Genomic DNA, 72,089 nt, shown 5'->3' with positions numbered 1-72,089 from the left:
TGCGGGTGCCTTACCAAAAAGTGGTTTAGTTTTCCTTGATCTATCATTCTCAGAATAATTCTTTTTACATTTCTGCAATCATTTGTAGTATGTCCATGAAAATGATGATAAGAACAAAACTCATGACTTCTGTGGTTTGGAGGTGGTTCCGTTCCCATGTTCCATGGTGTTGGTATATTCTCCATCAAAATTATAGCTTCCCATATTTTCTCCACACTTGCGTTCAGAGGTGGCATCTTGATTTCTTCCCATACCACCTTGTGACCTCCTTGTCCTCTATTATAATTTTGTCTTTGACCTCCATAAGTTTCTTGCGGCTGATCGAGTCTTTGAATTTTGTTATTTCCACCACGATTGTAGAAATTTCTTTCTCTTTCATACTCCTCTTGATCTCGACTTCCCATAGCTACCAGTTTCTGTTGATTGTTACCCGTCACCTTTTCTTGTTGTATTTGCGAATTGCTCTCCACTGTGTTTATTAGTTTGGGTAATAAGCTTGCATTTGCTGTTTGTGAACTGGTGTTCGCAGCCGGATATGATTACATTTCATTTTTCCTTTCCTCTAGAGCAATATATTCTTCCTGAAGTTATCGTAATTCAGTCATTGTGATTGTATTCTTGACTCTGAAAATTTGGATATACAATAGGTTGGTTGCAAACATAGCATTGATAAATGATAAGATATCTCTCATCTATACGGCCAACCATTTCGCTACACATAGTCCTCCATCTTTTAGTTAGGTGCTTCAAACTTTCGCCAATCCTTTGTTTTAATCCAAACACGTCTTCAATACCAGGTCGAGAAGAATTATTACTTATATATGCCCTCAGGAATGTAGTCTGCAAATGATTGAAGGATGTTATTGTATTCTTTGGTAGACCTTCGAACCATTTTAACGCCTCCCCTGTTAAGCTGGATGCGAAATACTTGCATAATACGACATCATGATTTTCCCATTGCAACATGCACCTCACATAGGCTTTAATGTGTTGAATTGCACAAGTTGTTCCATCAAAAATGCTGGTTAATGCGGGCAAATTGCATTTCGGTGGTATTCCTCATAGTTGTACTTCCCTTGTAAATGGAGTTTTCGCAGCTTCTTCTATAGCTTTATCTAATTGTCTTCTGCCTACTTCTCCTCTATTATTTAGCATTCCTCTCATTTCTTCTAATTCTTTTAAGATTTATTTATTTACACCTGAATTTTGATCCATTGGTCTTTTTAATTTCTCCTCCCTTCTTCTGCGTTCATGTCTTTCTTCTCTCGCGAAATTTTGCATTTCTTCTTCATCATCTTCATCTCGTCTTCTTCTGCGATTCTCTTCCTCATCTCTATCTTGAATTCGCATATGATGATGTCTCTCATCTTCCCCTCCATGATTTTGTTCATTTCTTATCAATTTCATTCGTTGTCTTTCAGCCATCCTCTGTACTCTATCATACTCTTCATTGGTATTACCGTTATTCCGGTTTTGTGTACGCCTTATTTCTCGATTGTCGTGATTGTTCTGGCGAATTGTCTCCCGAATCTCTTGTTCTTCCATTTCCGCTCTCAATCTTTCACGTTCGCAAACTGAACGTGCTTGTTCAGCATAATGTCTTTCAATTTCTTATTCAATCGTTTGTTGATTTCTTTGAGCTTCTCTCTCATGTAAAATTATCCTTCTTTCCTCTCGATTCCCTTCGCCATCTTGATTATTTTGTCCCTGACGTTGTCCATTTTCTTGATTTCTATCATTTTGCCTATCATCAAAAGTTTCATTTTGTGGAACGTAACAATCATCATTCCTTCGCAATGTTCTTCATTAGGATTTGATATTTCTTCTTGAATAATATTTCCGGCATTAGTTGTGGGTGAGCTTCGCCTCATCTCTCTTCTAGTCGATCTTGAATATGATTTTGTAATACGTCTCGATCTTCTACTCTGTAGTCTCATATTTTCCATCCTCAATTCGTGATTTTGCCTTGTTAGATTCATACGTTCTTCTGACTCAGCTCTTCTTTCTTCATGTATTCTTTGTCTCAACGTTTCTAACGCTCCAATTTCCTCATCTCCATGAATTATTCCTTCATCTGCTTCTTGATTTCTCTCTACCTCTCTATGATTTCTGGTTTGCTGCTCTTCTTCTACTTCTTCTGCTGAATTTGACTGCCAAGTGTGTATACTCACCCTATCATAATTTGTATTCCTTCCTTGTATTAGTGTTTGTTGAACTGGTGGTTGAATTTGATTTTCTCCATTATTTCTCATTATATTAGATTCTTCCATTTCACTTCTTTCCCTTCCAGCAATTCTCCTGCTTCTTCTAACAGTAGTTGGTTGTTCTGATGTATTTCTTCTTCTAGCCATTTCTTCAATATTAATGAATTGCAAGAGATTATGTAAAATTCTTAATCAATCACCCCAAATCTTCACAAATCTCAATATTAATCTTCATTTTTTTCTAGAATAATCTTCAATCTTCTATCGTTTCCTGTTTCTAGTGCCATTATGTAGTTGCAGGAAATCCTACAATACACCCCTCACAAGATTTCAATAACATTCAACTCATTTTAGATTAACAATCTTAATTTTATTGATGAATCTTTGAACAATATTACAAGAAAAGATAAAGGAATCAAGAATAACCACTGCTCTAGATTTTCTCTCTCCTATTTACTTGTATCTCACCCAGAAAAGATCTCCCCCTCTCCTTTACAACTGAGCGGCTATTTATAGGGAATTACATAGTGGATGACAGCTAATGTGTCATTTATTTTTGGATCTGACCTGCGACATTCTCGCATCCTTACAAATGTTAATCTCGCAAATTCTCTAATTTTCGCAGGAACATCACATTTTTCTCATGATTTAGCTGACGTCGTTTATTATTTCGTTTCTGAAGTTATTTTGCGACGCTGCCGTGCTGTGTTGTTAATAATTTCTCCGAGGCATTATTGCTGCGAGATTCTGATCCTACAGTTATTTCTTTTCCGCATTATATTTTGTTATATAATAGAAATATCACGGGTTGTGCGTTAAGTTCAATCAGTTCTTAAATCCGACCTTTGGGTTGTTGGTTGAATTGATTGACACTTGGATATTGGTTTGTGATACCGTCCAAGTTATTTCTCTTATTCAATTGGGCTCGCAAATTCCTATTTGTTTGATTGCGGATTGGATTGAGAAATTGGGATATAACTCTTTGATATACTTTTCTAAAGATTGAGTCTCACTGTCTAGTTGATTCTCTTGAAAGTATATTGGAGTTTGTCCACTCATATTTCCGAATGAAATATTGGGTGTGGTTGTTGTATCCCCTCTTTTTCAATTGGTATCAGAGCAGGCAAACACGTTTAAGACCTTATAAGTCTGTGTTTGTAGCGATCTGACTATGGACAGAAGTGTTATCTCTGATAAACATATCACCAGAGATAAAACTTCTTTTTCTATGAAATCTATTAAAGAGAAAGAATTGTCAATCTCGAATACAGACAAACCTAGTGTTCCAACGAAACAGACTTCCATTGACTAGTGTTTCCCGGATTACCTTACTGACGAGTCTGACTCTGAAGTAGAAAAGGAAGCAGCCAAAGAGAGTACAGTGATTCTAAAATTCGTTAGAATCCAGGCTGATGAAATCAATCGGTTGAAACACAAAATCAATGTTCTTGTTGGTATGATAAATGAGCGTGACTCTCAATTAAAAATCCTTCGAGAGGAAAACGCCTCAGTATGTTCTTCACGAACTCTGCTTGAGGAAAAGCTCAAAGAGGATGCTTTGGAAATTAAACGCCTTTTGAGTAAACTCTCTATTCAAGGTTGTTCCAAAGAGTCCACTATACCAACCACTTCTGACTCAACTGTAAGAAATTCAGTTCCAGAAGTAAAATCGGAATCCCTTCTGTAGTTACCTAAAATCTGAGAGAGTTAGAAGTGTGATTCTAGGGTTTCTGAAAGTGAGTTACAGGAGGTTGAGCACGAACAGTCTTTGCCTAAACCACGCACAGTGGCCGTTCAAAGGCTGCTTCAGTCAGATGGAAGAGATTTAGGGCTGGTCTTAGGGAGGGAAGCGGATGAAGAGAGAGATCAGAGAATTCTAGGGTTTGAAGAAGAATTACTTTGAGAGGTTATGAGAAAAATCATCCTATCTTGGAAAAGTAGAAGACCTATTTATAGCTGAATTCTCTAATCTCAGGTCGGTAAAGATAAGGATTGCTTTTCGTGCCGTGCGGAGCAATTCTCCCGTCTCTTCAGGAATAGGGATAAACTAGGTTGAGTTTATCTCATTATTCCACCGCCTTTACTCTATTCTGCGGTGAGAAATAAGCTGGGTATTCCTCACACGTGTCGTAGACCGCCAGACCAAAACCCTAATTGATATCCCCCTATTTGTGTGAAGCTGAGTCATCCTTTGTGATGATGTGTTGAGGGAGAAATATTCTATTTAGCCGAGTTGGCCAAGATAGAGAGATATTCTCTGATTTGTGAGAATGACTAGGATGATTCACGTGAAAAGGCATGAAATTTCTCAAGAATCTTGGGCAGAGTGCGAGAGGAGCTGAGGCTGATATCCCTCTCTCCATGGCCGGTCACATATGTCATGTGAAGAGCGTATTATTGTTTGTGGGTCCCTTTGTTGATCATGCGGAGCTCAAGAGAGCTTATCCACGTTTTTGGATAGACATGTATAGTTCAGGCTCAATTTTCTAGTGGTGAGTGTGTTTGAGAGGCTGAGAAATAGGCTTGAGCACTAGATAAGGCGTGTGCCTATCATGGGAATCTCTCAGAGATTTTGCAGAGATATTCGAATCTCTCCGAGATTTTGCAGAGAGATTTGAATCTCTCTGAGATTTTGCAGACGGATCAAAATCTCTCCGTGATTTTGCAGAGTGACTTGAATCTCTCCGAGATTTTGCAGACAGATAAAAATTTCTCCGTGATTTTGCAGAGAGACTTGAATCTCTCTGAGATTTTGCAGAGAGATTTAAATCTCTCTGAGATATTGCAGACAGATCAAAATCTCTCCGAAGATTTTCTTAACGGATCTGAATCTCTCTATGGTCAGCTGGGACTCGTCCTGAGAGAGAAAAAGGCTTTGTACGCCCAATTAATGTCTCTGCGAAACTTTGGCTCACTTGTCTTTGACCAGCGTATCTTGCAGAGATGTGCTAGGAATCAACTGTGTGTCCATATGATGGGCCAACAAAACTAGTATATGCTGAAAGGATGCTTTAGGAGTCTGTCGAAAGGGCGCGGAGGCAGAATGACCAATGTATCTCGCGGGGATGTCCTAGGAGTTATTCGGAAACCTCGGTAAGTCGAGTCAGAGCCTAGAGCATACATGACCAGTGTATCTCACGATGATGTACTATGAATCAGTCTTTGATCTCAAATAGGGTGAGTCATGCTTATAGGAGATATGCAAATCTCCGCTCTGAGTCAAAAGCCCGTCAGGGACGTATTTACGCATCTACAGAGCCTACATGACTAGCATCATCTTTTTAAGGATGTCTACTAGGAACCATGGCATCACAATCAGCTGCATCTTGCGAAGACATGCTGGAATTGTGGCTGTTCTGGTTCATAAGTCTGTCGGGGACGTTTTACGCTCTATAGAACCTACGTGACCAACATTATCTTGTCGAGGATGTGCGCTAGGAATCACGGCATCACGACCAGCAGTGTCTCGCGGGGACGTATACTAGAAATCGTGGCTAAGGATGCCTTGAGGGCCAAGGGTTTAATCTCTCCCGCGAGAGTTGAATTATGTCTATAGGGTTGAAATGACACTTTTGCCCCTATCCAATTTTCACCATCTACATTAAGTACCCTACTCAGAGTAGAACCTTGATTCTTTTATGATGAGTATATAGATGGTAACAAATAATTCGTACGCAATTACAATTCGTTCGTCCTTTTAGACTTGCAGAATCCCCGAATTAATGTTTAGCTTTCGATTGTTATGATTGGAATCGATTCTGGACCTTGGAATTTCTCGGGACTTTGTGTTGGACGTTAATGACATGATAATGAAGTCTTGATGAGACAAAATTTCCTTGAACGAATGGAATTTGTTAATTAGGGTTTACTTGGCCAAAACCCTAATTTTCTCTCTTTATGCATCCTTGAACTTCTGAATAGGCGAGTATGTGGGGAAGAGAGAATTTTTGAACGGTATCCTGGATGGCCTTGATATTGGTGAAGGGTTGTGAGAAAAGATAGGTACTTACTTTTGAAGTTATGGAGTCCATATCCCGTGTAAATTTTGAATTTAGGCTTGTACTGTACCTAAATCCTAATTTCTCTTTTCTTCGTGTCTGACTCCTTCAGACACTCTGGAGAGGCATGACGAGGCTTGGAAGGTGTGCATCTATCTTGTGGGGTCGGGACCTTGTGCGATGAGAGCTTGTTTAATTCCTTGTACCAATCAGGCTCATTTTCATTAGAGAAAATAAATACTTTTGAAACTAAGGGTATTTTCATCAAAAACCACTGTGAGCTTGACTCTTCTTTAGCATGATAGAGGCATGGAACTTCCCTAGGTATAGTCACGTCTTGAAAGAGAGATTGGCGCTTCTGGTTCTGCTTTTGGAAATCATGAACCCGAATTCCCTGTTTCGAGCCAGATTCCCTGTATTTTCCCTGAAATTCTGCTTTTCTGGATTCCGTTTCAATCCCGTCCTTCTTCGAACCCTTAGAGAACTCAATATTTACGTGTATGAGGCCTTTATAATGAGTATATGAGAGCTTGGTCGGCCCCTAGCTGTATCAAGGCTTTCTTCTTTGAAAATACTCAAAATCACAGTATAAGGGTATTTTAGTCAAAATCCCTTATGAGCTCGTTTTTGTTGAAGAGTAATGAGATAAAATGTATTGAGAGAGGCTTAGAGAACCGTCTAAGAAAATTGGAGAGGCCCGGTCTCCTCTCTTTTAGAATAAATCCCTTTTTTTACAAAGTTCTTGAAATTAGGGCTTTTTCGTCAAAACCCTAATTCTCTTCGACTTTGATCCCTCTGGAAAAAAAAATCCCTAGAGAATAAATAATGCCCCACTGGCCTAGGAGAGAATGCTCACGCATGAAAAGGGGTTGTCCATGGTTTGGGAAATTTTTTAGAAGAAGAAAAGACCCTGGTTTCCTCATTTGAGCCAAATTAGGTCTGTTTTCCTCAAAACCCTAATTCTCTTCGACTTTTATCCCTCTGAAAAAATTCCGAGAGAATAAGTGACGTCCCATTGTCCTTGAAAACTAATCCCACGCATAGGAAGGGCTTGGACACGACTTGGAGGAATTTTGGAAGGAGAAAATACCTTGGTTTCCGTATTTGACCCAAATTCTTTTGATTTCCTCTTTTAGCTCTAATTCCTTTTCCCTTTGCCTGAGAGATTCCCTTTTGAGATAAAATTGAAAAGAGAAATTGCCCTTTATTTATCTTTGGACGTGCACCAGGTTTGCAATCCCGTCCGTTGGAGCAAAATTAATCACCCCAACAATCTTCGAGATTTGTGTGTGTTGATCGAATCTCCATCGTTGCTTTATTTCTCCAGAGATGTTGATGAAAAATGAGGGGGTACCTGCAAAGACACTCCGATGCTTAAGTCAGAGAGAGCTCTAGACATGTTTTTTTTAGAAGAGAAAAGTAATTCTGATTGTGTCCTTTGAGTTGATTTTCAACCTCTATTTATAGGCAGAAATCAAATCAAGCTGTTAAGATTTGTGGTTATCCCAAATAACCACCTAGATTCATCCTTATCCCATAAGATTTGCGGCTATCTTCTATAACCACCTGGATTCATCCTTATCTCATAAGATTCGTGGTTATCTTTAACAACCACCTGGATTTGTATCTATCCTCACAAGATTTATGCAAATCTCAAAAGATCCATGTTTATCTCTTTGAGATTTGAACTAATCTCAAACTAGTTTCCATAACAAAACATTGGGCCATAAAATAAACCCAATTGGGCTTCCATAATAAGCCCGACGGGTTCAGGATTCCTTAATAAGTCTGGTTGGGCTTCTTTAATAAGCTATTTTTGTCTCCTTTTATAAACAACTGGGCTTCTACAATAAACCCAGCTGGGCTTCCTTAATAAGCCATTTTTGGCTTCTTTATTAAACCACTGGGTTTCCTTAATAAACCCAGTTGGGCTTCTTTAATAAGCCAATTATGGTTTCTTTACTAAACCACTGGGTTTCCTTAATAAACCCAGTTGGGCTTCTTTAATAAGCCGTTTATGGTTTCTTTACTAAACCACTGGGTTTCCTTAATAAATCCCGTTGGGCTTCTTTAATACGCCAATTATGGTTTTTTTACTAAACCACTGGGTTTCCTTAATAAATCCCGTTGGGTTTCTTTAATAAACCAATTATGGTTTCGAGGCGCTTGTGTGTCCCGTACGTACACCATTTTATGGTCGTACAAACATCGCCCCCTCTTAATCCTCAATTTGTTGATGGGTTAAGAAAAATGAAATTCCCTTTATGCCAGAAGACAAACAACGCCGGAAAGCTTCGAAAGCGCCTAAGCATGTGTTGTTGATTACTTCAAAATTGAGTCCATTTTTACCTGGCAATTTCCGTGCGTTTGGGACTAATATGTGCATGGGGCTAATTGCCATGTACCCTTCTCTTTTTGACTCGTGATCATGTTGGTACTACATAGCCACTTCAGTAGGATCCCATTTCCATAGAAGAGAAATATTACTTTCTTGTATCATTTATCTCAAAATCAAATAACGGAAAAATCCTCCCACTCTTCCGCACATAGAAACGTATGCTCAACATGTGGTAAGAGTTTATCCAGCGCGGGATCCTTCTTATGGATGAACCCATTTAGCCTTATACTTGCACGAGTGTGAACAACTTCCAAGCCTAGGTGTCAATTTCCAACGGCTTTTTGAAGTGAGAAAACCTCTACGCCCTGTCCACGTCAAATGAGTTTCATATCAGAATTTCCACCAAATATACTTATCCTGCATCATGATATATCAGATGATGTCCATATCTTTTTGAATCCATGATATCTATCTTTCGCAGCCTTAACTTTGGCTTTTCTTTGACATCCCCTGGATGACAGAGAATCACGCCGTAACGATCCAAGAACATGGATGATTGCTTCCGACTATAAATGTAGCTATTAAACTTTGCTGTCATTTTTTGTTTGGCTCGTAGTGTATCCATGCTGTTAGAGAAAATATTTCCCAGGATGCATCCGTCGGAAAGTATCTTTTTTAGATGTAAACGAATTTCAGCTTTGATATTCTGGAATCTCCATTAGATCTTCTGAATGCAATTAAATTTTCTTACGTCTCTTGGCATTGCCCTATATAAACCGCATATTATCTTGGTATCTTCCCATTCCAGCATCTGAGTTCGTTGGCGAGTCCTCTGTTTTTTAGAGTAAGCTTTTAGATCTTTCCTTCCAGTGTATAATTTTCTTTCTTCATTAGCGATCATGATTTACTAATTCCAACTTCTATTTTTCCAGATTCAAGTGTTGCTGTGTTCTCGAAACATCAAGGTATACTGATTCTGCCCAGCAATCTCTAACTGAATGCACATTTTCATTCCAGCAATGGAGTTTAAATGATATCCACTAACTTTCGTTTTATGTCTTCGCATGTATATGTAGTATGATGAAAACAAGGATGACCTGTGGGGGAAAACCATGCTCAATATTGTTTTCAATGGCGCCAGGCGGTCATGCAAAAGATATCCCTATCTTGATAAGTGATGACGATGAGATGGAGCATGATTCTCCTTCATACTCTCCAGCTACTCCCTCCAATTACCACTTTGATGCAGATCAAATGACTCAGCAACCCATGACAGCTACGTCTTCGAACCACCCTACCATTGATGATCCTTTGAATGGTGCCATTAAGGCTAATGGTTCAGTCACAGCAACTCAGTCAAATGACCGTTGTAATGCAAACCCTCCTATTAATGCAGCTGAGGAAAAATACCCTTTTAACGCTGACATATTCATACCGATTCCGATCAAGAGAAACGGCAATCCCATGACACATGAGGATTCTGCTATTTTAGATCCCTCTGTAGCTCGTGGGTTGATCGACACTTCTATGTTACCCGTCGACAGGGGCTTGTTTGACTGGATCGATGATACTTGCGTCGTGCTGGACAAAGCGAAGCAGTGTAGCTTTGAGGTGAACGAACACTTTGTTTCAGCTTCAACTAAATAAGCATGCATACTTTTCATTCCATGTTTAACATTTTCCTTTTAATTTCAGATGCAAGCTCTCCTTCGCCGATCAGAGATTTTGCACATGCAAGAGGTAACCGAAAAGGATGCTAGAATCGCAGGGCTTTGTGCAGCAATAGCCGAAAAGAATGCTAGAATCACAGAACTTCGCGATATACTAGTTGACAGAAACTTGGAGTTGTATCAGAAAGAACAATGGTTGTTCGAGGAATATACCAGGAACGAGAAGTTGGATATGGAAAGTAAAGATGCTGTCGGTATCGAAGAGGAACTAAGGATCACCAAGGAGAAGCTCAAAGAAGCTGTTGAGTTCGCGTACAACTACGATCATGAGGATGACGACTACGAGCCAGAGGAGATAAGCTCTAAACAAGAATGATCCTAAGCTCCTTTATTTTTCCCTTTTCTGCCAGTATTCCCTTTTCTTTCCGTTGAGATGTTATTCGTTTTATTCTTAGCTTGCATTCTTTGTAGAGTAGACGCTTGTTGGAACTTGATGGCCGCATCGTGACTACTTGTCGCCTTGCTTTTTTTTCAATAAAAAGATGTCTTATTTTACCTTTCAATTGAACACAGGTTGCTCCTATACTGGAGTGGGCACTTTGATTGTCCACTGTTCTTGTCTAGGTTTTGGCTCTTCCATCGGCTGTTGCAACTGCAAAGTCCTGGACACCTTGGTTATCAGTTGTACTTCCAAAAGCTCGGCGTTTCAATTGCCAACAACTCCGCTAATTGGTAAGTACGCTTTGTTGTCAAAGACATTTGCTGCAGAAATAGCTCCATGGAGCAATGTGGTATTTATTGAACAGTAATTATCATTACACTGATTAATAAAAATATTTTCTCCTAATCCCTTTGTCGAAGCTCCCGAATGCTCGGGTGTTGGTTTCGATTCCCTCCCTGATAGTTGATGTTTTCACTATTGGCACGAGGAGATGTTCTACGTTCCCAAGCAGTGTTTCCTCTGAAAGCTGGAGTGGATCTGGCAGAACGAGCTCCCGACGCTGTTGATGAAACTGACGTTTCCCTTCCATATTGAAGGAGTGGGACGATAGCGCTCTGTATCGTTCGACTGACGCCTTGAGTAGGACGATTTTCGGTAGGTGCGTTGTCGTTCCCTTCATGTTGACTTGCTTGTGAAAACTCCATGAAGCTTCTCTTGTTTTGTTACCTTTCGTAACACTGACTTTTGCAACAGAAAAGCGTCTCTATTACAATGTTCTCTGCAACGCTTGATTAACTGTTGTAGCTTCTGGACAGATCTGTAATACAGAGTTAACTGTTTCTGTTTCAGAACAAATCTGTAACACAGAGATAACTGTTGCCGTTTCTGAACAGATCTGTAACACATAGATAACTGTTGCTGTTTCTGGGCAGATAACTGTTGCAGCGATTTTCAGCAACATCTGATTCTGTTGCATAAAACTTCTCTTCTGAAAAAGCTTGAAAAAAAAAACTTCTTTTGCAAGGGGAGCACGATCGAGGGTTTGGGTCCCCTTAGTCGGCGCCAAAAGATGTTGGAGCAAAATTAATCACCCCAACAATCTTCGAGATTTGTGTGTGTTGATCGAATCTCCACCGTTGCTTTATTTCTCCAGAGATGTTGATGAAAAATGAGGGGGTACCTGCAAAGACACTCCGATGCTTAAGTCATAGAGAGCTCTAGACAGGGTTTTTTTAGAAGAGAAAAGTAATTCTGATTGTGTCCTTTGAGTTGATTTTCAACCTCTATTTATAGGCAGAAATCAAATCAAGCTGTTAAGATTTGTGGTTATCTCAAATAACCACCTAGATTCATCCTTATCCCATAAGATTTGGGGCTATCTTCTATAACCACCTGGATTCATCCTTATCTCATAAGATTCATGGTTATCTTTAACAACCACCTGGATTTGTATCTATCCTCACAAGATTTATGCAAATCTCAAAAGATTCATGTTTATCTCTTTGAGATTTGAACTAATCTCAAACTAGTTTCCATAACAAACCATTGGGACACAAAATAAACCCAATTAGGCTTCCATAATAAGCCCGACAGGTTCATGATTCCTTAATAAGTCCGGTTGGGCTTCTTTAATAAGTTATTTTTGTCTCCTTTTATAAACAACTGGGCTTCTACAATAAACCCAGCTGGGCTTCCTTAATAAGCCATTTTTGGCTTCTTTAGTAAACCACTGAGTTTCCTTAATAAATCCAGTTGGGCTTCTTTAATAAGCCAATTATGGTTTCTTTACTAAACCATTAGATTTCCTTTATAAACCCAGTTGGGCTTCTTAAATAAGCCATTTATGGTTTCTTTACTGAACCACTGGGTTTCCTTAATAAACCCAGTTGGGCTTCTTTAATAATCCATTTATGGTTTCTTTACTAAACCACTGGGTTTCCTTAATAAACCCAGTTGGGCTTCTTTAATAAGCCAATTATGGTTTCGAGGCTCTTGTGTGTCCCGTACGTACACTATTTTATGGTGGTACAAACACCGTCTACCATTCTTTCTTGAGTTCCGCTTGTATTAGAGTTCCTTATTTGAGCAGAATTCCTCTTTTTGTTTCAAATAGTCTTGGCATTGTTGAAAACTGTTGATTATACTTGATGCTCGTAATTGTTTCTTGATTCATGAGATTTAATCATGTAATGAATTTTGATGAATGATAAAATCTTCATTTTCTTAGGTGATAGCTCTATTCATCTTTGAAAACAATTGATATTAATCTTCAAACTGATGATGATATTTAAAAAGCGGGGGTCTAACAACACCACCCAATATTTCGATTAGCAATTTGTATGGACAAACTCCAATATACTTTTTATGAGAATCAACTAGACAGTTAGACTCAATCAATAAAAAGATATATCAAAGAGTTTATATCTCAATCTCTCGATTTGATCTTTACTCAAGCAAATGGAAATCTGCGAGTCTTTATCAAAGAGAGATAACTTGGGCGGTACCAAAGACCAATGTCCAATGATCAATCAATATCAATCAATAACCAAAGGTTGGATTTCCAATTGATGATCTTTAACGCACAACCTGTATTATTTCAATTATATAAAAATATAATGCGGAAAATAAATAACACATACACCAGAAGTTTTGTTAACGAGGAAACCGCAAATGTACAAAAACCCCGGGACCTAGTCCAGATTGAATACACACTGTAATAAGCCGCTACAAACACTAGCCTACTCCAAGCTAACTTCGGACTGGACTATAGTTGAACCCCAATCAGTCTCCCACTAATTCAAGGTACAGTTGTACTCCTACGCCTTTAATCCCAGTAGGACACTGCGCACTTAATTCCCTTAGCTGATCTCACCCACAACCAAGAGTTGCTGCAACCCAAAATTGCAGACTTGATAATAAACAAATCTGTCTCACACAGAAAAGTCTATCAAAGGATAAATCTGTCTCCCACAGAAAAACCCTAGGTTTTTGTTCCGTCTTAAGATATGAAATCAAGATGAACAGGAACCAATTGATAATCCGGTCTTATATTCCCGAAGAACATCCACTACACCAAATTTTCGGATTAGTAACAGAACCCAGCCATTACTAAAACGTGTTGTAACGGCCGCCGTCTGTTCAAAAGTGGGTGTTTAACCGTTACTAATTTGCCACGTGGTAACAGCTCAGGGCCTGTACGAATATATTTGTAACAAACGAGGTTGTAACATGCCGCAGCCGTTCTAGGTGGCCAATTAGTAACAGGCCACAGCCGTCACTACGTGTTAATTTGAAACAGCTTACAGCCGTTACTAAATTTTTCGTAACATCAAAAAGATTACTGCCAGTCAACATTGACCAGGTCAATATTACTGGCACTCCATTTTCTGCCGGAAATAAGCCGAAATTCCTACACCTATCCATCCATCATCGACACTCAACTCTATCCATTCATCATTCACACTTAACAATAGTTTCATCATTCATTCAATTCATATAACATCCATTCAATTCATACAACATTCAATCAATTCATATCAGAAAAAGGAAATAAATTCTTCTAAGTACAATTTTTTTTTTGTTGCTATAGTATCAAGTTCTTAAGTTTCTTCTAACATAAACCACTATAAGCAGTACTATTTACAAACTTACAAAGATAACAGGATCTTATCTTTCTTTCCTGCATTGTGGAGACGTATTAGCATTGTAACCCACATTCTTTCTTCCGACTGCAAAATCAAAACAGACCTACAGTCAGAAAACCAAGCAGTGGAGATTGGATAGTCTTGCCCCATCCATCCCTGCAGTTAAGTGTTAGACAATGCAGAAACATTACTTCAGGAACTATCAAATCTCTAAAAGATACATATAAACTGCGGGTAAGCAAAGACATGCATGATGTACAGAAAACCAATCTGCACTACGAAAAGAAAATGCACAAACAAGTAAGACTGCAAACATCACCAGTAAAATCACTCAATTACTTGTTTAGATTCTTTCGAGGATCCTCACCTATGGCTATCCAGTTTGGTTGCAGTTTTGGATGAAGCAGAAAGAGCTTGTTTTCGGCAACTTCAGCTGCATCCATAATCTTGCCTGCATCCACAACCCTGCATGTATTCACTGATGAGTACACTCTTCTTTGTACCAGCTTGCCGAGGTGAGTATTAATGCTTGCATACCATATGATGAAGAATCAATAAAATAAACAATTCAGATAGAAAAGCAGAACAAGTTTTCAGCTATTGGTTAAACTTCTGGTAACCTTAGGCATGATTAGGAAGCCTCCTAACATGTTTCCTTCATATATATTCAAGTTAATGTACAAAGAAACAATGCTCTAAATCTAAAAAACAAATATTAAATATATTTGATGCTATTAGAACTGTGTACAAATGCCAAGAAGATTAAACTTTTCTATCTGCTTACCTATATGGAATGTGTTGTAATATCTCTGTACATCTTAGCCAAACCAAAGCCAACAACGTACACCTACATGGAAAGCAAAGGCATGCAATGCATCAAAAAACTTATCCTGAGCATTTGTTGGAGAATGGACAAAAGTATTACAAAGTAAAGACACAAACCTGATTTGCACGCCTTCCAAGCCCCATGAGGAGATTATCTGGCTTCATATCTCGATGTAGAAAAGATTTGGCGAGTACGAATTCAACACGATTGACCTGCCACACATACAAGAAAAAAATGAAAAAAAGAGGTATTAAGAATAAGAATAGACAATGAGTGAACTTTCAATACCCACCATCTGGTCTGCAAGCATCAGAACAGACTTTAAAGAGATTTTCCTACTGCAGAAGTTTAATAGACTTTCAAGATTAGGTCCAATTTAATCCATCACGAGAACATTATAGTCCCCTTCAACACCAAACCATCTCACGTTTTGGAAGTCCAGCTGTCAAAGTGGAAATAAACATATATTGATAACCTTGAAAATGAAGGAATAACAGTAAGTAGAAAAATAGAGAGATAATAAGCCTCGTTGCTTTTTCCTTATAAGAGTCTGTATAAGTTGATTCAGTCATTTGGATATTACCAAATTAATTTTATTTAACTACCAGGTAGATGAGCAAAGGCATACTAAGGACATTAAAATGGACAATGATGCATAAATTGAACATAGAAAATTAATACAGTATTAGGCCTTTACATGATATATGCAAGTCCACAGTATACCTGACACTCGGCAATTATAATATCATCACATAGTTATTGCTAGACCAATATAGGACACGAGCAATGGTGCATTTCCAAGACCATCTGGGTTCACAACTGGGGCTTCAGCTCCAAAGGTCGAGGCAATGATACCTATCAAAGAGTAAAACCAATGAGCCATATCACCCACCACGTCCTTACAAGGTCATTGTATACTTCCTACCTGCTTCTATATATGTATGTACCGACATTACGACAAGGTTCACTTAAGCAATAAAACAAAGAGCAACAGAAAGTAATAAAACAAAGAGCAACAGTAGTAATGCCGTAGGATAGCCTGGTCTAATCCGACAGGAAACTTTTTGCAAACCTCCAATTCACTTTAGAGATAACATGAATTCTCTTGTATATGAAATCACTGGCTTCGTCATGTATCCCATTAAGATACCAAGTCATTACTCAAACTAAGCAGCAGATACTCAACAATCAATCATAAAGAGTAAGGCAGCATAAGTAATAGTTACCTCGAAGCTTTCTCTGCAACCAAGCACTGACCTTCATTATACACAACCAAGTACCGGTGTCTCTCTGTGAAAGCCTTATTACAAGGAAATAAGGTAAAGAAATGCTAATAAAACTGCTGCGAGGAAGAAATCCTACTTCCTCAAATGTATGCAGCAACTACACAAGAAACCTCCCGACTAAATCACTTATTCAGCTTGTCACCTGAAAGTGGAAATTCAACACAAGGTCAGAGCCTTGGAAAAATGCAAGTTAACTCTTAAACCATCAGTTCAACTAAGGAGTATAAAAAGCTTACAAGTATCACAAGAAGTTAACCATATCTCAACTGCGAAACAATATCATTCACTAAGCTCAGTAATACACCAACCTCTCATTACCACAGAAATTCCTTTGTAAACATACATATGAGACAAACATACAATGGCCACTGCCCACCGCGTCACATAACTGTTTAATACACAGTTGCAACCCTGATCTCGGCAAAAGGTAGCTTAGTCTACCTACAATCACTGCCCACAGGTACCAACGATCTATTTCAAATACATAGACGTGTCCCTGATCTCGGCTGATAACACAACAATACATTCACACACACTTTGCCCACCGCGACACACCTTCCATTTATGAAAAGAAGAGAAGTGTCCCTGATCTCGGCAATACAACAAAACCATTTTCGACAAATCTAGAAGATCAGAATACACAGCACAAGGTATATAGCAGGGAAACCCACAAACATCCATAACTGCATCAGCTAACATTACAAGGTAAAAGGTGATGATAAACTTATCCGATTTTGATGAAATTTAAACTGGAAAGCCAGAGGAACCTAATCCATAACATACTAAAATTTCAGCAGGTTCTAACAGCTAGAATTCCCGGAATCTGATATTCACTGAACCTGATTCTTACGTAGTTCACTGCAGACACAGTTCTAACAAGCAGGGGATTTAGGGTACCTAATGGTGTCCAAACTTTGTGAAATTTCCACAGAACAATAACAACAACAAGTAGGATATGTGTATAAAGAATTAGCAAAATCCAAGTGTTACATAAGTCAGGGCATGAGTTCAAGCGGTACTACCCGTTTCAGAAATCTGCAGAAATGCAGTTAGTAAATACAAACGATTCGGAGCCTTACCACTGTCCGATCGTCTTCAAAATTTAACTCAATATTCATGAGATACTCAAACACATCATATCCAAAATTCAGCCCTGACCAACGGTTAGAAATCTATTAACAGTCTAAATGATTCCTGCTACGTTTTATGCAATAAAGGGTTTCAAGATATGATGTTCTATGATTTACCCTAAGAACATCTATGAACAAACATGATAATTGACAAGCTCAAATAACCAAAATTAAGCTGATAGAGCAAGAATCAACTTGCCTTGACAAAGACAATGAAATCAGAATCAAACCAATCGAGAAGGACAATCAAAATCAACTTAGCCGCAAACCCTAGTTTTCTTTCACCTGGACGTTTCCTGTTCTCAATTTCTCCTCGGCCTGAGATGTTTAATGAAACTAGGTTATACCCTTTTCTTAAAAACCTATCTTAGCATTTTATAATCCCTGACTATAGTCTAGTCTAAGGGAAACCTAACTAGGCACAAAACAGACTATATTAACTTGTATTCTTGACACACTTACAGAATATAGCTTTACCTAAAAAGTTTGGTGCTGGGTGCTACACCTTCCATCATCAAAGCAAACAACAGACTTCCTCAGCAGCTTCTTGTTCTTGACCATCTCTTCCATTTTCTTCTTCTTCGTGTAGCCTTCTAATTCCACCACTGCAACAAACTCAATCCACAATTCCTTGTCAGAATCGAATTTATACCTTCAACCCCATCAAGAACATATGTTAATTCTATATGAGATCACAAATTGAAAGCTATCTAATATCAAATCAATATTATGGATAATACAGATTTAATGTTTCTAAAATAAAATCAAATCCTAAAATCATAAAACAAATACCCAACAAAAAACCCTAAAATCAGTTCATTTTTTAATCCCTAACATAGAAATTAACATAAATCAGCTCATATTTTAGAACTTATACCTTCTAAGTTGGCAGAAATTCTTTAAAGTTCTTCAGTACTTCAAAACCTAAAATGAAATCAGAAAAAACAAATCAAATTAGATCTAATTGAAGAAGAATGACTAAAATCGATCCACAGATGAAACTAATCGTATTAGATTAACAGAATCACAGATTACAAACCGTATTAGAAAGAAATACTCCTATATGAAACCCTAAAAAACAGACGATTGAAAACAGATGGAACCCTAAAAATCGAAAAGCCTATAACGATGAAAACTTACATAGATCGATGATTAAATATTATTGAAGATGATGAAGAAAACAAGAGAGGTTTTGTGATGGTTTCTCGGCTAATCGATTGAAAAAAAAAAAAAGAGAAGAGAAGCAGGAGAGGAAAAGAGAAAGAGAAAAAAACATGAAAAATGAAAAATCCCGATTCACCAAGGTAGAGATAACCCTTACGTGTGGGAGGAAATATCCTCTAGTGTTACTCATTTTGGGCGGAAACACAAAATTACGCGTGTGAAGGGCACACGCACAAACTCCAGGTGTGACCAAGTGTGATTGGCACGCCTATAAAAAATATTAAACATTTTTACGGGTTAACCATGTTACGAATTTTAAAAATATTAGTAACGGCTACAGCCTGTTACGAATATTTTGTATCAGGCATTTGTACCGGAAAATTCGAAACGGGCCATACGCCGTTACGAATTGCTGTTACGATTCCGGGAATTTGGTGTACTGAGCCTAGATTAATCAATCACCTCTCAACAGTCTTACTTGAATACACAAGAGGACGTCGAGGAATCACAAACAGTGAGACGAAGATGTTTGTGACTTCTTTATCTTGCCTATCGGAGAACTCTCACGATCTCAAGACAATCAAAGATTCTACTCGTACGATAGAAGATGCAAGATTAGATCACACAACTACGATAAAATTAGTATCGGTCTGGCTTCACAATCCCAATGAAGTCTTTAAGTCGTTAACCTGGTTTTAGAGAAGAAAACCAAAGGTTAGAGGAGAATCGACTCTAGCGAGCGCACTAGTATCACACAGACGTGTGGGGATCAGTTTTGCCCAATGCTAGATGTCTCCTATATATAGTCTTCAAATCAGGGTTTTTCCTTAGTAACAAAGCAATCAATATTCACCGTTAGATGAAAATCTGATTTAGATTCAAGCTAATATTTCTCAACTGTTAGATCGAAAACTTAGCTTGTCACACACACTTGAGATATACGTTTACTGGGTTTGTGAAAACCGTGCCCAAACGTGTACGTGTATGTTGGTTCAACATAGTAACCCGAAAGGTCAACCATATGAGAATTTCATATTAACCTTGTTCTTCTTCACCATAACTAGTTCAGTTGACTCAAATGAACTAGTTAGAGAGTTGTTCAATTGCTATGAGATCTTATGTAACTACACAAGACACAATTGAAACAAAGATGATTCGATTCGATTGAATCGTCTCATGAACTTTATATCCACGGTTTGCATACTGCATTCCTTAGTAATTTAAGTTTCATGTTCAGAGCACATCTTTAGATCATAACCCACTCAAGTGCGCAAACAAGTTCGCGGACTTAAGACAACCGGCAGAGTTTTCCAAACTCAGCATAAAATCTCGGCAAGGAGACTTCCGCAAGTTCGCGGCCTAGGTTCGCGGACTAAACACGCAAATGAGTTTTTAGAAAATCCAACAGAAATTCTCGGCAAGAGAACTTCCGTCAGTTCGCGGACTTGGCAAAGCCAATTCCTCCGGTTTCTCTTAATCAACAAAGTTCGCAAACTTCGGATTAAGGAATATGACTTATGCACATATGTGTTTTCACACAATACTTATATCCATCATTGGTTATATAGACCTAAACTCTCATTCCAACCACTGAAACATTCTTGGAGGACGTTATACAGTTGTTACACTATTTCTCGTCAAAGCGATTTTCAAAGTGATTGAAACATTATGACTTTCGTCATTAGGTGAAGATAAACCCGATCAAAGAGAAACGCTTTACCAACACATGATTTCGAGATATAGGTAAGCGAGATATACTCGGCTCGCAATATCAAATGTGTGTGATCCAGTCTATATAGTATACGACTTTTGTCTCATAAGAAGTAGGAGATAGAAGAGATAGACTTTTGAGTGATAGATAAGTTCAAGTCTCCACATACCTTTTTGTTGATGAAGTTCCACGGTTCCTTGAGTAGATCTTCGTCGTTGTATGATGAATCTCCATGAAGTCTTTGAGCTCGACTACACTTTTCTATCCTAGTTCGAGACTTAGCTATGTAGACTAGAAATCAAGACTCATAGTTTTGATCACTAACATTGACAAACATGCTTGAGATAGCAACACATGCGAGGTCGACCGAGCTATGCTCTAACAATCTCCCCCTTTGTCAATTTTAGTGACAAAACTATTAATACATATAGAATACAAAAAAGATAAACTTTAGTGGCTCATATTCCATAGTCTAATCTTCAACGTTCCCTGAAATCTTCGTCCTTCCAAGTACTCCAATGATCCCAAAGGTTGTAAGTTTAGCATCACCGTTGTTGAAGATCCGTAGCTATAACAATGAGAGAAATCGAGATTCTCGATCATCATTATACAGTGACATAGTATTATTATGTAACATCAAAGTCCAATTGCATCACGACTTTAACAATAATACTACGGTGATATGTATCACTCCCCCTTAGTCAATACTCCATCTCACATGGAAACCACTCCCCCTTACACAATGATCCGAAAACCATATGTATATGTAATAGAACTACACATTAGTTCTCCCCCCTTTTGTCAATAAAATTGGCAAAGTTACAAGAACGGGTTCCTAATGAAATTTCCGAGAAGAGACGTTTCATAGACTAAAAGAAGAAATACATACCAACTTAATTTAGATGCAATCATAAAGCCGAAGCTAAATGCATTCATCAAGGAGTTTTAAGATACAAGATAACCTCTATAAAATTCCACAGCCGCATACCCCGCAAGATATTACCATTAAGCACAAGTTCAAAAGAACTCTCCCCCATTTGATGTCATTCCCGAGAGAACAACAAGAGCGACCTTAATTTCGAAAGAAAAGAAGGATTTTTAACTAGACACCAAAAATCATAGGAAAATGATTTTTTGTATCCAAAACTCTATCAAATTAATTACAAGTAAACCCATGATTAATTTAATTGGAATACACAACTAAATCAAACCACAAAAGTGATCAATTTAATTGATTGTGCTCAACATAAGTAAACTTACTGAGTTACGACTAAGGTAATCATACGGAGATGACTAACTTAATCGTTCACATACTCAACATAAGGAAAACCTTACGGAATATACGACTACATCAACCAATAAAACATAGTTAGTATAGCCGTTCATATACTCAACACAAGAACTCGTGGAATATATGAAAACTCAACTAGACTAATTACAAGAGAAACCATAATTAATATAATTGGAATACAAACAACCAAACTAATCACGAAGGTAATCAATTTAATTGTCTAAAGTTTTGCTCGACAAAAAATGACTTTCGGAGCAAATAACTAAATAACCAACCAAGATGATTAATTTAGTTCATAATGCTCAACATATAGCATCTTATGGAACAACCAACAAAGCCAATAAGAATAGTCGACTTAGTTGTATCGTGCTCAACATAAGACACACAATGGAGCCTTCACGGTAATACAAAAAGAATGGATCAATGAAGATCAATACCGTGGAATACATACAAGGATCTATTCTATCTTTCCATCATTATATGCATAATGACATATAGCATAATGACTTTATCCTTGTCACACAAAAGATTTTATCCTATTTTTCATCAAATAAATGACTGCATAGGCATAACTTTTGTATTTTTCAAAAGTCCATTCGTCCTTTTATCAATACGAATACCAATTCATGAACGACTTTACTTTTGACGGCATATGGGACCTTTAAGTTCACGGACGCAAACAATACATATCCCATAAAAATATTGCAATATCACAAAATCATAAAGATTAATGCTGCAATAACATCACCCTCCAAATATTTTTAGAATCTAAAACTAATAAACCAAAAAAATAAACATAAGAAGATGAAAACAAAATAGCTATGTGTAGTCACAATCTTCGCTATTCAAAGCACTAGTTATTCTTCCGACTAACCCAAAAAGAAGACATACTAGGCGACAATTATAATCTCAGTTTTCCTTGATGACTTCATACCTCTGAAATGGTCCATCAAAGTAGGAGTCACTGATATCCTTGATTATGTTGACAGTAGAGACACCATGTTCATAAGTTAGAACATTTGCTTTTCGATCAACAATGCGAGCATAATGACGAGCCTTAACACAGTCAAGGATAACTTTTTTCTGATTCCTGATAAATATATTTTGAGTACCAAGGATTTTTGCTTATCCATCAATAAGTTGGTTTATCTGCAATTGAAGGTTAGCAAGTTCATTCTTGACTTCATTCTGTACGCTAATCAGATCCTTGACAGATTCTCCAATCCAAGAGTTATACTCTTTTCTTTCAAGCATCTTCTTCAAAATAAATTCTTGACCATAATCACATCCTTTGAGATCATCCTCAACCATAGGGTTAACTTCTTCTTTGGGAACAGTTTTCATAGAGTTCCTTTCTGAAGAATAACAAATCACATACAAGAGTTATATATGTTCGTGTGAACCCTAGCTTGAAACCCTAGAGTTCCTTGAGGAGATGCGGATGTTCGTGGCCCGACCAAAAGACAAATGGCCTTAAAAGGAAATATTGCACACTGTGCAGCTTTCAAAGATTCTCTATCCCAACAGATCATAGTGACAAAATACAAGGAAACAAGAGAAGAGCATTACATCAAAAGATATACAAACTAGAGAAAAGAATAGCACAATACTTGAGTATCTCTCAAATCCTCATCCTTGTATCTCTCAAGTTAGGCACAAGGATAGAACATTTTGCTTCTAGGTAGCAGAGGGAGACATAGTCTCACCATAGGTTCTGAGAGAGTAGATGTGATTTTCCCCAGGATATCTTATCTCAGCATTTCTTATCCTTTCACTGCAGCATCCAGGAAAAAGGGTACGACTCGCAGTCCTTCTGGGAATCACAGGTGAGAAACCTTTCTGATAACAAAGTCTAGGACCTATAGAAATAGGTTCTAGGGGATTTTCCGAAAATGGTCTCCACACACTAGACTTAGATTTACCAGATTTGTTCTTATAAGCACAAGACATGCTTTCATTGGTAGCACGAGAATTTACAAATGTCCTGTAATGATATCTAGGAGAGGGATCATTTTTATAAGATGTCTGGTTTCCTGTGAAAGGGACCTTCACTGCAGCAGTCGTCCAACTATTTACTCCATTGGCAGTTTAAAGAAGCAAGTTGTGAAGTTCAGAAACATGTTGCTTTCTGGCAAAACAATGGATCGCATAGTGATTTCCTTTTCCACAGAAGGTACATATTCGTGGAGGAAAAGCAACAACTGGTATTTGTTTAAAATTCATAGCCACCTTAGAAGATTGTAAGTTATGAAAATTTTTTTTGATACGATCTTCATCTAGAGAAAATTTCATCCTGTACAGTAACTCATGAGAATCAGTTTGTGCAGAAGAAATTTTCTTTAAAACAGAGTTTTCCTTTTTCAAGGATTTGTGCTGTCCTTGGGCTATGACAAGTGATGCTTCAAGTTTCTTTTTCTCAACACGAAGTCTGTCAAGATCAGATGAATGTGTCTTGATCAAACATTTTTCTCTAATTGAGCCTTCTTTAACCAGCCTTTCAATTCAAGATCACAAATCTTTTCACGCTGTAGATTGTTTTCTTGAAGAAGTTTCTCAATTTCCTTAGAGAATGACCCTATAATGTTATAGAGTACATGTTCACGATAAATAGACTTTTCGAATTCATCTATGGGATGTACATGATCCTTGAGATCAACAAACTCTGTAGAATTTTTAGAAATTCTGGTGAGCTCCATTTCAGCTTTAGCCATTATGTCCAATGTCTAATTGGAGGAAGAGTGACTGGCACAAGATGAGATAGTCTTCCTACCTCGGGATTCGGAAGAATCAGCTAAGGAGTGATCCTTTGAGGTATTTCCGAGACACTTGACAAAGTTGACAACTTTAAGAGGCATTTTGGTATGCGTTTGAGATTCTGTCCACATACTCAGGTTGCTACAACCACAGACTTATAAGGTCTTTAATGTGTTTGCCTGCTCTGATACCAATTGAAAAAGCGGGAGTCTAACAACACCACACAATATTTCGATTAGCAATCTGTATGGACAAACTCCAATATACTTTTTATGAGAATCAACTAGACAGTTAGACTCAATCAATAAAAAGATATATCAAAGAGTTTATATCACAATCTCTCGATTTGATCTTTACTCAAGCAAATGGAAATCTGCGAGTCTTTATCAAAGAGAGATAACTTGGACGGTACCAAAGACCAATGTCCAAGGATCAATCAATATCAATCAACAACCAAAGGTTGGATTTCCAATTGATGATCTTTAACCCACAACCTGTATTATTTCAATTATATAAAAATATAATGCGGAAAAGAAATAACACAGACACTAGAAGTTTTGTTAACGAGGAAACCGCAAATGCACAAAAACCCCGGGACCTAGTCCAAATTGAATACACACTGTATTAAGACGCTACAGACACTAGCCTACTCCAAGCTAACTTCGGACTGGACTATAGTTGAACCCCAATCAGTCTCCCACTAATTCAAGGTACAGTTGTACTCCTACGCCTCTGATCCCAGCAGGATACTGCGCACTTGATTCCCTTAGTTGATATCACCCACAACCAAGAGTTCCTGCAACCCAAAATCGCAGAATTGATAATAAACAAATCTGTCTCACACAGAAAAGTCTATCAGAGGATAAATCTGTCTCCCACAGAAAAACCTTAGGTTTTTGTTCCGTCTTAAGATATGAAATCAAGGTGAACAGGAACCAATTGATAATCGGGTCTTATATTCCCGAAGAACAACCTAGATTAATCAATCACCTCTCAACAGTCTTACTTGAATACACAAGAGGACGTCGAGGAAGCACAAACAGTGAGACGAAGATGTTTGTGACTTCTTTATCTTGCCTATCGGAAAACTCTCACGATCTCAAGCCAATCAAAGATTGTACTCGTACGATAGAAGATGCAAGATCAGAACACACAACTACGATAAAAGTAGTATCGGTCTGGCTTCACAATCCCAATGAAGTCTTTAAGTCGTTAACCTGGTTTTAGAGAAGAAAACCAAAGGTTAGAGGAGAATCGACTCTAGCGAGTGCACTAGTATCACACAGACGTGTGGGGATTAGTTTTTCCCAATGCTAGATGTCTCCTATATATAGTCTTCAAATCATGGTTTTGCCTTAGTTACAAAGCAATCAATATTCGCCGTTAGATGAAAACCTGATTCAGATTCAAGCTAATATTTCTCAACCGTTAGATCGAAAACTTAGCTTGTCACACACACTTGAGATATACGTTTACTGGTTTTGTGAAAACCGTGCCCAAACGTGTTCGTGTATGTTGGTTCAACAAAGTAACCCAAAAGGTCAACCATATGAGCATTTCATATTAACCTTGTTCTTCTTCACCATGACTAGTTCAGTTGACTCAAATGAACTAGTTAGAGAGTTGTTCAATTGCTATGAGATCTTATGTAACTACACAAGACACAATTGAAACAGAGATGATTCGATTCGATTGATTCGGCTCATGAAATTTATAGCCACGGTTTGCATACTGCATTCCTTAGTAATTTAAGTTTCATGTTCAGAGCACATCTTTAGATCATAACCCACTCAAGTACGCAAACAAGTTCGCGGACTTAAGACAACCGACAGAGTTTTCCAAACTCAGCAGAAAATCTCGGCAAGGAGACTTCCGCCAGTTCGCGGACTAGGTTCGCGGACTAAACACACAAACGAGTTTTTGGAAAATCCAGTAGAAATTCTCGGCAAAAGAACTTCCGTCAGTTTGCGGACTGAGTTCGCGGACTTGGCAAAGCCAATTCCTCCGGTTTCCCTTAATCAACAAAGTTCGCAAACTTCGGATTAAGGAATAGGACTTATGCACATATGTGTTTTCACACAATGCTTATATCCATCATTGGTTATATAGACCTAAACTCTCATTCCAACCATTGAAACATTCTTAGAGGACGTTATATAGTTGTTACACTATTTCTCGTCAAAGCGATTTTCAAAGTGATTGAAACATTATGACTTTCGTCATTAGGTGAAGGTAAACCCGAGCAAAGCGAAACGCTTTACCAACACATGATTTCGAGATATAGATAAGCGAGATATACTCGGCTCGAAATATCAAATGCGTATGAATCAGTCTATATAGCATACGACCTTTGTCTCATAAGAAGTAGGAGATATAAGAGATAGATTTTTGAGTGATAGATAAGGTCAAGTCTCCACATACCTTTTTTTTGATGAAGTTCCACGGTTCCTTGAGTAGATCTTCGTCGTTCTATGATGAATCACCATGAAGTCCTTGAGCTCAACTACACTTTTATATCCTAGTCCGAGACTTAGCTATGTAGATTAGAAATCAAGACTCATAGTTTTGATCACTAACATTGATAAACATGCTTGAGATAGCAACGCATTCGAGGTCGACCGAGCTATGCTCTAACAGATATAAAAGTTAGCAGAAGTGTTGATGATCTTGAGTTTGCTGATGCAGATACCCATCCTTCAGTCTTCATTGCGGCATGCTCAGTAAGTCTTGAACTTTATATCTCCTTATTCATCTCTGATGCATACTTCTTCGACCAAATGAATAAAAGTAGTCATAATTGTCAATAATTTTCTTCGTTTAGAAGTTCATCAGAAAACTTCATATTTAAGATGCTTAGAGAGAAGCGTTGTGAATTCTTCATACGGAATCCGATTTGAGTCCCCGGCCCCAACTTTGAAAGAAAATAGGATATACTTTCTAATGCAGAAAGAATGACTCGGTTCTGAGTTCGTTTGGCCAATCAAATATGTGTATACTTTTGACTTCAGAAATCCCGTAGAAAATTTCAGGAGTTTTTCAGATTGCACTTACTTTGGTGTTGGGGCCACATCCCCTAGATCGTTTATCCCTTTGAGGTGCCCTTTTGATATGTTGTTGGGAATATATATGGGAACATATTTATTTAAGAAAGTACCCCGAAATTCCTCATGTATTGTCATCAGTTTTCATGTCTCCCCGCTGCAGTGTATAACAATCCGAATTAGGAAGGGAATCCTTGTGTTGTTCTGACTTTTGACATGTCCCAACGCTTCAAACATGCTCCTTAGAGTTTTATGACCTCATTAAGCCTCCTTACATTAGAATAGGTAGTGATTTTTGCCTCCCTAGGTCAGAGACGTGCCCATCATTTGATTTTATGTTTATACCCTTTATCGTGAAGAAAACGTATTTTTCCTTGATCCTTTGTTAAAGTGCGGACCCAAACAAATCCACGAGTATCTCATGAGTTGTGATATGGATTTATCGATAAGTATAGGACTCTAGGCATGAGGGTATGCTTGAAGGTATTAGGAGAAGACAAGGCTTGAAGAGATTAAGAGAGGACAATGTTTGAAGGGATTGGATGAGACAAAGCTTAAAGGGATTGTAGGAGGACAAGGTTTTAGGAGGAAAGGTCAGTCCTCATGTAAATCAAACCCGAATCCTACGTTGTTGCTCCCTTGATTTTAACTTATGTAATTTGAACTTTGCAGCCTTTTATGATCTTCTCTTTGTTTGTAGAGTACTCTTCATGGTGAGAACGAGCTAGATCTTGGGAGAATGTGGATGAGGCGGGGTTCAACAATGTTAGAGCACTGCTCGGTTGAACCCACTAGCGTTGGTATGTCAAGTTAGTTGTCAAAATGCATTCTTGATTTAGCATACTAAAGGTAGTTTCAGACTAGATTAGGTTTAAGAAGTTGAATCGAAGTTATCCTTAAAGGATGAAGATTGAAGATTGAAGACTACAAGAAGACATCAACAAGTACTTCATCAACAAAGGTATGTGATTGATTTCATTTGGATTCTTTTTCAATTATACCTTTCTAATCTATCAAGATAAATGCTCACTCTATGGAACAATTCCTATGACAATTAATATACATTTATGTATATATACTTGAGGTTATTTGAGCCACGAACTTTGTGACAATAACTTTATCCTTGGAAAGGTTCTCACGTTATAGTGAATGAGCTTACGAATTCAACGAGCCAAGAATCCCTCAATTCCGAGTTATAACGATGAAGTTATGAGTGATTTATTAAAGTAACAGTTATAAGTGTTGTTGTAACTGTTACAATTCGTTAGTAGGAAACAATCCATGGACTGCTTGTAACGGTTCACGGACTTGGGCCCAATTACGTGACTAAAAGCTTTTTTTGGTCAAGTTGGTGATGTTTCCTTGTCTAGGCAATATGGCTATTAATCCAAACATATTTGATTACCATATTAAAGTGTTTGTGATAACTTTAAATTCCTGCCTAAGTTAAAATGTAATTTATTCACATAAATATAATATTTGCTAATTAATTATAAATTTAATTATTTTGGCAAGAGTTGTAACTTAGGAAAGACTCCCAAAATTAGGAGAGTCTTGAAAAAGGAAAATAGCTTTGCTTAGTTTTCAAGCTATGTTTCACAATAAATACAGAGTTCGTGAATGCTACACGTTTTCGCCCCCTTTGGAAAATTGGTGTAAGCTTCATAGGTTGTTTTCCATGTCTTATGTTCTTCGTGAACAAGAGTAAGATAAAAGTATTTGTATTGGGGATCACAAAGCCGAGTTGGATTAAGCTTCGTGATTGATTATACAACTTGTAATCTAGGTTTTTCACCTCTTGTCTATTCTAAGGTTTTCTCTTCTGATATAAAACCATTCAAGAGTTGTTGATCATAAACCCTAGGTTTTGATAGATTTCAGTTTCCGATCGTATACCAACAATTGTTAGTCGAAATCGGAAGCTAGAAAGAAAACTTCGTTTAACGCATCTCGTAAAAATCCTTAAGAAGTTTTAAACAAGATATCTCTAGATTTATTCTAGTTGTTCTTGTGGTAGAATAATTAGGTTTCTCTTCCATTATTGAAGAGTATAATAATCCCTAATCTACAAGTTTGTTTTGATATTACTTTTACCTTGTAATTGTTTTTATCAAAATAAACACAAGATTTCCAAAGCCTTGATTCACATCTAAAGGGAAATCAAACCGGTGTTTTCTGCAAACAAAATATTGATTCGTATCAATCGTGTTGTTGTATCTTCTAAAGAGAGCCTTGGGTTCTGCTAGAAGATTTACGAGAAGAATTCCTAAAGACAAACGGTATTGTGCTAGGAGTTCTATTTGTGCTGAAGAAGGTATTACATCTAGTCCGAATAGGTAGTAGTAATTTGGTGTAACAGCTTATAATCAGTGTGTGTTTATTCTGGACTAGGTCCCGGATTTTTCTGCATTTACGGTTTCCTCATCAACAAAATTTCTGGTGTCTGTGTTATTTCTATTCCGCATTATATTGTTTATCTTTATAATTGAAATATCACAGGTTGTGCGTAAGTTCAATCAATTGGGAATCCAACCCTTGGTTGTTGATTAAATTGATTGACACTTGGATATTGGTTTTTGATACCGTCCAAGTTATTTCTTATATTCAATCGGGCTCGCAAATTCCTATTTGTTTGATTGCAGATTGAATTGAGAAATTGAGATATAACTCTTTGATGTACTTTTCTTAAGATTGAGTCTGACTGTCTAGTTGATTCTCTTGAAAGTATATTGGAGTTAGTCCATACATATTTCCAAATGAATTATTAGCTGTGGTTGTTAGACCCCCGCTTTTTCAAACAATTTCAGAGGGATTTTAGCAAGAGATTCGGGTGCAGAGACAACTGACCAGCGTGAAGGTAATTTTATGGAACTTATGTCTCTTACCGAAAGATTATATCATGAGAATGATAATTCCGAGCGGTCTTGCTTCTGATGATCTTGTAAACATGGGAAGCTTGGTGAAAACCCGTGAGAATATTTACTTTCAATGTGAGGTGGTTGCGAGAGTGACTCAATTCTGTCAGGATCCGTCAAGGTGAGTTGAGTTCAGGTCTGTATTTTAGAGAGTTTCTTAATCTGGAATGAAGCATGGTAGATGAAGATATGGAACATGCTAAGCAGTCGGCTCGAGATACAAAGGCCAAAGTGAAGTAGCTGAACATGAAGCAAGAGATTTTCTTTAGGGGCCTCTATTCTTCAGGGTTGATATTTTTCCTTTCTGTACCTTTTCTGTATGCATCTTGTAAAGGAAGAAGACCCTCATGAGTTCTTAATTTTTGAAAACCCTAGATGGCTCTGTTGTTGTGCGAGTGGATGAAAACCCTAAGTAAAATTCGTAGTAGGAGGTCCTTCTTTGCGCGATCTTCACTCCGGAGATTGTAGAAACTTCGTTTAACGTCTGATTTTAGTGGTTGACCCCAACTACCGACAGAAGAGGCTCAAATTTCATATAGTAGTGACAAATATATATTTTGAGCTTCTTTAGTCAGTAGTAAGCACATGTGAAGTTGAACTCGGGAATCCAGAAATTCAGCAGCAATTCCTTCAAGTATTTTGATGATATCTCTTGGATAGTATTTTGAAACATCATGTCATTTTAACATGTGGTATGAGAGACATAAACGATTATTTCTCATCAAGGGAGTGTTGTAAAATTATCTACCCATTGTCCTAGATCGTCGAGTTATGTGGCTAAAGTATGAGCCGCGTCTGAGTAGAGTGGAAACTGTAGACTCCCATTGCAAACCCTAGTCCCGGTGCACGCGTATAAAACCCTAAAACAGATGAAAATATTCAGATTTGAATCTTCGTATCTTTAGTCAGGATCCGGAACATAGTCTCTTGATTGCAGAGAACATGCTAACTGTAACAGATTCAACGAGACTGAAAAGACATGAGACTTTAATATATCGAGTCACAGATAAGCTCCATTCACGATTTTTGAGGGACGATCTCTAGTCTCCTAGTCCTTAACTTATAACCTGTCATGATGTGGGTTTGAGGAGTTGAACGGTCTTGATGTGTCCAGATCTTTTGAGACTCTTGCGTTGATTGTTGCTAAATATGTTATCTGAAAACTGGATGTTTGGGCCACCTCCCGTTGGCCATGTAGGTGTGTGGCACACGATTCTTCATCAGTCCCCAGTTTGATATATGATTAGGGATTCTCATTGACTCGGGACACTTGGAAAATGAAATAAGACCCTTTTGGCGTATGAGATTGAGTCTTCAAGGTGGGCAAGCGATGCTCAATGGGTTGGATTCGTCCATGGAGAATCATATGGAGGTACTGGCCGCATGTGTCTTCCTGCACAATATGAAGCTATTGTTCGGATTCTACTAGGTGTATTGACAAGGATTAATGCGAACTTATGTAACCGAATCATTTATTGAGATCTGTCTTTCTTCTGGGAGATGGTAAACCAAAATTAAAAACAGTGTACGCCTTCTAGGACTAGCAGAACTATGGATGTGGCTGAACAATCGATTTGTGTTACTTTGTTGATGGGATAATTCACTGGAAATCTTCTAGGCATTTCTTCACGCGGTAGAATCATGTTTTGACCTGAGGAAGTTGTAAGTGATTGTCATATCTTGTTCTTTTCTCATCACGTATGACTCTCACTTATGGGATAGCTTGCCAAACATATCTTTTGTAGAGAGGAGGCTTTTACTGACATAACTGCAAGCGGCATGTGGCTTGGAGATATGGCCTCAGATCTTTCCCCGTTTACTTCAGTGATAGTAGTTGGTTGCGGCTGTATGTCAAGTAATGAAGTTCTATCTGAATTTTTGGCCTCATGAGTATCGCTTCGGATTTCTTTTCCCTTGATAGATTCGGATGCAAATATATTATCCTTCTCCGTCTTGGGTGAACGGAGGCTCATAAGAAAATGAGTTGAACTGGAGGCTCATCGAGGGCTTGGACGTAACTCTTAGGTATAGTTCCCCTTCTTTCTGACAAAACGTGTGTTGAGGTAGCATATCGGTTAGCAGCTTTGCGTCTTCGAATAAGGCTGAGTTTCGGTTGAGCCCCGTCTTGGGATATGGATTCGCTTCATACTTTGTCGCGTCCTTGTCACGATTCTCTGAAGCAGGTAGGCGACAAGATGTATCTTTGTTGGCGGTTTATGACCCCATGTGGCTCTATAAAGCTTTTGTCTAGGTCACGAATTTTTTGGAACCTTTCCAATTTTGCGCTAAGTTTATCCTGTAAACGACGAAAAGGCAAATCTGACAGAAAAAGAACTAGGTCAATCTGATACTGAAAGAGTTATAATTAAAATAGTAAATTGAAGTAAACTTCCCGAGTCTCATGTGATCAGGTTGAGGGCCCTTGACCTAAACGAATTTTGGAGCAAATATTTGTCAGAATCTCCAAGTTTAGAGCGTCATCTAGTCCTTGAGAGTGATAAGGTCGGCTGGATGGTTGCTCATTTGCTCTGTCGCGTTCGTAATGAGCTTTATCTTCTCTGGTGAGGTCGATTGCAGGCAAGAAGTGCTATTCTTAGCAGCTTTAGTACTCCTTCTTTAGGAAATATGTACTTGATATAGATTTGTTGGATCTATCTCTACTGATAATTCTAAAGGCGTTTTCAGATAAGTTTGGATGTCAATCTGAGATTTTGCAAGATTCTGTTGAGTCTCCAGGAGTTCTCCTTGGTCCGTATCCAATGTTTTCAAGTATTAGCTTTAGATTTTTATGAAAATAGGTTACTAGGGCGTTTTGTTATGCAGGAAGAGATCCATGTGATTCGGGACGCACTAACCTATTCACTAAGGTCAAACTCGAAAGAGAGAGAAAAGTGTTGGTAAGGATAACTCTCTCGGATAAACCTGTAATGGATTTACAGAAACCGAATCAATGGAATGTTTTTATGTTTGGATTGGTGGAATCGTCTACCTTCCTAAGAGACCATGATTGATATATGTAACTGAGTGAACAACCTCCCACCGTGGTCGCCAAAATGTAGTTACCTAAAATATGAGAGAGGTTAGAAGTGAGATTCTAGGGTTTCTGAAAGTGAGTTACGGGAGGTTGAGCACGAACAGTCTTCGCCTAAACTACGCACATTGGTCGTTCAAAGGCTGCTTCAGTCACATGGAAGAGATTTAGGGCTGGTCTTAGGGAGGTAAGCAGATGAAGAGAGATATCAGAGAATTCTAGGGTTTGAATAAGAATTACTCTGAGAGGTTATGAGAAAGATCATCTTAGCTTGGAAAAATAAATGACCTATTTATAGCTGAATTCTCTAATCTCAGGTCGGTGATGATAAAGATTGCTTTCCGTGTCGTGCGGAGCAATTCTCCCGTCTCTTCAGGAATATGGATAAACTAGGTTGAGTTTATCTCATTATTCCACCGCCTTTACTCTCTTCTGTGGTGAGAAATAACCCGGGTATTCCTCACACGCGCTGTAGACCGCCAGACCAAAACCCTAATTGATATCCACCCATTTGTGTGAAGCTAAGTCAGACTTTGTGATGATGTGTTGAGGGAGAAATATTCTCTTTAGCCGAGTTGGCCAAGATAGAGAGATATTCTCTGATTTGTGAGAATGACTAGGATGAATCACGTGAAAAGGCATGGAATTTCTCAAGAATCGTGGGTAGAATGCAAGAGGAGATGAGGCTGATCTCCCTCTCTCCATGTCCGGTCACGTATGTCATGTGAAGACCGTATTATTCTTTGTGTGTCCCTTTGTTGAGCATGCGGAGCTCAAGAGATCTTATCCACGTTTTTGGATAGACATGTATAGTTCAGGCTCAATTTACTAGCCCTGAGTGTGTTTGAGAGGCTGAGAAATAGGCTTGAGCACTAGGTAAGGCGTATGCCTATCATGTGAATCTCTCTGAGATTTTGAGGAGAGATTTGAATCTCTCCGAGATTTTGCAGACGGATCAAAATCTCTCCGAAGATTTTCTTGACGGATCTGAATCTCTCTATGTTCAGCTGGGAATCGTCCTAAGAGAGAAAAAGGCTTTGTACGCCCAATTAATGTCTCTGCGAGACTTTGGCTCACTTTTCTTTGACCAGCGTATCTTGCAGAGATGTGCTAGGAATCAACTGTGTGTCCATATGATGGGCCAACAAGACCAGTGTATCCTGAAAGGATGTTCTAGGAGTCTGTCGAAAGGGTCCGGAGGCAGAATAATCAGTGTATCTCGTGGGGATGTCCTAGGAGTTATTCGGAAACCTCAGTAGGTCGAGTCAGAGCCTAGATCATACATGGCCAGTGTATCTCATGATGATGTACTAGGAATCAGTCCTTGATCTCAAATAGGGTGAGTCGTGCTTACATGAGATATGCAAATCTCCGCTCTGGGTCATAAGTCCGCCAGGGACGTATTTACGCATCTACAGAGCCTACATGACCAGAAACATCTCGTTAAGGATGTCTACTAGGAATGATGGCATCACAATCAGATGCGTATCGCGAAGCCATGCTGGAATTGTGTCTGTTCTGGTTCATAAGTATGTCGGGGATGTTTTACGCTCTACAGAACCTACGTGACCAGCAGTATCTTGTCGAGGATGTGCGCTACGAATCACGGCATCACGACCAGCAGTGTCTCACGGGGACGTATACTAGAAATAGTGGCTAAGGATGCCTTGAGGGCCAAGGGCTTAATCTCTCCCGTGAGAGTTGAATTATGTCTATAGGGTTGAAATGACACTTTTTCCCCTTATCCAAATTTCACCATTTACACCTTCATATTGGAAAAGATGTGCTTGTGTTTTCCACGAATAATGGAATATCCACATCACATGGAAGGAAGAAATCTCCCAACGATGGTGTTAAGTCTGTTCTCTCTAATCGCTCAGGTGATCCGAAAGTGTGTCTCTTTTGTGAATCAAAAGGACATGTTGAGCAAAAGAGGAATTCCAGGTTGAATGACAATTACATTGTTCGACTTCAACACCTTATATTTATTTTTTAAATGTGTAACTGACATTCGTATTCCTAAACCAATTGGTTTTAGTACTCACCCTGTGTATCCTACCCGGAAAGTCAGTTCGATGTGTTCCTCAAATGTTCGAAAGCGTAATAAATTCCTTAACACAGATCGTCCAAGAAGAGCTCAAGAATCTTCTCCAGTCAAAAAGGGAGATAATGTTGTTCTTTATGTGAAAAAGGTACCAGAAGAAGGAAGCAAAAATGGAGATATGGAAAACAACCTAAATCTGATATTTGAAGGTCATAGTCCCGAACAAAAAGTTACTTCGGCTTTAAGGATTCTAGGTTATGACAAACCAGTGGACGTGAAAGATAAGTACCTTCGCATGGGCAAAACAACTTCATTGACTTATCTTTTATTATTTTCCGAGGTAATAATTAATCATTTTGGTCCGACATATTTACGAAAACCAACCGAGAAAGATGTTAGGCAAATATTGAGGGAGAATGAGGATATGGGATTTCCAGGAATGCTAGGTAGTCTTGAATGTATGTATTAGGTATGGAAAGGATGTCATGTTTATTGGGTCGATCAATATAAGAGACATTATCCGAAACAAACTGTTATCCATGAAGTTGTTGCTTCTTGTGATTGTTGGACACTCTTTTTTTGGTTTTCCGGGTTCACAAAATGATATTAATGTTTTGCACAAGTCGTCTTTGTTTGAATATTTGAAGTATGGAATTTGTCCCCAAGTTCGTTTCAACATCAGCGTCCATCAGTACACTCATGGGTATTATCTTGCAGATGGTATCTACCCAAAATGGTCAACCTTAGTTCAATGTTACCGTCAGCCCCCTGCCGGTACATTTGGCCATTCATATTGACATTTTAACGAACGCCAAATGGCGGTGAGGAAGCATGTGGAACACGCTTTTGGAATTTTAAAGAGGAAGTTCACTATGATTTGTGGGTCGTATCGTGGGTTTAGTCCTCGTGAAATGCACAAGACTATGCTCACTTGCATTATTCTTCGTAATATGGTAATTCAGGAAACCCGTCACGATAATGAGTTGACTAACTATGAAGATGAAGGCTTGAGATTCAACCACAAAAAATTATGGGTAAATGACTAATTACATTCAGATTCAGAATATGTATAACCAATTAAAAGAAGATGTGAGAGTGAATCTTTGCGCAGAGCATATGGAAGAGCGAGTGAGCGTAATTATTAAGTTATGTATTTTTAGATTAAACTGTTGATTTGTTTGTAGTTTGTTTGATTCAATATTAAGTTAACGAGCGAAACTTATTAAGTAGACTGGAACAACATTTCAAGTTAATCAACTTATCATTTCAAACTAATATTAAGTTGAATGCAACAACATATCAGATTAAAATGCAACACTTAAAATTAAAACTTAAATTTTGTCTAGAGGTTATACTACATCGAACTCATCATCATCACCACCAGGTTGGTTGTTATCAAATCCAACTTGTTGTTCACTCTGTGCTTGAATCCTGCCAAATTCGATTTGCCACAACTGTTTTTGTTAGGGGTTCATAATTGAAGTGTCAACTTGAAGAATGTTATGCTTGTCATAGTCATTCACAATTTTTTCTTGAAAAATGCGTCTTTTCTTACTCTCCCTGTTTTGAGATTTTCTAATATATTAACCGCTCTTTGCTTCTCGACGGTCTTCTGATGTTCCATAACTCCGTCATGTTAAATCCATCGGAGCTTCCACCTTCTTGAGCTAATTTTCTAGCAGGTCTTGCTGTGTTTCTTCTTACAAGTTTCTTATTAACATTATTATTATTAAGAACTATGTTGACATTTGACTTTCTTGGGGTATCTGGTGAAGAATTTGATGGACCTGCTGAAAATGGTGAAGAATTTGGTGTTGAGGGAGAAGAATTGTATGTGACCTTTCAGGTACTTGTTGATTAGCTGCTAACACTTATGGATTATATTTGTTCAACACCTTCAAAATATGATAACAACTTTCAAAAGCGAAGTTTTTGCTCTTTTTTCGCTGCCATTTGTACGAACATGTCTTTCAACATCACAATCCACAAGACCACTCTCCTGACCTCTCTTGGCTTGCATTATCAATGCAACATAAGAGGCGACTTCCCTATTGATTACTATGAAACATCTGACTACCCTTTTGCATCACGACTATTGATGTTCATGGTTTTTTCTTCATATTTACGAAATATTTATCCCACATGGTGTTACTATGTTGTTGTGCACCATCAATACAATCTTGGGTAAAATAAACATAATTACGACAAATGCACTCATCTTCTGTGATGTTGTATTTTGCACCCCGGACTTTGACCTTTTTAGCTTTACCGTTGCCTTGACTTTGAGATTGTGAATCCATATTACAATAAATTAAGAAGTGCAGGGAAGTTGTGAATGTTTTAGATTTGAAGAAGATTGAGAGATTGAGAAATTCTAAAGAGATTTAGAATTTTTGGTGTGAGTTGAAATGAGTTTGAAATTGGGTATTTATACAGGGAGGAAATTGTAGTCATTGAATGAGGAACCGGTGGGTGATTATCAAGTCAGCTAGCAACAGTATGACCATCCCTGGCGCTGGAATGACCAACAAGCGATATTATGACCATCAGACGATGGACACTCTATCGTTCGTTAGAAACTCTGTCGTGTATGCCTAACTGCTATTCCTGACACACTTTGACATACCCATAGTGGATGCTAAAGTGGTGAAATCAGACATGTGCCATCGAAATAGGCCTTAAAATAGTACAAATTTTTTATTATTATTATTTTATTTTTGTCTGTGATGGGATTTCAAACTTCCATTTTAAGACTAGTGTTAAGTTCTTAACTTACTGTCTGAAGCCACTTCATGGAAGTTTTCCACAGTAGATACGCAAAGTTAGACAAATCGGTGTATGCTAGTCGCTATTGTATAAATCTAAGAACATAAAATGGAGCCAGCCACAAAAAGATTTACAAGGCTTAACAGGTAGAAGCTTGCCAACATAGTTGTCAGGATTCACAGCATAATGACAATCTCTGCTAGAAAGAAGAATACAGCCACTCATCCAGACGTGCATTCTCTGCCCGACTCATAAAGTTCGGTGTAATTAGACTAGCTCATCACCGTGGAGTATATTAAATTTGCAGAGAGGGCATGTTGCATTTATACGGAGCCACTTAACAATGCATCCAGAGTGGAAGTGATGATTGCATGGAAGGCTGTGGAGCTCCACGCCATCCACATACTGAGAGAGGCAAATACAACATTCCTGCAAATACCATAAAATCAGTATTATTATGAGTCAGCTTCTGTTTTTCAGGATAAAGGGCACAACATTGTGGTGAGAACAACAAGCCAAGAACAAAGTTGGTAAATGCTCACAGAATCCTCTGGCGGAAGAGCTAGTTCACTTGTAATGTTACAAGTGCTCTGTTCCATTACTGCAACTGGAACTACTTCTTGCCTATTATCTGCATTAGATTTCTCATGTTGGTTCATCTGACGAAATTTATGCTTGGGAAGAACATTGATATCATCCTCTGACGCGCCTTCCTGAACTGCAACAGTGTATAGAATTGCCACGATACATGGCAAGCAACAACACAGAGCAACACCGATTATGCATGCCAAGGCAATACAAAATATTGCAAAGAACACGTCAAAGGCTAGAAACACCACTGCTAACCTGCATTTTATCAGTTTACAATGTCACATTGCTTAATACACTTAGCATGTTTAATCAGAAAATCAGGAACGAAAGCTGTCGATACACTTTTTGTTTACCAGTAACGGTAACATATTCTAGTTCTTAACAGGTTCACACAGTTTTGATATATGTCTATGGAAAGACATAAAAGTGAGGCTTCTGATTCAGTACAACCAAGTCCTCTACACTGTTAAAAAGTATGTTTTCCAGCAATTCAATTGGATGCTGGTTACAAAATAGTAAGGCACGATTTTCAAATAAATCCCCTATCGGTAGAGGCATGGTGCTCTATAGAAGTGCTAGCAGATCAAGTAGAAAGATGTTGGTTCCAGAATAGTATGAAGTTCTAATGAAAAGAAGGTAAGAAACTAGTGTTCAAATACAACCCTTACCAGTAGAGACGCGGTGCATCTAGAAGAAGTGCCTGACCACCAGCAACGATCCAATAAAACCCGATGACCCACCAAAAGAATGAAACCAGCGTATTCATCGATTCCATCCTTTAACATGAAGAACCAAATAAAAAAAATTATTAGAATGAACGCAACCACTTTCCTTGTTACATGATATTGCTTATTCTTTGTTGTTGTGCATGTGAATCTTCTTTACCAGATCAATTACAATGGTAACATTTCTCATAGAAGGATGCAGGATTAGGGAACATCCTCCTTTGAACACATTTGGGATAGAATCTCCTATCACATTTCAAAAACTGATTTTGCTCACGGTATTGGTCCTTCATTCATATACATTTTCTCATACAAATTCATAATTATTGACTAAAGACATAACACAGTAATCAAACTCATCATAGACCCAAAACAACAACAAAATTGATTTAAAATTTCCAGCTAAAAAAATCATTTTTGTTTCCATTAAACTTAGCTGATCATAAAATGTGAGTGATAGAACCAACTTCAGAATTTAACCACTAAAAAATCAAATAGTAAAGAAATCAACCAAAAACAATAACCTGTTCTCAACAAAACCATAATATTTTGAAGCTCGTTACCATTTATACCTGCGACTGCGATTTTCCGAAGATAAAAAGAGCTGATTCCCTTGGTTTTCCCCATCATCACCACCAATAACAATGGAAATCCTTCTCTGATACTCAAAATAAACAAAACCCACATGAAACAAACATTGAATAGCATACCCAACTATCCAAACCCTAAGCGGAGTTGAAGGATTTTCGCTAATGGTTGATGAAAGAACAACACTAGAAACTAGAACAAAAGCTAAATTCCAAATTACATCAAGAATCACAACAGGTTTTGAGTATCCCCAATTATCATTTTGTTGGCCATCTAAACCAACGGAACTAGTAGAATCTCTTCTGAACATTGAAGATGGCTCTGAAATGATCCTACTACGGTTTGTAGCTCTACTGAATAAAAGAGAAAACCTACTCCTGTTGTAAGATGGTGTTGATGGTGTTGTTGGATTATTAGTTCTTCTACTGCTCCTAATAAGTTGATGAAGAAGAGGGGTTGGATCTAACCCTAAACCCCTACGTTCTGTTGATGGGTCTTCATCTTCCATTAAAGATGTTAAATTTTGCAGAGGACAAAAAGAGAAAGAGGGATTTATTGTTATTGGGGACGGAGAGAGTGAGAGTGAGAGACTGTGAGAGTGTGAAATGCAATGTTTTTTATTAGTGAGAACTGAGAAAGTAATTACGACCATGCCGAGGTCGAGATCACATGTGTTATTACTGTCCGTAGATACTCAATTATTATCGCATTAATTAATAAAAAAATGAATGACCCCGCACAGGAATTTACTTTTTTTGCTTATCATTTTTCAGCCTGTGGGTGCAGAGCAAGTTACGGTTTATGATCACATGAGTTTGTCTTCGTACACGAATGTTAACTCTCGTGGGGCGTTTGAATACAAATATGCTTTTGAAAGTCACGGCGCGGTTGAATACAAATATGTTTTTAAAAGTCATTCAGAAGTTGTTTATCCAAAATAATTTCTGATATTTTTGTTTTTAGAAGACAAAAAAACAACTTTTGGATGTGTATTCAAACACGTTATCATTGTTTTGGCATTGCAAGTCTTTTGTGCATCGACTTTGCTAGAAAGCAACCAAGTTGCCAACTCCAGTTCCCTTTTGTATAGCACCACTCACAAGCGTTCTTATCGTAATACTGTAACTAGATGCATTTTTATACCGAATAAAGTGAGTTTTGCTTTTGCGATGACGGAACTCCAACGATTTTTTATAACAATATATATAAAGAGGATGTGATTCTTTTTTGCTTTTTCTAAAGTTGTTCGAAGAATTAAAAATGATCAACTGAATACAATGCCAACGATTGAAAATAAAAAGAAAATGAAACTGTAGTTCTTTGTGGACATTATTTATTTCTGTAAGTGGCTAACTCGTTTATTATCAACTGCACATGTTTAACTCGTTTGCGTTAATGAAAGTTATTCGTAGTTCCTTCCAGTAAAAAAACAAGGACAAAAGAAAGAAAAGCCTGTATAGTTTTGTAATTCAAAATGCATTTGCTAGGACGTCTACCTGTCTAAGTGGAAGCCTATATTGTTGAGGTCAGCGTTAGATTTAGCTAGCAGTGGTCAATCTGGTCCCAACCCAAGCACCTCCACCACCTCTAGTGTGGAATACCTACTCCTCCAGTTGAGTGTGCTGTGAACAGACAAAACGATACTTATATTTAAACGAAAAGGGTTCCTAAGAAACTGCAGAAATTGCGGTTTGGTCAAAGTCTCCATTATATGCCGCAACCTGTTGGAGACTTGGAGTTGGAGATGTTGCTGTCGACCCTGACAGAAAATTTCTGTTTTCTCCAATCATACCAACTTTCACGTTGATTAAACCAGGAACAGCAACACCTCCAACTCCAAGTTGGTATGATTGCAGAAAATTTTTTATTTTTCTGCTTTCTGTAGCCATCAAGAACACATATTATTGATGGCTACAGAAAGCAGAGACAGGAGAGACATAAGATGATTCGTTACTTCGTAAATTCATTTTTATTATCCTGACTACTAGGTAAAAACTATGCCAACCATTTTGTAATTTGAAAGGAAAACTCTAATCTATTGCTCCACGTTTTCTCACTATTTTTAAGGCAATTCTGATGACAATTGTTGAGGGGTGAATATGATTTTGGTTCTATTTCTACTTATCCTAGTCACACCAAATAACAACACTTTCTAGGAATGGTATAAGAGAGAGTTTGCTTTCCATTGTACTATGTACCTCCTTTTATAGACTTTCCCAAAATTCCTCCCTTTTTATTAAATCATGCCACGTGTCCTAAACCTCCTTAATTACTAACAATGTCATTCTTTCTAATATAATCTTATCATTTCCCATTAATTACCTCCTTATCCTCTCTTCCTCATAGGTACTTCTAGCGGACTTGGGCTTTGGTTCCCAAGTCCCCATGTTTATGTGGGGTTTGGCTTCCCTTTAGGGACTCCCTAGCCCTGTTAAGGGGTAATAATTTTCATGTATCAACATTAGTCCCCGGACTATTGGGTTAATTGTCAAATGACCCGATAGTTAAATTAGCTTCTTCGCACGCATCTTTTCCTCTAGATAGAAAGGGAGGAGCTCATTTTATTAAGTCCACGTCTTCAAGTGACAGTTGGTCTTCCGCGACGTGTGAGAGACTTTACAGTTTCTTTTTTCCCCTTATAACCGCTACGTTCGAGTCTCCATGTAACCTATATATAGACTTACTAAGTTATCTTTTTCCTTTGTTTTGTCTTGTCATTTTCTTTTCACCTCATTATAAACACATCGTATACGTGTCATGTCCAGCTATTCTACCAGTAATAGTTCATCTGAGGAGAGGAGGAAGAAGAGTTCGAGGAAGTGATGAGCGTCGGCTCCGAAGAAACTGAATAGCGGCTCAAGAAAAGTTGCATATACCATTACCAACAGATGGCGAGTCGTAATTGATTTGCAAAATCACATGCAACGCTGATCTGAAGCACGCGTTAAAACTGAGAGGTCTCTGTGGTGGCCAGCACGTCCTTCATATGGATGATGTTCTTGTTCAACGCCTTCTCAATCCTTCCGTATTACCCTATCCTACTGCTCCCGCATGGCTCATGTATCCTGAGGTGAATACTTTAGATACCTTTTTCATTTAAGAAAGTTTCGCGTATGGCTATCCACCGCGGCGATTACGATCTCCCCGTCATTGAGATCTGTTCCTCGTCTGCAACACCCACTGTATGGCCACATTGGACGTCTTATATCCACTCCAATCCGGACCATGCAGCCGTTCTTCGCTTGGCAGGCATTGACGAGGCCATAAACCTGTCTCTTAAGCGAGAAGTGGTTAGGTGTAGGCGTGACATGACGCTACTTTTTTGTCGTTGGACGTCCTCTGTCCATACCCTGTTTTTTGCGTGGGGTGGGTGGGTGGGGGGGGGGGGGGGGGGGGGGGTGAAGCCGCCATAGTTTTAGAGGACGTAGTTGCTCTCACTAGATTGCATGTTCATGGTAGTCATTCATATGACGAGGCGGTCGTCTTCGAAGCTCTGAATGACGAGGACAGGGAGTTATGGGATTATCTGCTAGACTGTAAAGACAACTCTCACAATGAGCGGGTGATAAAGGATGAGTTGCAAGTACGATGGGGAAGCAAAGAAAAAGCTGCAAGATCTAGCAAGCAAGAGAAGTCGTCGCCCGCTGTTAAAGGCAAAGCTAAAGCAGTCGAGGATAAAAGGTCTTCTTCGTCACACCCCACGGGGGAGCATTTACTCTCCAGCTCTACTCGCTCCTATGAAGCAATTCATGGCTCACCGATTCCTTCAGCGCGGACAAGTCCTAAATTAGTCGTCAAACGCCATCGACGCGCCTCCTTCCCGCTTTGGATCAAGAATTGGGCTCCGCAGTTGGTTGATAAAAAGGCTATGCCTCCTCGTAGGAATGAGAAGAATCCTCGCACTGAGTTGGCAGCTTATATTTTGTTCTGGGTTTTTCATGATGTGTTCGAGTACAGTCCTCGGGATACTATCAAGAGCGAGCTTGTCCGATGGCCGTGTTGTTGTCTCGAGGTGCTTCTTTTCCCCTCGCGCCAATGTTCTTGGGCGGCTTATATCGTCACTTGGACCTGTTTTGCCACGACATTCGTATAGTTAATGTAGTTCATAAGGTTGAGACTTATATTTCCGCTTCTTTTATGCAAGCGTGGTCTTGGGAACACCTCCCTAAGTATGCTCCTGCTCCTCACATCTTAGCGGTTCATAGTGAGGAAGATATTGAACAGGATGATGGCACCGATAGTAAGGTTGTTGTCACCTATGGTTATCCGTGGATGGCTCTTTGGAACGGTAAAGGGAAAGTTCCCAAAGGTGATATAGCTAAATTCACGGGCGTAGATAAGGACTTCAAGCCTTTTCCATACCACGGTGGTCTTTCAGGTCTGAGGCATTACGATTTTACTTCGTCACTGGAGGGCACAAACTTGGATTCGACGTAATCCCCGTCAGAGTCGGATTTTGACTCAGTAATGGCAGTGTTTCCTGGTTATCTCCCTGGTTTTTACGCTGGTAATTTCATTGTTATGTCCTATAAGCTTGACCGTGTAACTCGGCAAGTTGGGTTTGATCAAGGGGCTCCTTCTAGTTTCCCGCCTTGGAGTGGCTCCGATAATGCAGATGTTATTGCCAGGTTTGATCATTTCGTCTTCAAAGGACCAACACGCCTGAGTGACTGAGGAATTAACTTCTCTTTTCAGCAGCCTATGCATGAGCGCCCTCTGGCGGTTACCGAGCTGGCTCATGAGTAATGGCTTCTCATTCGTCGTCGGGCCTTAAATTTTCTCTTGCGCGACCCAACTCCTCCTCTTAACTTATCTTCCGCGGACCTCCGTATATTACACGCGTATGGTTGGGTTAAGATTGATGAGGCGATATCCGAAAGAAAAAAATGGTCTTACATCAGATACTAAGGGTCTCCCTCTGGATACGTTGGTGACCTCCTGGGATCCCCCTGAGGGTCACGAGCCCATAAGGAAGAAGAAGGGGGAAAAGCATTCATTCCACCAGAAACCTCCTAGACTCCATATCCCTAAGCTGCTGCTAGTTTACCAACGCCATGGGTATTTCTTTTGCTTTTGTTATATTTCCTTATCTTTTTTTTTGTTGTTCTTTTTTTTTTTTGTAAAAATGGGTGAATCCTACGTTCTCAGAAAGCTCTTTTATCCAATCTCGTGGGTTGGAAGGCTTCATCTTACTTGATGGAGGAGTATCTCAACATTCCTATAAATGATTGGTCTGAGAAGAGCCTTGCTAAGAAGGATAAACGGGAAGCGGTTAAGTTGTCCATTCCCCGTCTTTGTTCTTCTTCTTATGTTTTGCCTTTGCATCCCGTACAGGCTCAGCAGAGTAGTCCGCCACGGTTCCAACGAGGTACTGGTGGTAGCCCGACCCCTTCATTCGTGGATCTTGTGCAAAATATATGCTTTAAATTGTCTAAAGGGGCTGGTTGTGTATCTCCGCGCCTTCACATATCGTTTGTTAATCCTTTGCGGCGGAGAACCTTCGTGTTAGGGGCCAAGATTTGGAGTCCCCTAGTAACGTGCTACTTTCGCTAAGTTCTTCTGGGTCGAATCGGTCAGTTTTAGGTGGGACCTCAGCTCATGTGGCATCCCAGCCAGATCATTCTGAAGATGGTTACTCATTCTCTGCTTGGCACGTGTACCTTTATTTAATGTCATTTTTTGTCTTTCTTCTCTTCTTTTTTTTTTAACTTATATATCTGAGTTTCTCTTCGCAATATTACTTATTTTTTGTTTTGCAGGTTCTACGAGTGATTCTGGGTCTTCTTCTGGTTCCTCAGCGTCTCATCCGAAGCCTTGTGATCCCCCTCTTATTCTTGAGGTTGGTCTCTTCCTTGCCTGGTCTTCTTTTTACTTGTTGTTATTTATCATTTGTGCTTCCCTTATACGTTGCGCCCTTACATGTTTATTAGAGCTTACACATCATCATCATTTTTCTTCTTCTTATCGTTCTTGCGTATGTACCACTTTCCAGGATATGGGTAACAAACGTAAAGAAACTGGAAAATATGAGGGCTCTAGTATCGAAGGTGGGAGACAAAGGTGGGAGACGCGTGAACCCCAGAGGTGATGGGTCTGTAAAGTGCGCTCGGTTAGATGGTAATAACTCTGCATTAGTTGATCTCCGGAGAAGCGCCCCAACACTTCTGACCCTCTATCGATCCCTGAGGACGCGAAGTTTCGCTTTTCGAAAGTGGTAGATGTCTCCGAGGCTGGTGTTGATCCTACCGGTTATAAGCTGGTTCATAGATTTTGGGTGTCATTTGTCGTGGCTACTACTTATAGGGATACTGTGGAGCGCGACGGTGGTCATATGGTAAAAGAGGGTCTCCTCGACATGCGGACTTTATGTAATATGGATAAGAATCTCCTCGAGAAAGCTGACCAAGTCACGCGGGTGAAGGATGGTCCTACTGACACTAGCGTGTTGCATGGTTCGGAAACTACCATTTGTGCCGCGTCAACCTCGACTTTCAAGTAGAATGGTTGGACGAGTTACTGACGAATGTGAAGGATTGTAATGACGCACGCGTATACCTCTCGGGATATATTTCTGAGTTGGAGAAGGAGTTGGCTCACCTTTCCAAGGTAACTTATGACAAGAAGGTAGCGCTAAACCAGCTTACCGCCAGTGTGGGGGAAGCGGACGTTGCAGCCCAGCAGGCGGAGATTGCATGGGAGAAGGTTCGTTTGGAGCTTGAGAAGAAAAGACATGAATGGTTCATGTTCCTGTCTACTTGATACGCTCTGTTTTCATTTCTTCCTTCTTCATTTTACTGTTTATTTATTTTGTGCATCTTCTTTCCTTTGGACAATTTGTTGTATACTTAGATAGTTTAGTTGTGTGGGATGTTATGTTGCTTTTAAGTTTAGAGGTTGCATATTTCTCTTTCTTTGATTAACTCTATGTTTGTCATTGTTAATTATGTTTTTATTGTGTTTTACGCAAAATCCTTTGATCTACGTGGCGGAGTATCTTGTGTTTTTGTGTAAAATGCGTTAACCAGCGTCTTCAGGATTAGGCTTGGTTTATGTTTGGTGATGTGTGACTGCTCGTCTTGCCCTGGAGAGGTTAGGTGGGGCGCATGTCAAACGCGCATACTTTTTGAAACGCGGCGTCGTGTTTTTCCTTGGTGGGTTTTGCTAGGGCGTATGTCAAACGCGCCTACCCCTCTCTTTTTAGATGAGATGCAACGTATATTAAATGCGCTTATTCTTATTTTAGATAGAAAGCGACGTCACATTTTTCCTTGGTGGGTTTTGCCAGGGCATGTGTCAAGCGCGGCTACCCCTTCTCTTTTAAGATGGAATACAGCGTATATTAAACGTGTTTATTCTTATTTTAGATAAAAAGCGGCGTCACGTTTTGCCTTGGTGGGTTTTGTTAGGGCGTATGCCAAACGCGCCTACCCCTCCTTTTTAATATGGAATACAACATATATTAAACGCGCCTATTCTTATTTTAGATAGAAAGCGACAGCGTATTTTGCCTTGGTGGGTTTGCTAGGGCGTATGCCAAACGCGTCTATCCCCTCTCTTTCTAGATGGAATGAATCGTATATTAAACACGCCTATTCTTATTTTAGATAGAAAGCGGCGTTAGATTCTTCTCCTTTGCGAGTTTATTAGTTTGTCGTATTTTCGACGCCTCATAGCCTTTTGTAAATCCGTCATTCAACCGGGCGCCTTTGGTATCCCGTAGCCTTTTGTAATTTTGTCGGTCGACCGGGTGTCTATGCATCCCGTAGCCTTTATAAATTCGTTAGCCGACCAGGCATCCATGCATCCCGTAGCCTTTTGTAGATTCATCGGACGACCGGGTGTCTATGCATCCCGTAGCCTTTTATAAATTTCCTCAGACGACCGGGTGTCTATGCATCCCGTAGCCTTTTGTAAATTCGTTAGCTAACCGGGTGTCTATGTATCCCGTAGCCTTTTGTAGATTCATCGGCCGACCGGGTCCCGAAGCCTTTTATAGATTCATCGGCCGACCGGGTGTCTATCTATCCCGTAGATTTTTATATATTGTAATGTCGATACACTTTCTTCTGCAACGCCTCTATTTTTTATTATAAATTATCATTTATATGAGACAAAAATGGGAATACAACTTACCTTTTGTTACGAGATGTTGTTGTCTGTTGCTGGGTTTACAAAGGGAAGACCGCGGTCTTTCCGCTCGCTGGTATGCTTACTTTGTATATGCCTCGCCCAATTATGGTTTAATGGTGAGGGAGGGGTTCGTGTTCAATTACTTGCTCTGCTACCTCGATTTCTCCACTTGCGCGTTTGCGGTAAAAAATGCTTCTAATGGCGAAGCACTCCACTTTCGGGTGGCCTAATCTTCTATGATATTGGAGGTATCTGGCCGCACTTTTGTCTATCTTGTTGATATCCAGTATCGTCGGTGGTAGCTTGATTTCCTTATTCGTTATCCACTGTTCCAAGAGTTCGATTATCTGCTCCCGACCGCACGGTAGAGGAGGCGGAGGGTTGAAGTCTCTCCTTGCTCCTATAGTTCCTCCTGGGTTCCCCTCAGTGGTATGAAACGAGTATTTGCTTCACTTTCCGATGTTGAGCCTTACATTGCGTGGTGTTTCGGAGACGGCGCTGATTGTGTGGTGTCAGGGGGTGATCTGTATGCATCTCTTCAACACAGTCGGCGATCCTTTTTGCTGCCTCTTCCAGCTCGATAAACATTTGGAACCTGAAGTTGATCAGGCTCCTCTTAAAGGCGGACGTCGTTCCGCATATGTAAATCTCAACTAGCGCTCCTTCACTGATATCTTCATGGCAGTCCAACGCGAGGTGTCGGAATCGAAATATTTATTTCCCTATTTCTTCTGCTATCCGCTGGCTGCACCTACTCAAATCTATTGATGTGATCTTTCTCTTGGCTGAATAAAATTTCTTGAGGAAGAAGGCGGACATGGTCTGCCACGAGTCTAAGCTTTATGCCTTTATGTTATCGTACCAAGTGAATGTCGTTCATGTGAGTGATTTGGGGAATTCTTTTAAGCATAGCTTTCCGTTAGAAGCCCTGTCATTCACTGCTGACCAAAATCGGCTAAGTTGTTTCCACGCATTCCCTTGTCCATCGTATACCCTGAATTTTGGTGATGTATAATCCTCTGGGTATTTGTACTCACTGGGTAGGGACTGCCCATGGAGCCGTATTTATCTTGTTTTACCACGCGATAGTTTGTCTCTAGGTATTTTTCCACGGCTTCTTGTGACATTGTCATCGTCTTATTATCCTTATCTCCTTCGCTTGTTGTTGTTCTTCGGGGATACCTCGGTCCGTTATCGTAGCTTGTTCTATCCATTTTTTCAGCTACTTATTTCCTTTGTACGCGTCCCTCCAGCTCCTTCTGTATGTCTTGCAGCATTAGAGGTGAGGGATGCGGTGGCTGAGTCGTTTGCTGTGTGAGATTTCCCTGTGCTACTTCTACCTCTTTATTCTGGGGTTTGTGTGCTGCATGCTGTGTAACCACGCCTTGTGCTAATATTTGCTCTTCGCTATCTTCATTTTCTTCTTCTATTATTACTTGGTCAAGATTAGCGGGTTGATTGGCCGATTGATTTTTTAGCGTGTTTGAGCTAGTGCTTCCTTGGTGCGTCATGGTGAGCTAGGCACGAGCTTCCGGGTGTGGTCGCCAAATGTTGAGGGGTGAATATGATTTTGGTTCTACCCGTCCTAGTCACACCAAATAACAACGGTTTCTAAGAATGGTATGAGAAAGAGCTTGCTTTCATTTGTACTATGTACCTCATTTTATAGACTTTCTCAAAAGTCTTTCCTTTTTATGACATCATGCCACATGTCCTAAACCTCCTTAATTACCACTAATGCCATTCTTTCTAATATAACCTTATCATTTCTCATTAATTCCCTCCTTATCCTCTCTTCCTTATGGGTACTTCTTAATGGACTGGGCTTTGGTTCCCAAGTCCCGATGTTTATGTTGGGTTTGTCTACCTTTTAAAGGCTCCCTAGCGTTGTTAAGTGGTAATGATTTTCATGTATCAACAACAATCAACAAAACAAAATATTTGTTGAGTCACGTGGATGGGAAACATGATTTTGCACTATGGGAAAAGAAGTGGGTGGTAGATTATCAAGCGCCAGGACTGAGAACCTCTGCCCCCGCGTGAAGGTTAAACTCGGCGTGTGACTCACAACCGCGGGCGTGCGAAGCAAAAATGCCGGCGGTCAAATATCCAACGTTCCTTTTAAAACTCGGCTATAATTTTCAAAACTTATAAATTCCTTCATCTGAATTCATTTCCACTCACACCACTACTATTTCTTCTTCTAAAATTCTTCATATTCTTCTTCCTGAACAAAACTCTTCTAAACCAAAATTTTCTTGATACAAATGAGCCAGTTGATAAGAAAAGCAGTCAATAGTTTAAGGTACAAAAAAGATCAAAGACATGAACCGGTACAGCGGCCTGCCAAAAATGTGGATTATACTCAAAATCGGGAAGCAGAGTTTGCTTAGCCGAGTGTCGTTGCTGCTCCATCATTAGTCCAAGGTAATGTGTCTGGAGATCAAGAGCGGTTTGAGAGTTTCTATAGAATGAGAGGTAGATTTTCAGACTTAAAGGCTGTTTATGAAGGTCTACCCCCTGCATTCCGAGAAAGGGTTGACAGATATCCCTAGTGTGCCCTTTATAGTGTGAAGCCAAGAAAACACAAAAAACAAATTTACGAAAGTATTGGTAGAAAGGTGGTGGCTGACGACGCACATGTTCCATTTTATGGATTTTAAAATTGGTAAGCTTGTTTAAATTAACTTAAATTTTATTTTTTAAATAATTATTAAAGAATTTAAAGAATTAATTATGGTGGATATTATTCTTGTAATAGAAATTATTCCCCTTGATTTGTGTTTCATTTGTGGGACCCCAAGTGGAGTGGGAGATCATATATCATTCAACCTAAACAAATGGATATCAAATAATAAATGGCAGACGCTTCTTCCCTCGTTGATAGAAGCACGTGTACGTGAAGATCGTAAAGATTTGAAAGGAGGTCGACAATTATGTTCAGCGTTGAAGCGTTTCCTTAACCAAAATAGAAACTCAACAAATGTAGATGACTATCCTGAACTCGAAAGGGTACTGTTTATCTTATGGTAACTGGGTTAGACGTTATTTCCAAACTCAACTACTGTTTCTCATATTGGTTGGATTGAAGCGTTCGAAGATCTTGACAAAGTACCAGATTATGATTGGGGCTCTGCAATTTTAGCAGATATATACTATGGGCTGGATCAAGCGTCCGCAGGTATAACTAACTTCACTGGTTTCCGGGGCATTATAGTGGTAAATATCCAAATTATTATTTTTAAATTTAAGGAATGTTTATGAAGAAATGTAGATTAAGTCAAAATACTAAATTATGGAGTAATTTGCAGTATTGGTGGTATACCTACTTCCGTGTTAGTAAACCGATTCTTAAAGACAATACCCATAGATTTACAACCATGGACATGTATCTCACGACCAACTGTCTGAAGGACACTGGCAGCGACGTCTCGGTTTCCAGTTTTATTCAGAGGTTTCAACAAATGGCTCGGAGCCACATGAATGTTGTTTTTCACCCTTACATTAATTTTCCTGAGTATCGTTGTAATGATGTAGAACGTATTCTTGAGTATTCTCTCTATAAAGTTGTTTTACACTCTAGAAATGGATATATGGGTTTGGTATCAGAGAGAAAGACTAATGTACCAGTTACGTGGTATTTATGCAATTGCAATTAACCAGCCAGCACAGATGCAAACATCTGCATCAGATTTTGGTCGGCTGAGATTATTGTCGTGGGAGAGGTGTAAACTAAACACACAGAGGGATATTGATGAAGCGTAGTATGTCAGCTGGTACATGTCGATTGCGAAGCCTGTAATTGGTAGAGACAACATGCACATCTATGGGTTTGATTTATCATGGTTATCACGCCTCGCCCATGATGCAAATATTGTTCCTAGCCATCCGCCTTTGGAAGATTCATGCTTTATGACTTACCCCGCCATGGTGCAAGTTCTTCATCATCTTCGTCAAACATGCCCGAAATCCGTTGGGAGATGCCAAGTATTACTTCACAAGGTGAGCCAACCACGATCCCCATTGTTTCCCAAGCTATGGAACGTGATTATCCTTACTAAAATGTGGATGCCAGTAACGAAGAGTTGAAGAGACAACTTAACGATATGTATTGGTTGAATCGGCAAATGGAGGCTATACACTTGGGTGTGTGTCGTAAATGGCAGACGGAAACAATGTTTGGATGGGGTCCAACTGTAAATGTTGATGGGTGTTCACAGTCTTCCGATTCTACCAGGAGCAACAAATCATGACACGAGAGTTTTACAATGGTGGGAGAAACACAAGTACGATACAGTTTTTCACCACAAGTACGACACAATACTTCACCACAAACTGTGCCTATATCTCAACCTCATTAATTCACCCAGATGTTAGGCGCATTTCATCATCATTCTCGCCCTTCCACCCAAATGATGCTTGCTACACTGTTACACCACCACCTCAACAATAAACATCTTATATGTTTGGAGGACCGAGTGCTTTCCAATCACCTAGTGTTCTTCAACCAGTTTTTTCCACATATACAAATTTATCAAATATGTTGGCAGGTGGGGATATCCCAGGTCTTGAAGAATGGCTGACTCCAGGCCCCGAAGATAACGATGAGCGACGTTAGAGAGATTGTAATTTTTAATTCTGCTATATTTGTAATTCTAGTTTTAATCAATTAAAAGTACGACGGTTTGTTTAAATGAAATTACATATGTTTAAAACTAAGCGTTTTACATTAGCTTCACCGATGAGAAGTACTAGGTGGAACAACAACTACAAGGAAGGGGTTGAAATTGTTCATCACCTTAAGGATTTCGAAACATTTTTCGAAATGAAAAGCCATATTTTTTCCTCTTCGCCATTCAGTTAAAGATCTTCTTACCATCTCAGCATCAGTTTCACCTCTCAGTCTATATCGATTGGCTTGACTCACTTACTTCTTTCTTAATTGTACTAAAACGATTTTCTATGTCGCATATAGCACGGCGACTTGGATTACAGCTGTCACTGCATAACCCGTCGTGAATAACCGCCCAGAAAGTCACCCATGGATAGTTTGCTGAAGCAAGCTGAGTAAAAAAAACATAGTTTCTGCAAATAGATTTATCTTCTTCTGCAGTATACGGAGCTTGCCGAACTAACAAGGGCCGAGACATCTTATAACAAATTTGTTGAATTGAAGATTTTTTTTTTAGCTCAGAGAAGAAGAATAAAGAGACCAGAGGTGTAGAAAGTGTGAATTTGGAGTTGAAATGAGGAGTATTTATACAGCTCGAAATTCTAGCCGTTGGATGACAAGATTTTTCAGCCGTCCAGATTTAGCAGTTGGCGGTTTTGGATTACACGCCAGCGTGTTTGGTGCTGCCGCTCGGTTGGAGATCAAGCGCGCGTGTAATTTACAACCGCACTCAACAAACCCTCGAATTTATTGGTTTGCCCATCCGTTTTTCAAGTTTGTTGAGTCCATAATAGGAGCAAAATGAACAAATTTTTGATTTGTTCATTCCATAGGAACTGCCCTTATAAGGTTTAAATAATGTTAGATTTGGACACATACTCTAAGCTCATCACAGAGGCTGACATTTCTTGAAACCATTTAAGCTCGAGGATAAAGCAGCATTTCAACTAGTCAGAAAGAAATAAAACGCTCCAAAATTGAGATCTGTAATCGAGTAAATCATTAAGTTTCAACAAGATGACTTCATATACAACACATAATTTGAGTTAACAAACCATTGTATATACTCGAATAGAACAGATATTCAGGCAGCAAAATTCTAAATTAAAATGGCAACAGCATGAACAGACTCGCACCTAAACCTTTAGTTTCCACCTCTTCAGATGTTTTGGTTCTTCTTCATCTTAGAAGGTGGCCATCGACCCTTCTTCCTCAAATGACGTTTTTGGACTAGTCGTTTCCTCTTAAGCCGTATCTTCTTTGCTAACTTCATCCTCAACTTCGCCTCAAGCTTCAGCTGCAGCTTTGATTCTAAGGGAAGATTTTCAACAGATGCACCCTCCTCCTTTGGTACAACTTCTTCCTTGGTTTCTGCTTCTGGTTCACTACTACCTGAAGCAACTCCATCTATCTCTGAAGCAGCTTTAACAACCACAGACCCTCTTTCCTGGCTACGAAAATCCATGCAGATTCGAACTCCGCCAAAACGTTTCTGTTGCAAATCAAGGCCCTTCCTTTGCAGCCTAGAGACTACAAGCCACGGTAAACCGAAGGCAAATGTAAGACAGACTCAGAACAATGCAAAAAACGGAAAGTGAAACTTGTAATGAGTAAGATAAATGTGAAATTTGAAACATAGAGAGCTCAAAACAACAAATATATGGTCAAAAGGGAAGAGATAGCTAGAACTAAGTTTTTTTAGAACTCAACAGCTGCCAAGGGTGCGGCTTGTACTTAAAACCGAATCTATGGGAACTGTATCTATAAGAAGAGTATTTTTTTTATCCCAATAAGCATCATCCACTGCAACTTAGCGATCAAAATCCAAGTCAATTCCTAAAATGATCTACTTCAAGAAATAAATTTATGTCGTGATATGAGTGGCTGACAAGGTGGTGGCGGATGCTTCAGTAATAGTTGTGACATTACGAGAAGACATAAAACATAATATGTCTATAACCAAGCCTTTTCTGTTCATAATCTTACTTGGGGCAAAGAATTACGTAATTGACCAAAATGCAGTGATCTAAAGTAGAACCCAAGACAACAGATGTGAGGTGCAGACAGCATATGAATCGAAACCGATTCAACAAAATGCAGATCTTCGTGTAACGAAAACCTCACTAGCGATGGCATATACAGCTAGATAGACAAATAGCGGTATCGGAAGGAGTTCTAAGTGTTTGAAACAGCACATTGAACTGGAATACATAACAAATTCCGCCTAAAACCCAATTTAAAATCAGGTATACCATGTTTAGAGCCAAATTGAGGATAAGGTGATATAAGGATAATGAAGATAAATTGACAGGATATAATGCAAACGAAAGATGAATAAATGTGTACATGTTCGGGACCATACTTGGAAAAGTTATCACTTCATACACTAAATTGAAGATTTTTAAGAAAACCCATGACCTAATTGAGAATGTAGGGCTTGCACAGAAACAATTTAATGGAAGAAACAAATGCAAAAATGTTTAAATCTAACTAATAAATCATCAGTACTGAAGAGAATAATACAGAAATTTCCATTAAAAAAATTGCATGCCAGTGAGAGAGTACTTACTTGGGGTGGCCATTGGAAGAAGGGACGATGAAGAAGAAGAAGAAACAGAGGAGAGAGATGGAGAGAAGCTAAGGTACTGGAGCGCCATTTTTGCTCGCATTTGGGTTGGGTTTTTGGTTCTGGATAAGCGACTCCTTTAGTACTGTTTTTTCGTGGTATTTTACCATTTTCTGGTTTACCTACACAGGCATTACAGGATATTATCCTCCACAAACTCGGCGCAAGCGCAATATCTGTCACGTCATATTCCACATAGGCAACGGTTCTGTAAAAAAAATTCCGGAAATGCTATTCCGCGCCCGTAACAACGCCCCACTCTATGCCCAGTCCAACGTGGCTAGGTTAGTTGTACAAATTGACAAAAGATCATGTCCCACGTAAGTTCTGTCTTCTTTTCTTTCTTTTTTGAAAAAAGCATTGGAGCTTAAAATCATCAAATCGTACCTAGACGGTAAATAAAAAACGAAAACCAGAACCAGAACATATCTAACATATGACTTGACTGAAACTACAAAGATCTTATGGGTTTAATCTTCCTTCTTCATCTTAAATCATTCCATTTGTTGATCGAAAAACACACAACCCGATTCTGAAATCAAAATTGGGTTTTCTAAAAATAGTGAAGCTACGAAGTCCTGGATTAATAATCTTTACTTAGTGTATTCATTCTCCAATTTAATCTTCTCTTTAATTTCAATTAGGATTGTGTGTACACATATATCTCACCATCGGACACGTGTATATAGAAAGGTACGTGGAAAGCATGCAAGCCAAGACATCAAAACACGATGCATCGCGAAGCACCAAATAAACCCCTAGGAGTTGCTTTATCTCATCCCCAGAAGAGGAGCTAAGATCAACGGTGGGGAGAAAGTCAGCTGACACGTACTGACAGGGGCAGAAGACACTTGTCTGACACGAGCAGACCCCTCAACCACCCGCATTAAACACTCTGAGCAGTGCACGTGTCGACCGACCTATGGAACGAGCGAAGATGCCTCCGCGGGATCGAGGGGGAAACGCAGACCTCTGCGTGATGGACACAAGACACTAGAAGATAAGGTTCCAACGGTCTTCAGAGATGGGTCCCACATTCCTACCTTATAAATACCCAATCTCCACAAAGGGGGAAGGGGATCGAAAAAACATCAGGAAAGAGATAGGGAGAGAGAGAGAGTAGCAAAGGTAAGGAATCCCATAGTGGAGAGAAATATGTAAACCCCAAGTCATTCAACTATACGTGTAACCGTGAATAATATAGCAGAACAACAAACCCCGTGGATGTAGGCCTTAGTGCTGAACCACGTAAACCTTGGTCTTATTTACATTTCAGCACTTTACATTCATTTAGTTCCGCATGCATTTACTTATATATGTTGTTTTCCTTTTATATTTGTACCCCATGCATAATCGCTACGCATGGGGAAGATGGAGGAGGCCATGATAAACCCGCGGGTTTTGAGCCAATGAACCCACATCAGGGTATCATCATCGTAATCTCTTTAGACTTTAACAATTGATTGCGGGCACTCGGATCCCGCGTAGTTCGTGTGTCCACAATTTGGCGCTAGAAACAGGGACTTCGTCCCGGTAAAAGACTTATCTTGTCCTGTGATTTCATTCTAATTTGGCATACGATTGCTTCGATTTTATCAGCTCTGACTGTATAGATCATTCGTTAACAGTATTATATTCAAAAACCCACCTTTTGCCTTCGATAAGAGTTAGTGTTCCAAGCATGGGTTATTGTCCTAATCCGTCGGATTTACAATTTTCAGTTTTTTTTTATATATACTAAAGATCGCCTTTAATAAACCCGCTTTTGAAAAATTGTATTTCGACAACTAACCCGCTTCACGCGGACATCCCCGTTTCTGTTTGAATAAATTTTTACAGAGAACGTGTTGTGAGTAAAGAAGGCGAATTTACGCTAGATTTCGTCAACAAAAAGGCACGTGATGGAGAAGACGCAGGACAGGAAGCAGGAAAATCCAAAGCTTTGTCAAAAGAAACACCCCGGACAACCCCGATCATCACCCGAAGCAAGCAGAAAGGAGATAAAACTAAAATGACCAATCGAAGGCAGGATACCACTGAAATCACTTCACCCATGAACGCTAATTCTGTTGCAATGGCGGCTCTCAGAGCAGCAACGATAAAATACGGGGAAGCCGCGGTAGTCCCGAAGGCTGCGGAGGCTAGCAATACCTTCGCCATGAGTCAACTTAACCAACCAAGGGAAAGGGTGGATGAATCCAGAACATTCCAACCCGCGCATCTGCTAACCTTTGGAATGCCGCTAACAAATAACCAGAATCAAACCATACCGGCGGCTCGGGCACCGCAGAGGGGCGCTCACTCCAATTTGGAAACACCAGCAACAGAAGTTGAACCCCTGCCACCTTTAGTACAGACCATGGAGGAGGGCGGCGCCACGGCTGTAGCGGCACGTGCGGGGACTCCCAATCAGGGGTCCAACCAATCACACCAACTAATGGCTGAGCTCGAGGAACTGAGAAGGAACCAACAGGTTTACGCAGAAGCTGTAGCACTTTTGGCCAGAGAAAATCAAGATTTAAAGGAGCGGATTGCTCTAAGCACAAAGACCAACCAACAACTTGATGAAGCAAGCTCCAAAGCACCAGAGCCAAACCAAGACTGCAGAGTCGTCCTAGCGACTAATGAAGACGCGACAAGGAGACATAGCGTATCCGACCCGGATTATGACGATGGAGAATCAAACGGAAATGATCTGAAGAATTTAGAACACCAACGCGCAATGGAGGAACTGCGAGATGAGATGATGGCAGAGATCAGGCAATTGAAAAATAAACAAGGAGGGGGAAGGTTAGAAGAGGTTATGAGAGAAGCTAACTCCACGCCCCTGACGCATCGCTTGGCCAACACCCCTATTCCCCTGAAATGCCCTGTCCCGACGTTCGAATGCTATGATGGGTCCAGCGACCCTGCTGCACATGTTCGGTACTACAACCGCGTCCTAGCAGATGGGGACAGAACGACGCCGTACTCTGTAGATACTTCCCGTCAAGTTTGAAGGGATCGGCGTTATCATGGTTTGATAATCTGCCACCAAACTCCATACACTCATACGACCAACTGGCAGAGAAATTCTTAAGAACATACATGTACAACAAGACTGTAAACACTGGGATGGATAAGCTTTTTCACTAGCAATCGGCTACAAGGAAACCACGAGAATACACAAACAGATGGCATAGGATCTGCCAAGCCATAGGAAGCGTGGACCCAGTGGTAAGCATCAATTGCTATAAGTGGGGCTTGGACCGAATGAGTCCCCTATTTGTTGAAATTCACGGGAGCGTGCCCAAGACAGAAGGCGATCTCCGAATAATTATCGAGAAGCACGCTCGACTTGAAGAAATTCAACGGGAAAACCCGAGGGCATATCCGCAGAGGTCTCACCGCACCAATTCAGCAGAACAAACCAATGGGGCCAAAAGGGGTTCCTCAGATGAGAGACCTCACGAAGATAGAAAGGAACGGAGGGATGAACGAAGAACAGGCGACCGAAAATTCGAAGACCAAGTTTACACGAAACTCAACGCTAGCTATGCTCGTATCCTGCGGGAGATCAAAGGGAGGGAAAACTTAGAATGGCCATGGTCTAAGGGAAAGCAGCCCCCAAGATCCGAAAGTCTAAAGATTACTGTGAGTATCACTGTTTCAACGGACACCAGACCGAAAAATGCAAGAACCTTAAAATAATGATCAAAAATTAATTGATGCGGGAGAGCTCAAACATTACATACGGAAGGAGGTTACCGAGGACAGATCCAAACGAACCAAGCCAGTCCAACTTCCGGAAGAAAACCGAACAATCAACACCATCTCGTGTTCCGAAGCCACAGGACCCTCGCTCACAGCACAGATTGGAAAAAGGTTACGGAAGCAATTCGAAGATCGCTGCGAGTTATATAAGGTCGATGGGATAACAGTGGACGAACATGAAAAATGGATGGAATTACCTCATCTTCGATGCCGAGGATATCGAAGAAGATATGGAAGACCATAACGATCCCTTGGTCCTGACATTACCAATAGCGGGATGTAACCTCAAAAAATCCTCATAGACGGGGGAAGCTCTGTGAATGTCCTATTCTATGACGCATTCAAGCGGATGAAGCTCCATGATGAACAGTTGATGACCTCTTATCACACCATCTACGGATTCAATGGAGCGGCCACGAAGCCCTTGGGAGACATTGTGTTACAGGTTAACGCAGGGCCCATGAAACTGGATACCCGATTCAGTGTGGTGGATACCCCTTCCCCCTACAACGCCATTATTGGACGACAGTGGGTACACAAGCTCAAAGGAGTTGCGGCAACATACCACCAGTACCTCAGATTTCCAACACCTGAGGGAATTGGAGATCAAGGGAGATCGAATCGCTACACGAGAATGCCAGGCCACTCAGGATCATATCAACAACGAGCAAGAAGAACAGCGAAAAATCCGAAGAGTAAGAAATCAAGAAACCACGCAAGAGAAAGCCGTAGAACTATTCCTTAAGGAAACCACAGGAAAAGGCTTGACGAAAGAGGGTAATGTCCGAGGCTCGGAAACAAGTACCTCAACAATCAACAAAGAGCAGAAACACGCCAAATAGCAATTAAAGAGCGCCCCAGTCCTCGGAAACCCAAGCCTATGTTCACACCCGTGGAACCCACTAAGGAAATCAACATAGGAACGGAAGAAGACCCGAAGAGGGTCAAAATCGGGACCATCATGGGCGAAGGGAGAGAACATTCCTTAACCAAATTACTTAAGGAATATGCGGATGTGTTCGCCTGGAAGTTAGGAGATATGCCAGGGATCGACCCAAAAGTAATCCAACATGAACTACGCATCAAACAGGGCACACCCCCGTTCAGGCAGAAAATACGAAAAGTGGCTCCAGAATATCATGAGGCGGTAGAAACAGAACTTCGGAAGCTACTAGACGCAGGATTTATCAAGGAAGTCAAGTATCCTACCTGGATATCCAACATGGTCATTGTTCCTAAGAAAAATGGAGGGGTTAGAATATGCATCGACTTTACTAATCTCAACAAGGCGTGTCCAAAGGACAGCTATCCCCTGCCGAGCATAGATCAACTGGTTGAAGCAGTTGAAGGGTACGAGGAGCTGTCGTTTATGGACGGATACTCTGGTTACAACCAAGTAGCCCTGGCAGAAGAAGATCAGCAACACACAGCATTCTATACACCACATGGCCTTTATTGCTATACCAGAATGCCTTTCGGGCTCCGAAACGCAGGGGCAACATACCAAAGGATGGTCGATGCTATCTTCAAACCATGGATTGGAGGAACCCTAGAAGTCTACGTGGACGACATGCTCGTCAAAAGCAAGCTGCGTAAAAATCACCACCAGGACCTGAGGAATATTTTCAATGCAATGAGACAACATCACATGAAAGTAAATCCGGAGAAATGTACTTTCGGTGTCACCTCAGGGAAGTTCCTCGGTTATCTGGTGACGAAAAGGGGCATCGAGGTAGACCCAGCTAAGATTCAAGCCATAGTAGAGATGCCGTCACCAAAGAATCTAAAGGAAGTGCAGAAGCTCAATGGGTCCATAGCAGCGTTGGGCAGATTTATTGCACGGTCTTCGGACAAGTGCAAACATTTCTTCAATATTCTTAAGAAAGGGAGCAGGTTCGAATGGACCGCCGATTGCGAGGAAGCATTCCAAAAGATCAAAGAACATCTAGCTTCGATCCCTATCCTGCAGAAACCTGACCCTGATGAAGTTTTGGCACTGTACATAGCAGCAACGGAGGACGCAGTCAGCGCGGTATTAGTCAAAACCAATACAAAGATAGAACAGCCTATCTATTACGTCAGCAAGACACTCAATCCCGCGGAAAGAAATTATACTAAGATTGAACAACTCATCCTCGCACTGGTATGGGCTACCCAAAAACTGAGAACCTACTTCCTAACTCACTTCGTCAGGGTACCATGCAGAGCACCATTGGAAGCAGTCCTCAAAAGCACAGGAAAAGTGGGCCGAATAGCCAAATGGAACACCCATCTGGACCAATTCAACATCATTCATGAAATTCAACATTCTCAGAAGTCCCAAGTTCTGGCAGATTTCTTAGCAGACCTCCCTCTAGACAACGACGAAGAGATCAAGGGAATACCAGAAGCCGAGGAAGCAATCAAGGATCCAATGGATATCCTCGAACCTGCGAGTCATAGACAATGGGAAGTCTTCGTCGACGGATCTAAAAATAAGGAAGGGGCAGGAATAGGTATTGTCATCATCACCCCAACTGGAGAAAGGATCATACAGGCACTTAGATTGGAATTCAAAGAGCATACCAATAACATTGTTGAATACGAAGCTGTCATACATGCCCTACGTATAATAATAGAGATGGGGGTAACCGATGTAAGGCTGACAAGTGATTCGCAGCTGGTCATACGGCAAATCGCGCTCGAATATAATGTGTACGATGACACCCTTTCAGCTTACATGGCATTGGTCCAAACATTGGCTTCACAAATCCCGAACATTAAGTTCCGGCACTTATGCAGAAGGGACCTCAGGCATGCGGATGCCCTAGCATACATATCATCCATGTTGAGGGATAAAAATGCCGAAGGTATTAAAATAGCAAGGGTATACGAGCCTTCGATTGCATCTCAATTCTCCTTCGCTACCAATCAAGATACGATGGAAGAATATATTGAAGACCAAGTAGGAGAAGACATCCATAACGACTTTGATGAAGAAGACATCTTGTCAAAAGCAAATCAAGACGAAGATTTCAGCAATGAAGATGACTGGAGGGTGACAATACATGCCTTCCTCGACAAAGGAAGCCTACCTGCGGATCGGAAGCAAGCTAGAAAGACGCTCTCCAAAGTGGGAAGATACGATCTTCGGGACGGGGTCCTATATAGAAAATCTTTCCTCGGACCATTACTACGCTGCTTATCCCGAAAAGAAGGGCATCGAATTCTAAAGGATATCCATTATGGTGACGCAGGGAATCATAGCGGTATGAGATCACTAGCTGACAAGGCAAAAACGCAAGGATATTACTGGCCGACCATGATACAAGATGCTGCGAGGATGTCCCGACGATGCGAAGAATGTCAGCGCTTCGCGAAAAAAATCCACGCGCCGGCAACATTGTAAACTCTGTCGATAGCCCGTGGCCATTTGCAAAATGGGGAGTAGACATCGTCGGGCCTTTCATCGAAGGATCCAGGAAGAGACGATTTTTGATAGTAGCCACGGACTACTTCAGTAAATGGGTGGAGGCTAAGGCCTTGGCCAGGATCAGAGACGCGGATGTGTTCACTTTCATATTCCAGAACATCATTTGCAGATTTGGTATACCTGCTGAAATTGTGTCTGATAACGGCAAGCAATTACAGGGAAAAAATATAGACATGCTCTTCGACACCTTTAAAATAAGAAAGAACAAGTCCACCCCCTTATACCCTCAAAGCAACGGACAAGCGGAAGCTACCAACAAGACCCTCGCCCTTATACTCAAAAAACAATTAGACGAGCATAAGGGAAGATGGTGCGAACAACTGCACAATGTCTTGTGGGCATACAGGACAACACGAAGGTCCGCTACCGGGAATCCCCGTTTCTTCTTACTTATGGAGCTGAAGCAGTCATACCTACAGAAATCCTCATGCCAACCACGAAGACTGAAGCCTGGGAGAAAAACCTAACAACAGATATGATGTTAGAAAGGTTGGACGACTTGGAGGGAAGAAGGGAAGTAGCATTGCAAAAGATGGAAAATTATCAACGAAGACTAGCAAGGGAGTACAACAAAAAGGTAAAGCTACGAAATTTTGTAGAGGGACAGTATGTGTTGAGAACAATCCCACGATATCAGCAAGAAAAGAAATGGGGAAAGTTAGCACCTACATGGGGAGGACCGTTTATGATCCACGACATTGCGGGTAATGGTTCTTACTACCTTCGTAATCTAAAAGGTGAGGTCCTCCGGCATCCTTGGAATGCTAAATGGCTCAAACCATACTTCCCATAGAAGCAACGCAGATTTGAATCTGCTGGGAATATACCAGAAGAAGAAAGGAGCCTCCCCGCCCAACATGTTTCTATCTCTGGAAGAGGAATTGCAGACCTCAACTTATCAATTAAACAAGCTTTCAAATTATCAAGTCTGTGGAATCTACCTACAATATTGGGGAAAGTAGTTAATCTACAATCTCTCAGGGCTCCCCCATCAGTGTCCATAAGTGTAGGACCAGGGGGAAGGCACCCAGCAGAAAGAGATACCCAACCAATCTTAAGGCAACGGGTCGACGGAATGGGTGCGTACATATTTTACGCCCCATATCCTAGAACGTTGCCCCGGCCCCCACCGTCTGGGAATCCTCTGGCCCAGGATTTGCCAGCGGGGTGACAGGTCTCAAGACGATCACGAAGGTACCTTCCTTTCGTATCGCACTCAAAAACACTTAACTTTTGTTTTGATTTTTCACAAACTTAAAATACAAAAACATTGTAGGTATATCAAGAAGAGATTCATTTCATAAAGGGTGATTACAAGAAGTGAACGGCCAAAGCCAAGGATACACAATCAAAAAACATTCCTTTTACATCGTTACAAAAAGCACAATTATGCCGCGGACCCTACAGAACGCTGCCATCTCTACCTAGGTGGCGGTCCCGTCATCCGGATTCTTCCGAGACTTGATGGGACGCTCCCACCAGAAGAGGGGCCCGAGGAGCTGGGCAATGCAGCAGGAACGGGACGACGAGGGTAGTTCTTCACGAGACCATGTTCATTCCTTAGGCCAAGCTCTATCCTCTCCAGCATCTTGTTCGTCTCCTCAGCCAATTGACAACGAGCCTTATGTTTAATAACTGTTGTCCGCTGTTGGGCTTGGGATAATAACGATATAGCCGATTCACTTCTCTGGAAGCAGCACCAACGGCCTCCTCGCGGGTGGCTGCTAAATTCTTGAAGTGATTGGTTTGTTCCTTTGCTGTGCTAAGGAAGATTGAGCCTTTTCAAGTTCTTCATTTGTGACGCGAAGCGTTCCTCGAGCCCTGAAAAAGACAACACCACGGAGTTAGCGTAGAAAACAAACAAGATCACACTCGATGAATTGGGATTATACCTTCGACACAAGCCGAAGCCTCTTCATATTCATTAACAACCGCATCTCGCGCTTCATCAAGATGATCATATTCCGCGGATAATTTCTTATAGTCTAGTTGAAGGTTGGTGAGAGTAAATTGACAGGCATCTAATTCTACCTGCTTCATCGAGTCCATATGACGAAGGTGGTCGACCTCTTTATTTATCTCTGAGACCCCTTTGCTGAGTCTATACATGCACACTTCAAGATTCCTCTCAGACTCAGCAAGACGGGCTACATCGGCACGAGACGCGGAAAGAGCATTGCTGAGAGCATAGACTTCAGCACGAGCATCATCTCGTTCCCTGGCAAGACCATATTATCTTGGACCCCTGAAAGAGGAATGGACCGCGCCGTCTGTAATTCTTCTTCCAATAGCTGAATCCTAGATTCCAACAAGGAAGTACGCTCGCGGGATTCCCGCAGATTATCACTGGTCCACAGCAGTGTGCCATCAAATAAAGCACGATCATGGTTGTACAGATTTTGCATGTCGACCATCTGAACATGCCGCGCGCGCCATACTTCAGCCCGAGCATCCCATTTCCTAGCCTCACTCTTAATCTTCTCAACCAAATCTCTAATACGAGATTTTTGCCGAGCTCTTTCGTTTCGAAGCCATACCAGCTCGGGGATGCCACCCACTGGACATAGGGTGGGGAGACTCAGACAGAACAACTAAGAGAAAAGAATGACGACAACGGCGAGGAAAAGAACCAAACCTGTGAAAGTGGAAACTTGGCTACGAGTTTGCTCTAACTCAGCGCGCACTGCAATAAGTTCTGAACGAAGATCAGCCTCTGCTTCACCCAGTCTTTCTTTCTCCTTAAGGCTTTTCTTCAGCTCTTCTATTTCCACCTCCGCCGCAGATAATTCCTTTTCCCGATGACGAAGCTTAGCCTCGAGCTTCAGAGATTTTGCTTTAAAGAACTGATATAGCACGTGGTTGCAATGCTCGCTCCTCATCATCTACACATCAAAATGACAAAACATTATTCAACCGAAGCGTCCTATTCTCACGAACAAGATGTACGAAAATTTACCTCCAGCACACGCTGTTGCGGGAAGCCATATTGATACCCGTCGGCAATAGCCATCATATCGGCAACAGAAGTAGGAGGCTCCGGCACGAGGGTAGCTTCGGGAACGGTCAACCTTTTCCCCAGGCTTCAGACACCTGCGCCTTCGAAGACATCTCCATCATCGACGGGTATACGCGGTTGATTCCTTTTCCCCAACAACCACAGGAGCAGGATGAGAGACAAACAGAAGATTCTTCTCCTTAACCAACTCATGATGGCATCCTCACCCTCAGACATCGGCGACTGGGGAAGACTATCGGCGGGCGCGTCAACAGATTTTCCTTTGACCGACTCGACCCCCTCAGCATGAACGTTGGCATGTTCTCCCGCCCTACATGCACAGCAGGCTCCTCCGCACCAACACCTTCTACAGCAGCATCACCATTACCATCACCACCAAGAACATCCCAATCGTCATTAGGGGAAAGTAAAGAGAAGTCCTCGGGAAAATCGAGGGCTTCGTCAAAGAACTCCCCCGTGGAATACATCCGATCGAAAGAAAATTCTTGAGAAGTGGGGAGGGTATCCATGACATCACCAGCAGGGACGGAAACATCCTCGATGACAACATCATCCGCCACTACACCCTTGTTCCTTCCTCCATCACCGGCGGGACCAGCGAAGACCTCTTCTTCGGCATTGATAGGGGAGGTACCAGTACGTTCCTCCCCATCTGTAATCTCGTCCTCAGCAAACTCTTCGTTCACAGGACTAGTAACTTCTTCTTGGGCCTCAACCTCACCCACCACCATAGTAGAAGACTGCTTCGGCCTAATCTTTTCTTCTTCAATACCTGAAACCGACACCACAAAGGAATTATTCTTCCCGTCCGATGGAAGTTATAAAAACGAAACACAACTAGAATCTGCGTACCTGAGCAGCTGAGATATTCTTCGATGGGAGTATAGCACCGGAACCATCCTCCTCGTCTCCCTCTACGACATCCAGGGCATAAGGAAAATTCATGCCCGCAAAGTTCAGACGCCAGGGGCAGAAATCTCCATAGCGAGCGGGAGGAGATTCGCGCGGCTTACTATTCTCGGTTGGCCGCCATCCGCGGGAACCGGGAATCCAACCGTAAGCCCACGGACCTACTATCTCAATGACAGTGGCGTGCCACTCGTAGTCATGATCACGCTTGATCCTTTCTCGCGCGGGGAAGAGTTTCCGACGATTGGACGCCTCCGTGCCAGGAACATACTTCAGCTTGGCATCGCTGACCTCATTTAACAGACGAATCTCGCCTCGAGGAGCAGGAAGATTCCGAAGGCTGACACTCCACGGCTTGCGATTCCTGCTATTGACGTAATCACCGAAGGAGTTATTAAATTCTCAGGAGTGTACCATTCCTTCTCCAAGGGATTGGGGACGTAGCAGTCATCGACGTTTCCCCCTTACTCCGCAGATAGCATTCCTTCAGGGCGCGGAGATAATTCCCCGATAATTGGGATACGGAACGGCTATGAGTATTTGTGGAAGAACCCTCACGACTAGCGAGCACGTCGTAGTAGAAGGAATCACCCGATTTGTACAACGGCAGCATCAGACCAGCCTCGAAGGCCCCAACCGTCGTTAACAAGTGAAATTCATCGAATTCGTACTTAGAGATCAGCTCATACGTAATATCATCCTCGGGGGCATAAAACGAACCCCGAAGGCTTGGAGCTCATGCTTCTCCTTGAATATTTCAAGATCGATATGCTTGAAGGTTACTTTTCTCCTGCTAACAGAAACACTGCGTATCAAGGGAGCAGCCTCTTCCTCCTCGGCGGGGCCGGATGAACTAACAAACGCTTCAGACGCTTTTCTCTTCACGGGGGGATTCTTTGAAGATCCAGCCGCAGGAGCTACGCCCTTTGTATTCTTCCCTTTAAAGTTGGAGAAGACCGTGATGATGCTCGGGCACTAACGAACGTAAAGGAGGAACGTCAAAAGCAACAGCGCGGGGAGGAGCCTGCGTACTCCGAGTCTCTTCACGAGGACGCACCATTGAGTGATTAAAGACTCTCCGTGAGCCAGACGGAATTATCGGAGGAATCTCTTCCCGAGAAGACGAGGCTCTCGCTCCGGAAGAACTCGACTCCGACGAACATCATCTTGAGACTCTCGACGCTGAGGAGATCTCGACAACCTAGAATCAGGAGTCTCATAGTAGGCCGCGGACGGTCAGACATGGCTGCGGAAAGAATAAAATCAAGAACAGGTTACACACAATAACCAAAAATCAAAAAACACATTCATAGCAATACAACCACGACAACATAGCAACCCTAAAATTAGGATACAATCTCAATACTCCACCCTCGAAGTAATGGCTGCCTTAATTTAAGATGAAGAACAGGGGCAAACTAGTATGCAAGCATCAGAAAGAGTTCTTCATCACAAACAAGGAACAACAATAGCAGAAAATTCACAATCAACACGGCATAAAACAGTGAAATCAAGAAAAAAAACTCACCGGCAAAAACAGCAAGTAGAAGAAACGAACAGGGGAAGATCCCAGGTGCAATAAAGACTGACAGAATTAAGATCACAGGTGCAATGAAGACTGACAAAGATTTAAGGTCACAGGTTTAATGAAGGCAGGTAGGAAACTTAAAGGAAGAATGAACTGAGAGAGTGTTTAGGAAGAATGAAATTAAATTTCCTCTCTATCCTTAAAATACCCGAAAGAAAAGAGGAAATTAAGGGAGAAATAGGAAAACGTGCCCGTTACATAAGCAGTTAATGCACGAATAAAAGACGTGCCCAAGTATCTAGGAGAAGTTATTAGGAGTGAGAAGAATGTGCGCGATAGTTTTTCTTCAAGGCACCCATTAGTCAGTTAAGCCTGAAGAAAAGGGGCAAATTGTGTACACATATATCTCACTATCGGACACGTGTATACAGAAAGGTACGTGGAAAGCATGCAAGCCAAGACATCAAAACACGATGCGTCGCGAAGCACCAAATAAACCCCTAGGAGTTGCTTTATCTCATCCCCAGAAGAGGAGCTAAGATCAACGGTGGGAGAAAGTCAGCTGACACGGACTGACAGGGGCAGAAGACACTTGTCTGACACGAGCAGACCCCTCAACCACCCGCATTAAACACTCTGAGCAGTGCACGTGTCGACCGACCTATGGAACGAGCGAAGATGCCTCCGCGGGATCGAGGGGGAAACGCAGACCTCTGCGTGATGGACACAAGACACTAGAAGATAAGGTTCCAACGGTCTTCAGAGATGGGTCCCACATTCCTACCTTATAAATACCCAATCTCCACAAAGGGGGAGGGGATCGAAAAAACAGGAAGAGAAGAGAGAGAGAGTAGCAAAGGTAAGGAATCCCATAGTGGAGAGAAATATGTAAACCCCAAGTCATTCAACTATTCGTGTAACCGTGAATAATATAGCAGAACAACAAACCCCGTGGATGTAGGCCTTAGTGCTGAACCACGTAAACCTTGGTCTTATTTACATTTCAGCACTTTACATTCATTTAGTTCCGCATGCATTTACTTATATATGTTGTTTTCCTTTTATATTTGTACCCCATGCATAATCGCTACGCATGGGGAAGATGGAGGAGGCCATGATAAACCCGCGGGTTTTGAGCCAATGAACCCACATCAGGGTATCATCATCGTAATCTCTTTAGACTTTAACAATTGATTGCGGGCACTCGGATCCCGCGTAGTTCGTGTGTCCACAGATTGTAAGACAGAGACATAAGATCTAATGATTTCTTCATGGAAGAAAGTAGAGAGATGAGAGCTCTAATTCCTCCCTTCTGGAGAAGTACGAAAAAATACACGGAAGAAAGAGAAAAAGGAAATCACGTGATATTTGACACGTCATCTCGCCACGTTGGATTGGGCGTTGAGTAGGGCGCTATCCAGGACGCCAAATAGCATTCCCGTTTTATTTTTATTTATTTTTGTAATCAATGGGTTCCTAGAAAGTTAAGCTTTCTGAATAGTGATCATAAGTCAACAATGTGCACACTCCAGACATTTGACGCCTTCTTTCCTAAAGATATTCGTAACAATAAAACAATGGTTCTGATTCCTTTAACAATTGATTGGTGATATAAGTTGTCAATTTAGAGTTTATTTGAGTACTTACTAAGTGGAAGGTCATACTTGAGAAAAATCTAAGCAATTATACACAATCATCACCCACATCGGAACTCTTAGCAGATGTCATGAACAATTTTACTCCAATTAAAGTAATATGACTGCATTGCAGAAGCATCATAAGATTACATCCATATAAAAACTCAGCAAGAATGAAGTTCCAGAGATTACTAACAGTATCGACTTACTTTCACCTTTCAGTCTGCTTTTAATGTATCATTTATATTGCGTGGACCATTTAAGTTGACATACAAGATACTAACAGTATCAACTTACCTTCCGGGATATTTCGAGAATGAATTTCTTTGCTCTAACCATCATGGATTCTGGAGTTCTTTCACCTAATTTCTCTCACTGTACCTTCAACACTACAAAAATGGATGAAAAATCCAATCATACAGTTACTTTTTTTTTACCCCCAATCATTTAAGAACCCACATCTACGAAGGAATAACAATACTCGGATATGTTAGGTATGCCACCATCGTAAACAGTACCTTGACTCATCTATTTTTCTCAGTCATTTCATCAAATGTTGAACATGTAAGTGGCCCTATCTTTGGTGAACATCCTCTTCGCAAGGCCATGTTCTGTCTCTTTTCACCAAGACATTGTAGATATCTTTGAACCAGCTGACGACGTTGCTGTCAATGTTGACGCCGTTTACTCCTAATAATCTGAAATCATATTGATTAGATTTAGATCAATACAATACATACACTCCCCATTCTCTTGCATATTTAATGTTTCAGCGTATGGACTCGGAAGTAGAATGGAAATCGATTTTCAACATGGAATGTGTATACCTTATTGTTTATATAACTAAGTAAGTTACCTCTGTCATAACAACAACATTTGTTGGATCATGAGAAAGCCATATATCTAATCCCGCATTTTTGTCTTGTACAACTGATTATCAAGATCTCAATCCTGAACATGATATATATAACATTAGTTACAAATCCTAATTCAAAAGGAACCGTAAACAAACAAGTCAACATTACAGTCAAGGTTCTACTAAACAACTACCCTTCTCCTGGACACTCGGATTTCTCACTACTAGTTGCAAAATATAGTTGGTTTACAGAACTCGTCATTATTTGTCTTATAAAACATGTTTATTCATTTTCAGTAGAGAGCGGACATGAAAAAATGGGAGTCTAACAACCACACCCAATATTTTGCTTAGCAATCTGTATGGACTAACTCCAATATACTTTAAAAGAACCAACTAGACAGTCAGACTCAATCTTAATAAAAGTATATCAAAGAGTTATATCTCACTTTCTCGATTCAATACTTACTCAAGCAAGTAGAAATTTACGAGTCTAATTGAATACAAGAGAAATCACTTGAACGGTACCAAAGACCAATGTTCAAGGATCAATCAATTTCAATCAACAACCAAAGGTTGGATTTTCCAATTGATCGATACAACGCACAACTTGTGATATTTCAATTATATAACAAAACTCAATGCGGAAAAGAAATAACACAGACACCAGAAGTTTTGTTAACGAGGAAACTACAAATGCAGAAAAACCCCGGGACCCAATCCATATTGAACACACATTGTATTAAGCCGCTACAGACACTAGCCTACTACAAACTAACTTCGGTCTGGACTGTAGTTGAACCCCAATCAATCTCACACTGATCCAAGGTACAGTTGTGTTCCTTACGTCTCTGATCCCAGCAGGATACTACGCACTTGATTCTCTTAGCTGATCTCACCCACAACTAAGAGTTGCTACGACCTAAAGACGAAGACTTTAATAAACAAATCTGTATCACACAGAAAAGTCTACAGTAATAGATAAATCTGTCTCCCACAGAAATACCTACAAGTTTTGTTCCATCTTTTGATAAATCAAGGTGAACAAGAACCAATTGATAACCCAGACTTATATTCCCGAAGAACATCATAGAATTATCAATCACCTCACAATAATCTTAATCGACCAGCGAAAGAAGATATTGCGGAATCACAAACGATGAGACGAAGATGTTTGTGACTTTTTTTATATATTGCCTATCGGAGAAATCAATCTCAAGCCAATCTTACGATTGTACTTAGTACGATAGAAACAACAAGATCAGATCACGCAACTACAGAGAAAATAGTTGGGTCTGGCTTCACAATCCCAATGAAGTCTTCAAGTCGTT

The 72,089-nt window shown here is 40.3% G+C and overlaps 2 protein-coding genes and 1 long non-coding RNA gene across 4 annotated transcripts; all 3 read right to left on the bottom strand.

Annotated features, from left to right (window-relative positions):
* Positions 1-14,265: 14,265 nt before the first annotated feature.
* On the bottom strand, positions 14,266-18,792 carry LOC113308482. Its single transcript, XR_003339820.1, has 10 exons — positions 18,679-18,792; positions 18,416-18,462; positions 18,016-18,143; positions 16,349-16,550; positions 15,846-15,977; positions 15,415-15,564; positions 15,239-15,334; positions 15,081-15,143; positions 14,664-14,761; positions 14,266-14,380 (listed from the first exon to the last, which is right to left on the bottom strand). It is a non-coding gene; the product is annotated as an uncharacterized LOC113308482 (long non-coding RNA).
* Positions 18,793-38,163: 19,371 nt separating this feature from the next.
* On the bottom strand, positions 38,164-40,792 carry LOC113311065 (E3 ubiquitin-protein ligase At4g11680-like). Of its 2 annotated transcripts, none has more exons than XM_026559912.1 (4): positions 40,135-40,792; positions 39,515-39,622; positions 38,798-39,101; positions 38,164-38,684 (listed from the first exon to the last, which is right to left on the bottom strand). In XM_026559912.1, exons 1-4 carry the CDS (start codon positions 40,665-40,667, stop codon positions 38,523-38,525), a joined length of 1,107 nt encoding a protein of 368 aa, XP_026415697.1. In that variant the 5' UTR covers positions 40,668-40,792; the 3' UTR covers positions 38,164-38,522. The 2 variants fall into 2 exon arrangements, with proteins under 2 accessions (XP_026415697.1, XP_026415698.1); XM_026559913.1 differs by having other exon boundaries at positions 38,174-38,684; positions 40,144-40,790.
* A 13,127-nt stretch (positions 40,793-53,919) lies between these two features.
* LOC113308768 (50S ribosomal protein 5, chloroplastic-like) lies at positions 53,920-55,677 on the bottom strand. Its single transcript, XM_026557231.1, has 2 exons — positions 55,531-55,677; positions 53,920-54,491 (listed from the first exon to the last, which is right to left on the bottom strand). Exons 1-2 carry the CDS (start codon positions 55,628-55,630, stop codon positions 54,121-54,123), a joined length of 471 nt encoding a protein of 156 aa, XP_026413016.1. The 5' UTR covers positions 55,631-55,677; the 3' UTR covers positions 53,920-54,120.
* Between the last annotated feature and the right edge of the window lie 16,412 nt (positions 55,678-72,089).

This window comes from Papaver somniferum, chromosome 9 (genome assembly GCF_003573695.1).
Source record: "Papaver somniferum cultivar HN1 chromosome 9, ASM357369v1, whole genome shotgun sequence".
NCBI lineage: Eukaryota > Viridiplantae > Streptophyta > Magnoliopsida > Ranunculales > Papaveraceae > Papaver > Papaver somniferum.
This window is presented reverse-complemented; position numbering and strand designations above follow the sequence as displayed.

Coding starts and splice junctions, on each gene's coding strand:
- LOC113311065 (XM_026559912.1), bottom strand. CDS start 40,667: ATGGAAGATGAAGACCCATCAACAGAACGTAGGGGTTTAGGGTTAGAT. Junction 39,623..40,134: donor CGCAGTCGCAGGTATAAATG/GTAACGAGCTTC, acceptor TTCATGTTAAAG/GATGGAATCGATGAATACGC. Junction 38,685..38,797: donor CTCTTCCGCCAGAGGATTCT/GTGAGCATTTAC, acceptor TGGTATTTGCAG/GAATGTTGTATTTGCCTCTC.
- LOC113308768 (XM_026557231.1), bottom strand. CDS start 55,630: ATGCGAGCAAAAATGGCGCTCCAGTACCTTAGCTTCTCTCCATCTCTC. Junction 54,492..55,530: donor TCTTCCAATGGCCACCCCAA/GTAAGTACTCTC, acceptor CGTGGCTTGTAG/TCTCTAGGCTGCAAAGGAAG.